At 36.7% G+C, this 65,238-nt stretch overlaps 1 protein-coding gene across 1 annotated transcript; it reads right to left on the bottom strand.

Moving 5' to 3' along the window:
* Positions 1-4,750: 4,750 nt before the first annotated feature.
* LOC111503316 (retinol-binding protein pinta) lies at positions 4,751-48,196 on the bottom strand. The gene is made up of 7 exons (XM_023157598.2): positions 48,054-48,196; positions 47,600-47,757; positions 23,289-23,442; positions 17,654-17,900; positions 12,190-12,300; positions 5,444-5,546; positions 4,751-4,962 (listed from the first exon to the last, which is right to left on the bottom strand). The coding sequence occupies exons 2-7, from the start codon at positions 47,751-47,753 to the stop codon at positions 4,814-4,816; spliced, it is 918 nt and encodes a 305-aa protein (XP_023013366.2). The 5' UTR covers positions 47,754-47,757; positions 48,054-48,196; the 3' UTR covers positions 4,751-4,813.
* Between the last annotated feature and the right edge of the window lie 17,042 nt (positions 48,197-65,238).

Genomic DNA, 65,238 nt, shown 5'->3' with positions numbered 1-65,238 from the left:
CAACTATGTGTGTAAAAAATTAAACCGAGCATTTTTCGCTATTTGAAGACTTGAATAAACCCTGAGCAAAGCATTGCTAGTCAATGTTTTTAATGCTCCCGCATGTAGTACCAGACATTAACTTGGTAATGTGATCCATCCTACTGAAACCATATCGTATTCACTGGAACAGGGGTTTCTGGATATAAATTTGACAAAATGATTTAGACTTTCACGGCTGAGGTTTTCAGTGTCATTGCTTTTCGAGTCCAATGACTCATCGGAAAGCAAGCCATGATGGTTAAACCTCTGAAGAAGCTAGCCAGTCGCACCAGCGAAACGTCAGGAAGAAATTCCAAAAATCCACGGTTTTAAAACTCAAAAAGCAATGACACTGAGAATATAAATTTGTTGAATTTGAAATGACATCATTTGCTTCTAATTAGATGATATTGTTATCCAACATGTCCATCATTTGCCCACAAAAATAAGTTCTACTATCGAAATTGTCTTCCATGAGCTCCTGAGGAGGTATTTCAATATGTTTACTATCGATGTATAGCTAACATTGAATGTAGTGAATGCCTGTCTACTCGATGTATGTGGGTTTTCCACAAACTCACATCACAGTTCATCACTCATTTCATTGATAGCTGCTTTTTTATCTGCCCCACATGACCAAGTTCGCAAAACTGCTTATATATTTTGCTTATTGTTCCTTGAGCGGTGAATTACGAAATTTCTCATAAAATAGGTGAGCTACTTCCTATTGTGTTCGGGTTTTATATCCGTAATCAATCATTTGTGGAACTGTTTTATGCCTTTACGTTAATATAACCATTTGTCAGACTTGAAGTTAACGACCTTCAAATTCAAATTGAAATACTGACAATTAATGTTGTAACATACAAAACAAGTTGACAAGGAGTTGTAAACTAACTTTGCCACGGTAGACTCCTCTCGTTGAACACTGAAAAAACACATTACCTACCGTTCAGTGGTTTCGAAACTTCTCTTCCCCACTATTACTCAACCATTCAACCAAATTTGAAAATTGAACTTGTAAAAAAATAAAATAATCAGGTCGGCCGGTAGCCAGGCGGTTCGACGTGGCTGCTTGTTCACTCACTCGAATTGACTGCCGTGTTGGTCGGTGGTTCAAGCCCTAGTCTTAACGATCGATTTTCACTTGCTATCGTCCAACCCGTGTTATGAATCACACGTTCAAAGGTAAGACCTCGGTAATCCTCAGCTTAGCAAAGTGTCGACTTTTTAGGGTTTTCGTTTGTAGGGGCACGACAGCTGGTTAACAGAAAAACAGATTTTGAAAAGTTTTTTTAAAACAGATTCAGATTTAAACAGATTCAAAACAGACAATATTGAACAATATTTGAACAAAGAAAAATTTAAAGTACTTACCCATTCCTACAGTACAAGACAGAAAAATAGATATGTTATTCCAAAAATTAACAAAACAGTCGAATAAAAAAGTTTCAATAACATAGTCCCTAAATTGTACAATTACCTGCCAGACACTTTGTAATTGGAATCCTCTCTCAAAAAATTCAAGAAACATTTGAAAACATTCTTAACTGAAATAGAAAGAAAGGAAATACCTAAAATTATAGAAGAGTAAAAAAAAGAAAATGTTGAATGCTTTTATTCAAATAGAGATTGTACTTTCAGATGTTTGTAGAATTTATTTAATAACAACACAACAAAAAACTATTTTTTGAATGTTTCCTACACTGAATTAGTCAATTTCTACTAATTTTGGGGTGATAAAAACGAAAATAACAATGAAAAATTTTTATTAGCTCTGGTTTTTGAGATACACAGTACTTAATCTTAAAGAGTAGTTATACTATACGTGAAAAGTGAAAGTACATAAAACAATATTGTTATGTTTCTTTTAGAATATTTTAAGTATGAAATTAATAAAAAAAAAACATTATTCTTAGTGTTTTGACAAATAAAAGAAGTTTGTACCACCAAATTTCAATTAAGTCCATCCGATTCATTGTAAGATCGCTGTCGTTTAGCTTGTCTTTTATAAAACATTTCTGGAGCATCCCTACACACAGACCAGCAGTAGTCTGCAAGCATTGCTTCATTCCAACGGCCCTGATATCTCTGTTCCATTAAGGCAATGTCTTGATGGAATCTTTCTTCATGTTCGTCACTCACAGCTCCACAGTTTTGTGGGAAGAAATTAAGATGAGAGTGAAGAAAATGAATTTTTAAGGACATGTTGCATCCAAGTTGGTGGTAAGCTTGAAGAAGCTCTTTAACCAATGCTGTGAAGTTATTATCTCTTTTGTTACCTAAAAACCCATGTACAACCCCCTTAAAGGCTTTCCAGGCTCTTTTTTCATTTCCTGTTAAAATCATGTCAAAAGCAGGATCATTTACGATTTCACGGATTTGAGGCCCAATAAAGATGCCTTCCTTGACTTTAGCATCACTCAACCTGGGAAACTTTGCTCTCAAGTACTTAAAAGCTTGTCCTTCCTGGTCCATGGCCTTCACAAAGTTTTTCATTAGTCCCAACTTAATATGTAATGGGGGAAGGAGAACATCCTTAGGATCTACAAGAGGCTCGTGAACTACATTTTTCTCATTAGGTTTTGGTCTCGTGTAGGCCAGTTCATTTTTTTATAGTGAGATTTTCTATCCCGACTGTCCCACAGACACAAAAAACAACAGTACTTGGTGAACCCTAATGGCATTCCTAGGAGTATAGCAATGACTTTCAGATCACCACAGATGTGCCACTTGTGTTGTTCATATTTGATCGATTAGAGAAGTGTTTTCATATTTATATACGTTTCCTTCATGTGAACTGCATGACCTATAGGAATAGAGGGTAGCTGATTTCCATTATGCAGAATTACAGCTTTTAAGCTTAGTTTTGAAGATTCTATAAACAGTCTCCATTCAGATGGAGTGTGATCCAAATTCAAGCAGTCCATCAAACCATTAATATCAGAACAAACTACGAGGTTTTCTTTTTTCTCAAAAAAAGGAAGCAAATCTTTTTGACGCTGTCTGTACTGAGATATTTTCACATCATGTTTTAGAAGATTCCACTGTTGTAGTCTTGACCCTAACAGCTCAGCCTTTTCCTTAGACAAGCGAAGATCTCTTATAAGATCACTCAACTCTGCTTGACTAATTCTGTGCGGATCACTAGACCTATCGCTTACCTCAAAATCAGGGTCATAGGATGTAGAAGGATGGGTTGCTCCTTCTAAACAGTCTTCATCACCTTCCTCTGAAATTTCATAGTTTTGGGGTGGAGAAGGGACTGGCAAATTGTCTGAGTGTGGTACAGGCCGAAGAGCAGATGGGAGATTAGGGTATTTAACCGTTCCTCTTTTCTTCATAGATAAACCTTGCTTAATGGGAGGAGTTAAGCAGAAATAACAGTCGTCTGTATGATTGGTAGGCTCACGCCAAACCATAGGTACTGCAAAAGCCATTGCCCGGTTTTTATTTTTCAGCCACTCTCACAATATGACGGAACAAGAATTACAACATATATGAGGAGCCCATGATTTATCTTGGTCCCCAACTTTCACACCAAAATAATGTTCATAGGCTGTCTTAACGATAGGTGTCATTTTACGTTTCTGAGCCTTAAATGTTATTTCACCACATATATAGCAAAAGCTATCGACAGAATTCACACACTTTCGAGGCATTTCAGATCAGCACTTAAATTAATTCAAAAATCAACTTCACACGATAATTTCAATAGCAACCACGTGCGTACAATTGACAAACTCAAATAGGTTATGTTTACTACTTAAGAACAGCTGATGAGAGGGGTGTTATGTAAACAAACATGTGTACCAACTGTTGGTGATGAAATATTTCATTTGTTGAAAACTCAATATACATATATATAATATAATGATACTATATCTTGAAAACAAGAGCTAATATATAATTTTTATGGTCACTTTCGGTTTTAACACGTGGAAATACATTAAAATCATCTAATTTCAACCCCGAAACAAAAACTTTGTTGTGTTGTGATAAAATGAGTGTATTTCATTCAGTGACACTTTATTGTACTAATATACTGTAGTTTTCATCTATACAAAATTGTGAATTATAAATGTTAATTTAATTTTATCTTTCATAAGTTTTCAGATGTTTATTTTATTCAGTGACTCTTTTTGTCCTAATTTATTTTAGTATTTGAGATATACAAAAACTGTGAAACATTAATATAAATTTTAATATATTTGATATCTGGATCCTAATATTTTTCACCCAAATTGTTTTTAATTATTATAATTGTTCTATTTTGTTATTGTTCTGTAATTTACCCACACACAGGGTTTCACTCTCAGTGAAAGTATGTGTGATCAAGGTATATTGTACTCGATATACTTTATTTCATTTTTATGTATTGTAATTCACTGATGAATTGATTATTATGATTATTATATATCATACGTATCCCTAACTAGTCAAGTTTTCAACTTATGAACATTTTTTTGTGAAAATGTCCCTTCAGAATATTATTCTCATTTGGTAATTTTGCCAATTTCAGTTATACATAATAAAAGTTGTTTGCAGCAAATTAATTTTTTATCGACTGAGCTACTATCTCTCCTACTGAAAAAAATAATTCTAATGTCGTAAATAATTCTAATGTCGTACATGATGCATAATCTTTGAAAACAAAAAATAAACGGAAGAAATAACTCATCAATTCCTGATATGTACTGGAAATCGCTCTGTTGAATATAAATCACTATTAGTTCATAGATCTTTATTATTATTCGACAGAAATCATGAAACTGAATGTTGTTCAGACCAGTCAATCTACGTCCAAGTTTTTGAAGTTTCCGTGAAAGCCGAGTATTTCGTCATTAACTAAAGGTTCTGGTCTCAGTTTTTCGTCGATCTTCATTTTCACCAATGCATCGAATCTGTCAGCGTTTTCGGTTAACTTTTTTTTCCATAGGTCTAAAAATTTGAAAGTACATCAGAAACTGAAAAATATGAGAATTATAATGAAGACATTTATACAAGAAGGGCAAACTTTTTAGTTGACCCCGATAAGTTACTGATTTTCCCCCACAAAAAATGACTTTCGTTCAATACATTGGGAACATTATCATATCTCGCAAAAAAATGCAGTTTGAAGTTTCTACCTTTGAACTCCATAATTATAAGGAAAATCAATCAATATATATTTTACTGATTAGTGAAAAAACAGTATATTCAATAATAAAACTGATTTTTGTTATGTCTGGCAAATCTTTCGAAAAATTCAATTTGACTTGATAGTTTTCGTGATAGTATCGGTAAACAACTATATCAACTTCAATAAGCGAAATTGTTTTTTTTCGACAGCATCGAATATGCTAGTTCAAGATGTATTAATGCTACAATGTCCTAGGGCTGCGTCTCCAGTTATGATTAACTAATTACTTAATCTTCCTACCATTCAATTCAATAATCGATGATTCTGAACCACCAAACTCCTTGGGTAACAATTCTAATGATATGTATTTCCCAAGTTCCTCAAAATTGTTATGGAAAAATATCTGAAACAGAAAAAATTAAAATTACATGTCTATTTCATTGTGTAAAAATGTATGGAGTTCTGATGTATGTGAATCTCAATATCACAATTGAATATTTGCTTTGTTTAATAATAATAATAATAATAATAATAATAATAATAATGATAATGATAAATAAGCAGGGATGGCCACTAACACCCTTGGCCTTTGGTGAGTTGCGACACCACTTACCCGAGCAACTGGTGCAAAACCGGACCGGCAGCCCAGGCGCACCCGGGAAGGAGAACTCTATTCTTCCTCCGGTGCCGGCCGTGGGTCCACAGGGCTAACCACCCGGTGGACCCAACACTTGGTTCCCAATAATCAAGGAAGGGGCCCCCACAATCGACCCGCTCGGAGGGGTCAGAGGCAAGGTGGTGGGGCCCAAAACGATGATTTGCCTACTGATGACAACCCTGGCAATGAAAACGGACGTTTTGAGTGGACGCATGAACTAAGAGATAGCCTTATGCATTGCTACGAGAGTAGTGAGCCCGCGCGAAGAGGGTACATGGCGAGATTGCATGCTCTGTGGTGTGAAACACATCCGGAGCATGCCGCCTTTTCCGCCCAAAACCTTAGGGATTACGTATCCTATCTTCGGCGGCAGGGCTATATAGCTCCTTTCCAGCCTGCTAACGAAGTGGTGGAAGTGGCAGTTCCACCACCCGTTGGCACGGCTGGAGAGGAGACCAGCACCATACCACCAATGGAGACGACAATCAGAACACGCAGGGCGCTCCACAGGATTAAGCCCCTGAAGCCACAAGAACTGGCTCGTTTGGATGCGGAGGTTCATAGTGTTCTAACAGAAGAGGCTGACATCTGGCAAATCAACACCGCCGTGTATAACGTCGTCCAATCGCTTTCCGAATCGGAAGGACGAAATCCCGGCCTTGCGGCTCGGAAGATTGAACGGCGTGTACACAAGATGGAGGCTAAAATCACGTCGGCGAGACAACACGCGTCTCGTATCCAATGTGTGATGGATTACAGGGCAGCCAACAGGCCTTTCACGCCCGCAGTGCGGCGAATAGCCGCCAATCTACGACGTATCCATCACACTTTGAGCCAAGGCGTGCTGCTGACCACCAAACAGCACTGCCTTGATAGGATACGAATGCTAGTGGCTGCTAAGAAGTCACTAGTGAGGCGAGCGAGAAGTATCGCGGAAAACCTTAGGTTCCGCGAGAAACCTTCTCGCTTATTCCAAGAGCCTCCACGTGTTGTGGATAATCCGCCGACCGCTGATCAGGTGGAATCCTTCTGGAAGGATATCTATGAACACCCGCAGCCACTCAACTTAGACACTCCAGCCCTAGCGCAGTTCGAAGCTTTCAACAGAGAGCTTCGACAGCCTGAGCCCAATGAACTGCGCAACCCGATAACCCCGGATGACGTTCGAAGGGCCCTCGTTGGTTCCAAGAACTTTGCTGCTCCAGGCCCAGATGGGCTGAACACTTATTGGTGGAAAAAACTATCAAGTACCCACCACCATCTGGCCAGAGTTTTCAACTCATGGCTCGATGGAGAGCAGCCGATTCCGGATTGGTTTGTCGAGGGGCGGACCGTTCTTATCCCCAAAAGCGGAGATTTGTCGATTCCTAAGAATTACAGACCGATAACATGCTTGAATTCGTGTTATAAGTTGTTTACAAGCATCTTATACACACGAATACTCACCGCAGTTGACCGAGTGTTCGAACGGATATATGAGCAGAGAGGGTCGAAGAGAGGAGTCGCTGGATGTAAAGAGAACCTGCTCATCGATAGATGTGTAACGCAGGACTCGATACAATATAAGCGTAACCTCTCTATGGCCTGGATCGATTACCGTAAGGCATTTGATACAATTTCGCATGAGCTCATCTTGCATTTGCTCAGATGCCTTGCGGTACCCGACAACATAGTGAGATGCATTGAACAACTGACACCACTTTGGCGAACTCGCTTCACCATAACATCTGGTCAAGCAAGAGTTCAAACAGGGTGGGTCACTTTCAAAAGGGGTGTATTTCAGGGTGATTCCCTCAGCCCCCTTCTATTCTGCATCTCACTATTGCCATTATCCGTTGCGCTCAGAAAGACTCGAGGATATAACTGTGGCACCCCCGGAAACCGGAGGCACAAGGTCACCCATCTGTTTTATATGGATGATCTTAAACTTTATGCCTCTGGAGAGAAGGATCTCTATCAGTCCTTGAGGGTGGTGGAAGAGTACACGCATGCTATCGGTATGAAATTCGGGATAGACAAATGTGCAATGGTTCATCTCAAAAGAGGACGATGCGGGGACTACGCAGAGGATGTGCAGCTCATAGATGGAAGCATCCTACACCATCTGGATGCCGGAGAGACGTATACTTACCTCGGGGTGGAACAACGCCACTCACAAGAGGTAACTGCAGTGAAAAACTCTCTCCGCGGCAAGTATCAGCACAAACTTCGACAGATCTGGTCATCGGAACTGTCGGGGAAGAACAAAGTAGCTGCAACAAATATGCTTGCCGTTCCAATCTTACTCTACTCCTTTGGAGTAGTGAAGTGGACTCGGGAGGAGCTGTATCAACTCGACGTAAGGACCCGAAAAATGATGCATCTCTATAGGAGTTTGCATCCCAAATCGTCCGTTCCACGGTTGTACTTTCCCCGACAACAGGGAGGTCGTGGACTTTTGAGTTTGGAGTGTCTACATGACAGAATGGTACTGGATACAGCCTGTAAAGTCGTCAGGAGTTCGGATCCCCTTCTCTGCATGGTCCGTGACCATGAGAGAGCAGGAATTGGAGCATTTCTCCTTAGGGCAGCTGCTCGAGCAGCTGATGAACTCGGTATAGTTTTCGACTCTGAACGAGGTGACTACAACTCTGTCACCGACTTGGAACCCGTTCAGCAAAAAGCTCAGATAAAAGCCGCAGAGATCACCTTACTTCTGCGGAGACACAGGGATAAGCCGATGCATGGGGTCTTCTTCAATAACATTGAAGACCTTGGCTTATCAAAGCGCCTGACGTTCGCTTTTCTCAGGTCGAGTGGGCTGAAGTCGGAAACTGAGGGGTTCATCATGGCTTGCCAGGATGGTGTCTTCAACACCTTAGTCTACCGCAGTCGCGTGATGGGTATAGAGGTTCCTGACACAAGGTGCAGGGCCTGCCGCGAGGCGCCCGAGACCCTAATGCACTTGATATCAGCATGTCCAGCATATGCGGTCTCGGCCTATATCCATCGACATAACGCGGCCCTGAGAGTACTATATTACCATCTACGGCACTCTTACGGTATTGACGAGACACCGGTGTTGCCCTACGCTCCGGGGGATATTGAATCCGTTGTGGGGAACGAGAAACGCCGAATTTATTGGAACTATTCGTTCCCCACCCTCAGGCTCATACAAGCTAATAAGCCTGATGTAGTCCTTCTCGACCACCAGACCAAAACGATATTTGTCGTGGAGTTTTCAGCTCCTGGCGAGACGAATATCGTCAGAAAAGAGGAGGAAAAACGGATAAAATATCGAGATTTTCTCTTCGAACTCCGCAGACTCTATCCAGATCACTCTGTCAAGATGGTCGTTCTGATTATTGGAGTCCTTGGTGGAATGATGTCTTCTCTACTCTCGAATATCAAAATCATACCGGCTTGCCGCACTAAGGCAGAAATCTTAGCCGCACAGATGCAGAAGGCTGTCATTCTTGGCTCACTGCGTTTGCTCAGGGCACATGATTCTCGGACCCAATGATCACTTACCCCACGGTGTGGGGAGTGGTCATTGGTTGATTATGCTGGCGCGCCCTCCCGAATGTATCGGGGCTTCGGGGGATAGGGCCTGACCAGCGCACACTACGGTGAAAAAAAAAAAAAAAAAAAAAAAAAAAAAAAAAAAAAAAATAATAATAATAACTCATTTCCCAAGAGACAAAATATTGAATTGAAATAGTCATGAAAAAATATAGAATTTCAATCAATTAGGTTCACATTCAGAGTTTTGGAATACAATGACTTGCCGTCAAGCATTCTGAACATTCTGGAGATATTGGTATCAATGGGAAATATTTTGAAAAGAAAGAAAAACATCCTGAAAGTAGATAACTAGGAACGATTTTTCAAATTCATTCGATAATTTATTGAATGCACGTAAGCCATAATCAATAGGAGAGTAGAAATGTATAGTCTGAGTCACAAGATCCTTTTTTTGGAACTTCTGTCCAAGGGCACCAACAAATATGAACCAGGGCTCATTGGATTCGGAATGACCTCTGACAACTTTTTGAAAAATTTCAAGAGGGAGGAAAAAACTTACATACCTTCTAGATATTCGAATAAACAAAAATCCATGAAGAAAAAAATTCCCGTGATTATTCCATCGGATATACTTTACCTAATTTTCACAAGTTTTAAATTTACTTAAGAACCCTGATAATTTTTAAACTAAAAACCTCAAATGTTGTTCACTCCTTGGAGCTGTTTTTGAAAACCTTCAAAAAAGATTCCCGTTGGAAAAATTGAGAAATTTCTTATTTCACTTTCTTTTTAATAATTGAAGTCGTTAAAAAGTGAAAAATTCATTTGAAGCAATGAAATTTTTTTTTTCCAATATTCAAATGCATTCGTGTTTTCTTCATTTGATTTTCCATAATTTTTAGACCTATTTGTTTAAAAAATTGTTTTAGACAGATGTATTGTTTATAAGATATTTGAAATTTTTTTGGGGAAATTTTTTTCAGTGATGAACATTTTGAATTTTAAAAACAAAATCGTTTCCTTAAAAATTTTTTTGTTACTTCAAAACGCATTTGTTGATTAACAACTTTTTTTTTGCCACCAAATATGAATATCAAGAAACGATTTTTTTAAATCATAATTTCCATTTCTCTTCGATATTTGAAAAAAAAACTTTTTTCCATTTTATATTTTCTTCATTCATTTAATAAACAATTCGTTTTAAACAAATTAATTTTCACGATATACTTTTTTTTAATACTACAAAAAAAAACAAAAACAACCCAGTGTCACTTTTTGTGTAAAAACATATTGAAAAATTTGTAAAAAAATTAGAAAAAATTCACACAAAAAGTGACATGGTTGTTTTTGTTATATTTGAAAAAAAATTATCGTGAAAATCAATTTGTTCGAAACAAATTATTCATTAAATGAATAAACAAAATTTGAATTGGAAAAAGTTTTTTCCAGAAAATCATAGAAAAATAGAAATTATGATTGAAAAAAATCTTTCCTTGATATTCATATTTGATTGCAAAAAAATCAAGAAATGCATTTTCAAACAATAAATTTTTTTAAACGATTTTATTTTTAAAAATCATAATATGCATCACTGATAATTTTTTCTCAATTGGTAGAGCTGAAAATTATGAAAAATTATTTTTATGTTACTTCAATATGAATGAATTACAATATAAAAAAAATGTTTTTTCATTGCTTCAATTGAAATTTTCACTTTTTAACGTCTTTTATTATCAATAGCAAAGTGGAATATCAATTTTTTTCAACTTTCCCAACAGGAAATTTTTTGATAGCTTTCAAAGAAAGCTCCAAGAAGTGAACAAAATTAGAGGTTTGTAGATTAAAAATTATCAGAAATAACAAATTTTCAACATCGAGTCTGTCTGAAGCGATAAACACAAAAACTGCAGATATAATTTTGGACGGTTTTATTTTATGAACATAGTTATTCGAAAGAAATATTCATGGGTATACTTCGATAATGTGAAATATTATAAAATCTGTGACGGTTTTACTATGTTCATTTGATCAGTTTGTGTTTTTTATTAATTTTTAATTGACACGCTATTATTAACTTCACTTGTATATATGTATGTTTGTTTGTAACTCTCAAGCTTGGGATCTGTATTTGACAGAATTATCGACATTATTGCTTGATCCATTCACGGGCAGATGGCGCTGTACGCAACCTCCTTGATATATCGACATTATTGCTTGATCTACTCACGGGCAGGTAGCGCTGTACGTAACCTCATCGAACTCACTTCACATGACTTTCTTCATTTGAAAAAAGTATTTTTTTTATTAACACGCGTGCCTGCTGCCTTATTTGTAACCCGCCTTCGCGCGCCTGCTGGCTTGGGCTTGGTAGCTGATTTTCAGGCTCCCTCTCCGAAATCGGAAAATATCAGTGGTCATTTTTGTAAACAATATACGGCTGATTGATCCCAAAGTTTAGATGAAATAAATATGGTTTAAAAATACTGAAAAACACGCCTTAGCATACGAAACTAAAGAATGAAAAATAAATATAGTTTAAAAAACTAAAAAACATGCTTTCAAAGAACATCGAACTGAAAATATTTTTTAATGAGCCTAAAACAATAACGAACAAAAAATACTACTATTATTGTGAAAAAGCGTGGGCGCTTTGTGCCATTTTTTTTTGTATATCAAACGCCAGTCGCTTTTTCACAATAATACTAGTATTTTTCGATCGTTATTGTTTCAAGCTTAAAAAAAATATTTTTGACTTTTCAGTTCGATCTTCTTCAGAAGCGTGTTTTTTACTTCTTTAAGCTATATTTATTACTTACTGTTTCCGCATTGACAACTCAGGTTTCCGCAATCATCCATCCACAGCTATAATGCAGAAAATACTCACCCTGGATGCTATCTTCGGCTTGAGAAAATTCTTCAGCCACCTTATAGGTGGATTGAGATATTGCGGACAGTTGAGGATATGAATCTGTTTCACTCTGTTGTTGAACATTTTCTGTAACGTTTACATTTTATGTCAATAGACTCAATAGATAATTGGCAAATATATTTCGAAAATATTTTACATGATAATGATTCAAAAAAAATTTTGTCAATAACGTCAAAGCTCAGAAAAACCAATATTTGAGAATGTAATGGCTACATATTTTCACTCATCTTCCATATTTAGAAAACCAAAATTTATATAGAACAACTCGAATAAGAATTTATTGAATTCAATAATCTTCTTGAAAAAGAAATCAACAATGAAATCAACACCATAGATTGGATAATTTGTAATTGAAAATGTCGTCTGATCCTTCTGACACAACTGTTCCTATCAGCCCTTGATAGGTTTGATTCTTTCATAAGGAAGTAACTTTCTGTATCTGTATCTGTAGAGTAGGAAGGGTGAGTGTAGGCCCACACCACATAGGCCAAATGTGATCCATTGTATATCCTCCCGAGGAGTTGTCCATCTTCTTTATATCGGCTGGTGTAGGCTAAAACTCGCCGAACACACACTCTCTTATTGACGATGATTCCCGACACTTGCATAGGACATGCCTGAGAGTTTCATCTTCCTGTTCACACATCCTGCATAGAGGTGTGTTCACTAGCCCTATATTATGGAGGTGTTTCCTTAGTCGACAGTGGCCAGTCAGAAATCCTACAGAAATCCGCCAGCTTCCTAGGGTCGCCCAGGGTGATCCTGGCGAAATTGCATCCTTTGATTCCATTCCATCCCTTTAGGGATTGAGCATGGGTGTGATATTTGGCTAATTGTGCAATTGTCGAAGTCATCAGGCTGTAGGTGCCACTGGGTCCTAAAATTCTTAGTCCAGCCGCTTTCTTGGCTAAAAAGTCGGCAATGCGATTACCTTTACTCCTGTCGTGCCCTTTAACCCACTTCAGAATAATGTTATTATCTACCGAGGCTTTGGCTAAATCTTGGTGAAGTGAGACGTTGTCTGTTCAAGGCTAATAGGGCTCAAGGAAACAACTTTATTTCCGGATAAACTGTGTGTGAATTCCCAATGTCATAGCCAATCCCATTTTATCATCAATTTTCAGCGATTCATTGAATTTTGATAAAGTAGATCAGTCCATAAGTGAAATTCTTTCTATAGTATTTTCAATACCAATTGGAACAGCACAGAAAAGGAATTCCCGCCTCGACATAGGCGTCGGCATATTATTTTTCAGTGGTAGTTTTTCAGTTACTTATTCTTACAATCATAGCCATTGATCACCCCATGAAAAAGTTATCTCAACTGAAATTTTCCACCATGGGTAATTATGAAAAACTTCGAAATTTAAGGTAGTTAATAACAATAACCGAGTTCGGAGGAATATTTGGGAGAAGCAGCTCACTGAACCAGGTTTCGAATGAAGCCGCAGTTATATCTTCGTGGTAATCAGCAGATGAATCTTTTCTATTTTTGGCCAACAGAAGCAAAGCGTTAGCTACGAAACCACTTTTATTCCCGGCATGCAAAATTATAACACGTTTTTCCCTTGAAGAAGGTGTGTTCAAAGCACAATACTTGGTTCGTCTACCCAGCCATAATTGACAACATCATGGGTGTCGAACCAAGTTTCGTCGAGGTAGATTATATGGATTCTCGGTAGCTTTTCATTCGCCTCAAATATTCCTGTCGGAGTTGAACAATGCGTGTCGATTCCATTATGACTATCCGATTGTTCAATTTTTTATATTGGAAACCACAAGACAATGAGACACCTCGTGGAGTTTCTAAAGATTTGTAATTGTAATCGGGATAGTCGAGTAATTTATACCAAATCATTTCCAAGGTTGGTACTTCATTTTTTTGTTATACACCATAAATTGTTCGCCGAATCACATCTTTTGTAGCACCATCAACGTTTGCGAGTTTTTTATTCCTTTGTTTTCGTTTCATTGCATGATCAATGACATCCCCTATTTTAATGACTTGAAGAACGGTCGAACGAGATAGTTTCGTTAACTCGCATATTCTATCCACAATAACATTCTGTGAAGTGTGACAGTTCTCCTTCTTCAAGCATTCATGAATAATTAAAATTACTCGCTGAACTTGAAACATGTAAGTCCTTATTTTCAAATTCCGGATCCCTGTCGATTGACACAGATTCCTCACACGTAATGTTATCATTTGTTTCAAAAGGTCTCCAGAAAGCCATATTGATGAAAGTACCCAAAAAAAAACTAAGATTTTCACAAAAATCGGTTCAAACGATGAGATTGGAACCTTTGGTGTAAAAGTTGAAAACTTCTTGTAGAGATCGATTACCCTAACACCAAACTGATATTTTTGCACTCGACGTGCGTTTCGCTAACAAGGTTAGCATCTTCAGGAGAAGCAAATTGATACTGAATCTAAAGACAAGGGTTAGCTGTTATATACATATAGTTTCTTGGTCTGATGTGGATTTTGTTTATTAAAGATGATTATCCTAATTGCTTTTCCGGTAATTAACTAGTGGAACCACTACCTGCAAATTAATTTGTCCGCTTTTTAATCCATTGTTGACAAATTAATTTGCAGGTAGTGGCTCCACTGGTTAATTGCCGAAAAATCAATTTGGATAATCATCATTTAACAAACAAAGTCCACATCGGACCAAAAAACTTTAGGTTTATGAACAGCTAACCCTTGTCTTTAGATTCAGTATCAATTTGCTTCTCCTGAAGATGCTAACCTTGTTAGCGAAACGCGCTTCGAGTGCAAAAATATCAGTTTGGTGTTAGGGTAATTGATCTCTAGAAAAAGTTTTCAAAAATCGGTTTGCAAAACCATTCACTACCTCACCTAACCCCACGAACAGACGGCACTGATAAAGAAATATTGCGAAACGGACGAAAAATTAGTATTCAGCCAGTTCAGCTAGCCGAGCCTTCTCTCCTCAACTACATTTGATAGCACGTTTACTAACTATCTGGGCGACTAGGGGCCACAGGCAAGAAATGTTTATGACTGTACTCTCATTTTCATTGCCGTTCCAATTGGGAATGGATAGACTATACACGAATTGGTGTGTTTCCGTCATCAAGAGATGATGTGGAAAGACAGTATTTCGGTCTGATGTGGAAGAAGTGTTTTATCAGATTTAAAAATTTTCTATCGCGTGTAAGCTCCAAAATAATCTGTTGAAATAGATCAGTCGGTGAGTAGACATCTTCACAGGCAAAGAGTAGTCTCGTGCAAAAAAGAGGTCTGAACCAACGAAACTGAATCGGTACTAGGTCACAATCACTGTATATTTCTTTTTCGTCTTAACAAGCTGGTATCTTTCCCGCTACACTGAATACCCAAATACACAAAATATTTGAGTCGAAAAATTAATATTTTCAGTTAGAGATCAGTTTTAAGGAGAAAATTCTTGGTTTTCTACTTCTCCATGATTGAATGAAAGAAGTGTGAAACTTCACAGTGGAGGAAGCTGAAAATACCTGAAATGAAACTCAGTAAGAAAAATCCCTTTCGAAGCAATTACTTTCACATGAACATTGAACTACACGAAAACATGTGAAACATCTATAGCTGCACGTTAAACCGATTTCTGGCGTGGCGACGGGTATCCATGCGCAGGCAACTGTGCGATTATCTTCCCACTAGTTCGGTGTTACGCTATCTCTCTCTCCTCAATTTGCTTGGATACATCTAATGTATATAGTTGTGTTCACTACAGTTTAGATAAACTGTGTATCAAGGAATAAGTAATTTTTAAAAATAATTAAAAATAAACTATAACTGACAGTAATAATTTAGAAAGTGAAAGTGAGCAGCTTCATGGAAAAAAAGCAAAATCACACCACGACACATCATCAGTAAGGTAATGAAATTTTTAAATTTTATAATCAAAGCCGCGTATATTTGGTCTCTCTCAAAGGTCAGTGGATGTAAAATCTACTCATAGTTTTCATAGCATGTAATATTCTCAAATTATTCATTGAATGATTTCGATTTCATTCTTGTGAAAAATAATGCACTTAAACACTTGCTTGAAGAAACAATTCCATGAAGACTGACAAAATTGTATTTCAAAATCAGCTGATAGCGAGTAGCGAACGAATGTTTTTTTTCTATTTGTTATCAACCGGAACATTCAAAAATCAATTGAATTAATAATTTTCTAATGATGATGGAATTTATTTCGAAATATTCAGTATTGATATTCATTATTTAAGGTGATAATGAATTAACACTTCTTGTTTTCGGCAACCAACTGTTGACTATACCGTACTGATGAGGGCTAATGAGCTAGAAACACGTGTCTGCGGTTTGCATATTCTTTGAGTTAGGTTAGGTTTTTCCAAACGGAAGCGACACATACTGGCTTCCTACAGTCCAAGTCTCTGCATATGATGATTAAAATGACAGTGACCTGTAAGAAGGCCTGTTAGACATCATAGTTCATCATAGTATCAAGCTTCGACAGGTCAATAAACGCCTTGGAGTGAGCCAATCCTGGAAGATTCTGTAAGAAGTCCATGAATCTACTTGCCATCCAGATGTTCAATCTTTGTTTGGCAAAGCCTGAAGCGATGCCAATAACAGGTTCTGGTTCGATGAAGCTGCTTGCAGTATCCTCCTTTGCAAGGAAGTCAGCAGCCTCATTGCTTTCCAGACCAGTAAGGCCAGGAATCCAGACCAGATACAATATGTTGAGTCTTCCTATCGAGGAGAGTCGTTTTTGGCAATTTGCTACCAATTTAGACGTTTCTTGGTAGAAACCAAGAGCTTCCAAGGCTGCTTGACTAACCAAGGATATTTTATTGACTTGTGTGACAGTCGCATAGATTCCTAGGCTGGTTGATATTTCTGTTCTGGGTAAGCGGCTGAAAACACCTGCACCATAACTGGAAGGTGTTTTTGATCCATCTGTGAACCAACAACTATTTCCTTCTCGGGACCAATGCTTCGTCCATGAATTTTCTCTGCCTAATTAATATTGGATACTTATATGGGTTGATTTCTATTTGCATAACTGAGTAAATTTGCAAAATGATTCATCAATTTTGGTATTTTAGGGAAGGGTGAAAGGAGCGATTAATTGACCTAACACTTCTCCTTTTGTTTTGCTTTCTTTTTACTATTTTACTATTTTTACCATTCTGTAGTTATTTCACTATCAAACAATAAACAATTATTTTATTATTTTCGAAGGATTTCGTGAATAAAAATGATGATAGCCAAATGGATAGTATCAGTGTGTGGTTGGGTAAGATTTTCAATCTAAATATAACAGTTATTTCATGACATGTGTCGCCCAGTATAATGCATAACATCGCGAATTGAATCTATTATTGTAGTTCTTAAGCCGAAGATACAATAAACTATATCAACTAAAGTGACGATACTAACCTCTGTGATCATAACAATTTTTTTCATATGGATAGGACTGATTGAGGGAAGGTGCGACAATTTTATTGTCTCCAAATCATCAATGATGATTTCGCTGGTGCATATGTCTTCTCTTAGCCTCAAATCCATAATGTTCACACAGTATCCTAGCAGAGAATGAAGGTCTAATTCTGAATTAGGTTCCATGAGTCGTACCAGAGTAATTCTGTCTCCTTCTGGTGTTCTTTTTGGAAGAGGAAGAAAACAACTAAAAATATTCAATATTTAATATTCGTTCAGGAATACAAAAGTTGCCACATGTGTTGCCACATGAAACAGCCCTCCATACTGGGCTTTTCATGATGAGCGTTACTTAGCCGTTTCTAACAAACTATTTAACGGATCAACCTGAAAATTTCACAGTATGCATAAATCAATATGACCTACACGCCTAAAATATTTCAGACGAAGCGGCGTTGTCGCTTCTACTATAAAGTAGCGGCTTCTTTAATTTTTCAAATGGAACACCCCGTATATAATATCATATTATGATTTATTATCAATTTGTTAACAAATTCATATACTATTTCCTTATACCTATCTATTACCGTTTAGAAGATATAAATTAATTAAAATATTTTTTTTAACAAACATGAACTTTTATAAATGCTGATAATCTTGAACTCTCCTGCACTAAAACGATCAAATTTGAAATGAAGTGGAGTGATACTATGAGGATCTCCATTCAGAGTAATATTTTCATTTCCCTCATGTCTTCAAAAAATGCAGATACTTTGATCTCATGAAAAAATGAGTGGAACTCAATTTTTTCAAATGGAACACCCTGTATATTTCAACGTTTTTGAGCTCTACATCCAATTTTAGATTAACTTTGCTCGGATAATACTATTTCTATTTTGAACGGTTTTCGAAATAAACTGTTTCAAACGGAAATTGACATGATTTCCTTGTTCATCACTCATTTTTGTAAAACAGATTTCGTTGGATGTTTCTCAATTAATTACAGATAATACAATGGAAAGATAATTATTAAAATAATCCTCAATCATCGAGTGAAACTTCTTTTCAAACAATAGTTTTATTAACGCTGAAACACGAAGTGAAAATAATTAACCCATGAATTAATGAGTTAATTTAATCGTCAGTGTATTTCAGAATATGTTCAAACACATCTCCACCTCTACTTAAACAAACATGTAATCTCTTCAAAAGATTGTCATGTGTAGCGCTTCTGATCAAGTCTGGAGTCAAACTTTTGAAAGCAGTTGTAACTCTCGATTTCATATCTTCCATTGTTGTTATTGGAGTAGAGTAAACCATATTTTTTATGAAACCCCAAACGAAATAATCTAATGGATTGCCATCTGGTGTTCTAGGAGGTCAACGAAAAGGTCCATTATTACCAATCCATCTGTCTTCGAAGATTTCGGTTAAAGCTTCGCTGACTGAATGAGAATTATGGGGTGGATCACCATCCTGTTGGTACCATACACGTTCTCTTTCTGGTCTATTATTTAAAATCATTTGAATTCGATTCCTCAGTGAATCTTCATATTTTGATGCATTAAAATTATCAACATAAAACTCGATATGAAAAATCGACTCATTCTTTATGGCACAAAATACATTGAATTGCCATTTTTCTTGAAAACCCCTTTGGCGGACAACATAGGGATTTTCTGGCGCCCAGTAATGACTATTGAAAACTCCATTTTTTGTGAACTTGGCCTCATCTGTCCATATGATATTGTCAAGGAAATGTTGATCCTCTTGAGTCTTGACAAGTAACCATTCAAAGAATTCCACTCTACGAGGTAAATCAGTCTCTTTCAAATGTTGGACACAGTAGAACTTATAGGAATGCCATTTATGCTTATCAATAATTCGACAAATTGTCACGTAGGGTATACCTATCTACCTTTCAGCCTCGAGCAGAGAAGCACTTGGAAATGCATGGAAGTATCCCAAAACTGTAATACCATTGACATCATCATCCACTTTAGTCTTCTTATGAATGATTTTTGGACGGAAGGTTCCATTAAACCTACAGTTTTTTAGTAGTCGATTTATCACATTATTATTCGGCTTCGGAACTTGTGGATATCTTTCATGAAATACTCGGCATGTTCTACTTGCAATTCTATTGCACTCACCATACATTATTAATGAATTCAAGAAATCTTCATTACTGTAACCTAATCTTGACATTATTCTATTATAATTGGTAGCTATCACAATCAGTCAAAACCACCAACAAAAGTCTGACGTTGAATAATTGGTTTATTCATTTTTCCAAAGCACACTATTGAAAAATAATAATGTGTACTGTTGTACGTTAGAGACCAATACCTCAATGTATACAAATTGTAACTTTTTCTAAGGTAAGTACATACCAATTTCGAATTGACTGATCTGAGACAGTTAAAAAACTGGATCAAAAAGAAATATAACTAAGTATTAAAAAAATGTTGAATATCCAAAATAAGTGATGAATTCAAAAAAACGAGCAAGAAAACAACGTCAGTTTCCGTTTGAAACAATTTATCTCGAAAACGGTTCAAAATAGAAATAGTATTATATGGACAAAGTTAATCTGAAATTGGATGTAGAGCTCAAAAATTTTAAAATATATAGGGTGTTCTATTTGAAAAAATTGAGTTCCACTCATTTATTCATGAGATCAAATTATCTACATTTTTTGAAGACCCTGTATGAGGCAAATGAAAATATGACTTGGGGTGAAGATCCCTATAGTATCACTCCACTCCATTTCAAATTTGATCGTTTTAGTGCAAGAGAGTTCAAGATTATCAGCATTTATAAAAGTTCATGTTTGGTAAAAAAAATATCGAAATTAATTTATATCTTCTAAACGGTAATAGATAGGTATAGGGAAATAGTATATGAATTTGTTAACAAAGTAATAATGAATCATAATATGATATTATATACGGGGTGTTCCATTTGAAAAATCAAAGAAGCCGCTACTTTGTAGTAGCGGCTTCAATAACGACCTACACGCTTTTAGGCGTGTAGGTCGTTATTGATTCGTGCATACTGTGAAATTTTCAGGTTGATCCATTGAATAGTTTGTCAGAAACGGCTAATTAACGCTCATCATGAAAAGCCCTGTATGTGCAATACAAGCACCGATTCATGCTCAATTCAATCGGGGGAATTTAATCGCTGTAAACATGACCTAGCCTTCACCTACATCGTTTCTGTGCATTGCGAGAAATTTGATGGTGGAAAGTCATCTACGGATGAATCAGGTTGAAGCCTAGCTCCCTTACCCTTTCAGCTGATTTTTGTCACAAAGACAAATGGGTTCATGATTAAGAGGTGGTGGCGGTATGAAAATCCTCAGACATCAGTACCTCCCACGGAGAAGAAGTCTGAATATTAGGTTGTTTCAAAACTCTTGTCCACTTTGATGTCATGTGTTTTTGTAGCTCCATACCTCACTATACAGGGTGTTCCATCTCAGACGAGCCACCTCGTATATTTCTTATCCCTTAGTGAGTGAAAAAATTTCCCGAAACACGTCGAATGATTTTGTTTGTGGGACATCTTTTGACGTATATTTTAGGCTTGAACTAGCAACCCCTTAATAGAGGGCTCTTCAACCCCTCAAACTTGAATAGGGGGGAGGTGTTGAGTGCTTATTCATTTGAAAGGTCTTGGAATCCTCTTTATAACGGTGTATGAAAAACGTATTGTGTTATCATCATGTTTACAATGAGAAAAATCAAATCTGCGTATTTAAATCTAATGTTCAAATTTTCCTCCATTGACTTCTATACAATAATACTTTCTCCCAAACTAATGAATAAAAAAAACAGCAAAACATTTCCTCATCTTGCCTTGATTTTTTTGTGCTTCGTTTCTTCGATCATTTCTGAATTGAAATCAATCTGTTGAGTTGCTACTTTGCTGATTTGTTTGAAATTTCAAAAAATATGGTGTACATATTGCAAGAACGTGTTGAGCTGGTTGGCCTTCATTACCAAAAACATAATTGTGCCCGAGCGGCTGCAAATATATTCAACCAAAATCATCCTGAACGTAGCGCTCGCCATAAGTACGTACTGGAATTGATTTCAAAATTTGTGGAGACGGGTTCAGTAATGAATAAATAAGGGCACCCATTGGAATTGTGAATGATGAAGGAGCAGCTGTGGCGGTATTAAGACATGTCCGACTAATGCAAACACGCAATCTGTACGACAACTTTCTGCAGTTTCTGGTATTAGTCAATCTTACGTCTTCAGAATTTTACATAAATACAACTTCCATACGCACAAAATCAAATTATTTCATGAATTACATGATGAATGGGATCGAAGGCAAGAGTCTTGCGAAATTATGGCCGAGCGTATCAACAATAACCCAAATTTCTTGTACAACGTTTGTTTTTCTGACGAATGGACTTTTTTACTTAATGGAGAGATTAACCGGTATAACTGTAGAATTTGGAGCTACAAAAATCCTCATGTATTTCGAGAAGCTCACACTCAACATCCAGAAAAGCTAAACGTTTTGGTGTGCATTTTGGGAGACCACCTAATTGGACCTCTATTTATTCCTGGTAATTTAACTGGCGAACGTTATGTTGAAATGCTGAAAAGTGCGATCAATCCGTTAATAACTGAACAATTACAAAGCGATCCTCTACTACTTGAACAACAATTGCATTTCCAACAATACGGAGCTCCTCTGCACTATGCCGCACCAGTTCGCCAATACCTCAATTTGCAATACTCCGGTCGTTGGATTGGAAGAAGAGGTCCTATGGAGTGGCCTGTCCGATCTCCTGACCTGAACCCTCTTGACTTCTTCTTGTGAGGACATCTCAAGTCCAAGATTTTTGTGAGTCACCCTGAAAATTTCGACGAACTACGCCAAAGAATTGTGAATGAATGTCGTCAAATAACTCCAATAATGCTGAACCATTCAGAGACGGTTTTCAGCCAAGATTGTAATATTATATGGAAGTCAATGGAGGGCAATTTTAACAATTCAATTTTTTCAAGAATGTGATTTTTTGAAGATTGTTTAAGTTTGTAGAAAGGGCTTAATAAAAATGAGCTTGTACATTGTAAAAATAACCAAATTATTCAAGGTGGCTCATTCAAGCTGCCAAAAAGATTTTTGGCAAACACGGTTAATCAAATTGATGTCTTTCGTACACCGTTGTAAAGAAGTAAAGTATCACTCAACCCCTCTCCCCTAATTAAATTTGAGGGGTTGAAGAGTACCCTATTAGGGGTTGCTCGTTCAAGCCTGAAACAAACGTCAAAAGATGTCCCACAAACAAAATCATTCGACGTGTTTCGGTAAATTTTTTCACTCACTATGGGATAAGAAATATACGGAGTGGTTCGTCTGAGATGGATCACCCTGTATATTCATTTCACTGTGTCGTAGTATATTATACTAATCGATAGAGAATTGTGTACTCTATACATTGCTGCTGTTATTTTTTTTCCAAATGCGATATCACAGCTCGTTAATTATGTTTACGAAGCTCTCGATTGAGATAAACCATCACGAAAACCACGTTACATTTTCAAAATTCAATTTGATGACAATGTTTATAAGAACACAAAAAGTACTATATGATCCATATACTCACAATCTGTTTGCCTGCTTCAAAATATTTTCGGAGGTCATGTGTTCAAATACTTCTGGCAGCAGTGTCCTAATTGAGTAATACAAATCGAGATTCTTTTTAGAATTCTCGATACTGAGCTTGTTCAGTAGCAATGAATTTATCACATGATTTTCACCTGTAAACATGAAATTTTCATTAAATTATCTGAAACAGCCCTCCATACTGGGCTTTTCATGATGAGCGTTACTTAGCCGTTTCTAACAAACTATTTAACGGATCAACCTGAAAATTTCACAGTATGCATAAATCAATATGACCTAAAATATTTCAGACGAAGCGGCGTTGACGCTTCTACTATAAAGTAGCGGCTTCTTTGATTTTTCAAATGGAACACTCCGTATATAATATCATATTATGATTCATTATCACTTTGTCAACAAATTCATATACTATTTCTCTATACCTATCTATTACCGTTTAGAAGATATAAATTTATTTCGATATTTTTTTACCAAACATGAACTTTCATAAATGCTGATAATCTTGAACTCTCTTGCAGTAAAACGGTCGAATTAGAAATGGAGTGGAGTGTTACTATGAGGATCTTCACTCCGAATCATATTTTCATTTGCCTCATACAGGTGCTTCAAAAAATGCAGATACTTTGATCTCATGAAAAAATTTAACTTAATTTTTTCAAATGGAACACCCTGTATATTTCAACATTTTTGAGCTCTACATCAGTAGTGTAACAAAGAGACTTCTGGCGCAAAATCCCATGTATTTTCTTATGGAGCTAAACTTTCTGCAATTTTTGGTTCAAACAGGAGTGGGGGAAACGTGTGACGTCATCGACGCAGGATGGAACGAGTTTCGTAGCGATTCAAGCATTCACGGCCCCCTTAGTACTCCACATCACCGCTCATGCCCTCTTGCGACTCTTCCTCACCCCTCGGCCCCCTTGGTACTCCACCTAACCTATCAGCTCCCTCGGCCCCTTCAGTCACGTGATTTTAAATAAAAAAAGTTTATAGTTATGAGATTCGAACCTGGGTCGTCCGCGCCGTAGACATTGTCCTTAGCCTCTACACCATCGTAAGATATTGAAGTTAACTGCGAATGTTGGGTATTTATAGCGTTAGTTTTGTCAGGACCGAAATTGACTCATTCATTATACTTGACAGCATTATTTTTGATTTCCGTAGAATGTAATCGTCATTATCATATTGAAGATAGGAAAATATACTTAGATTTGGGAAAATAATTAATATTTCATGTAAAGATGTGTATGTGTGTGTAAGAGCGAGAGGCGCGTGTGACGTAATCGATGCAAAGAGAGATGGAGATTGAGGTTTTACCGGTTGCTAGTGCAAGCAGGTGTTGCCAGTTGTACAATAAATCAATGTTTATGGAGTAATGTAGCGTTGCCGGTTTGAAAATTAAGTTATAGAATACACAGAGTCATCTATGAGTCACTAGCTGAACTATCTATTGGTTGAAGAAGGACACTGTAAACACTAGACTCATAAGACTGCATCTGTCAAATGTTAATACATGCCAGCATGTCAGGTTCGGCGTTGCCAGTTGTACAATAAATCATTGTTTATGGGGCAATGTAGCGTTGCCGGTTTTGGAATTAATCGTGAACTACTCGACGAAAATTGGAAGCGCGAAAGTGATATATTTTTTAATAATGAATCAGATTTAAGGAAAAATATGACAACCTGCGATCTGTCATTGTATACGGGGTATCTCAAAATACATCATTGGAAACAAACATGACGTTTATGTGTACAGGGTGCGTCAAAATATACCATTTAAAAAAAAACATGTCGGTTCAACAGAAGTCCAGCATTCCAACATGCCAAAAGGGCACTACGTCTCGTATCTTTGTTAACCAAGTTAGCATCGTTAGGAGAAAGAGGAGATTCAAAAGTGTCGAGAGGTTAAGCGTTGTGGACTTAACGTGAGGACAATGGGAGAGCGAAGTATTCGACAATGACATTTCAAAATACGTTGTTTTGCATAGTTTCGAAGGGAAACGATGTTTCGTACGTCGTTGGTAAACAAACATTAGTAATAAAATGGCATTCAGAGAATACAGACGTAAAGTAGAGGAATTTGAGAGACGTGTCCAACAAATAAGTAAAGATATTCAATTATATGAGGAAAAGAAAATGGTTCTCAAGCAGTTGAATAATTTACGCATTCAAGACAAAGTGTTCCAGCCTCAGAGTGTAGAATATGTCGTCAACGATGCTGAAAAACAAATTTTGTACTTCCGACTACAATAATTTCTGTTCAATATGTAAACGAATGTGGGTGAAATTCCAAGGAAATATGCGTGAAGGCTAGTGTAAATAATGGAAATCGGTTCGTTCGACCAGTCAATGAGGGTATTTGCGCAGGCGCAATTCCAAAGAATACACCATTCAAATGTGAATTGAAAAAGATATTTCAAGATCTTCGTCATTTAAAAAAAAACTGTTGAATTTGTTCTAGAATACGCAACAAGATTAGAGTTGTACAACAATTATGAAATTTAATAAAGAAAATGAATATTTTTATTGAGTAAATGTTGTTTCATTTCAAGTTGGTAAAAATATATAATATAGGTGTGCAGAATTATCGCTATCACTTATCGATAAAGCCAGGCACGTGGCTCAAAGTGACGAAACAAAGTCTCTTTGTTTGATTGCATAATATGTCATCACCTATTTTCCTATTCGTATCCAAGGTGACATTGATCACTGTCAATGCCGAATCTGCACCCAGAGATATGCAGTTCTCAAAGCGACGGAACAAAGGCTCTTTGTTTGATTTTGAAATATGTCATCACTTATTTTCCTATAAATACCTCCTGCGAGGTGAAGTGATGAGTTAGTTGTATCAGTGATACTAGTGACAAGTGTAACGATTTTATCTGAAAGTAAGTGTTTTTCATGTTCACTTTATGAATTTTTATTGCAAGATTTTTTAAACGTCTTTGACTGTTTCACAAAAAAAAATTATTAAAATTTAATGTAATTCAAAGGTGGTGAGAGTTGTTGTTGAATTATCATCAATTTGCCAAAATTTTTCTCAGATTAATATACTTGAGTGTTTTTCTAAACATACTTTTTGACGGTTAACGTTTTTTTCAATTATTTTGTAATACAAAACGGTTCAGCGGTATTTACGTATTCCTTAAGCCAACCCTGGGCAACTATTTTTATCCTACATACATCAGAAGATAAGGAATAACAAATACTGATATTTCTCAATCTTTAATAATGAATAAAAGATAAGAACCGGTAATTGCTGACATTCATTTTTCTCGAATACTATCTCTTACAGTAATTATTGTACCGCACAATTTGTTTTGATGTTAGATGGCAGCCTCATAACCGGGAAACGTGATTATGAATTTTACTCGAGAATCATCCAAGCTGAATAAGAGTTTTTCTCGTATTTTATCTATTTGCCTTTGACAATGCCATATCTTGTCTATATACACATTTATTATGTAGTAAACAGAAGCTCATTTTGTGAGCAGCTTTCTAGTTGAATAAAACGCATAGTGAGTTACGAATAACTTTCATTCATGTTGTCGTTTATAGAGAGAGTGTTCGTATAATTTGAAACATTGTTTTTTTATTTTTGGTTTCTCGCAGGTGGATTTCCTAAAATTCAAATTAAGTCGTGAAGAGGGAACCAATTAACAACAACAACAATTTGTTACCACACCGAGTGACGGAGGAGTATCACCCCCATTTAGAAGAATTTTTATCAGGAAAATACGCTGTCGTGTTGTTTCATTTGAAATTGTACGAAATTAAGGTTAGTACTGTTTTTTTTCTCTGTTCAATATATGTATAGAGTTTGTGGTTGTATACTATATTTTTTATTCGACTCAATTTTTTTTTCATTCATAGATATGATCCGCATAAAGAAGTGTTTTCAATATTTTTTATGTGTTTAGTACTTGCAGAATATGTGTTTTAAATTCGTTGTTTTGAATGACAGTTGATTTTTTCAATTATAACTGTAGCTCGTTCATTTTTCACAATCACTCCATGAAACACATTACCCCCACTCTTGAATTTTATTTTTCTCTGGTGTATATTTGCATTGAAAATCAAATTTATTTCAGAACACTACATCAACGTGTGCAGTATAACTTCAGAGTCATCTCAACAACCACATCCAAATCCAACTTAGCAAAATTTCCAGAACCATCTCAACAGTGTCCACAGAACGAAATTCAATTATCTGCAGCTTCCAAAACCGACTCATAACACCTAGAATTTCATTTGTGAACAAAATATCGGTGAGTCATGTCAATAAATAAAATCCAAATGGTCGATTTTCCAAAAATCAAGTCGGTAATTGATAAATACATTTTACACATCAGAGATGATTATTCGGATCATATTGTCAAACAAGCTATACAATTTATTAATAAACATATAAGGAAATGCATTTTAGCTATGAAAAAAATTAAATTTTCGGTTGGGGAAAAAAAGAAAATAATTACACAAGTTGGGGAATTGAAACGCTTCAAAGTGATTATAAAAATGATGAATAATAAACATACAGGCTCGGGTTTGAAGCGACGAAGCTCCAGGGTAAAGTGGCAAAATGTTAACAATGTTTTCAATAGTAGAGTAACAACGGGGGTAATCATCAATTTAACTCATAAAGATCCTAAAAAGTTTCTAGACGATGCTTTTCCATTATTCAAACGTGAGATTTCCAAAATTTTGAAACAAATGTCATGCCTCAAAGTTAATTTTACTTTATCAGGGGATTTTATTAAAAAATCAAATGATGGGGAAATTGTTGATCGCAAATATTTCAGTACGCCAAATAAAGTTATCGATTCAAGTACGGACTTGGCTTCTTGGTACAATGAGAACGCTGTGGATGTTATATTGAATAAATTAGGCGAATTTGAAGAACAACAGTCGGGGTGGGCTTTGAGTAAAATTCTTTTGTTGGAGGTAGCAGTTAATGAATATGTGATTGGTAATGGTTCTTCTTTCATTCCACTGCCGCAAGAAATCGCAAGGAAGAAGGCATGCATTAATGTACAAAACAATGACGAAATGTGCTTCTTTTGGAGTATTATTAGCGCCTTGTATCCTGTAGCAAAAGATCCACAAAGGGTGTCAAAATATCCACACTATTCTACAGTTTTGAATACTACAGGGCTAAATACTCCAATGGATTTACATCAAATTTCCAAATTTGAAAAACTTAATAATATTTCTATTAATGTTTACACTTTGGAATTGAATCAAGCAAAGGAAAAATCATTCTTTGTAGTAGTACCTGCCAGACTCACGACAACAAAACGAGACAGACATGTTAATTTGTTATTGATTCAAGACAAATATTTTCCAAAATTGAACGATTATGAGGCTCCACCCATTAATGACGATGACGAGACTGAAATTAAATTCCATTATTGTTGGATCAAAGACATGTCTAGACTATTTTCAAAACAAATGAGTAATCATAGAGGTCAAAAGTTTTTTTGTGATAGATGCCTGAATTATTTTTCAAGTCAGCAAAAATTAAATGATCATACTGTTTTGTGCGAAAAAGTGAATGATTGTAAAATTTCCTTTCCTACATACGATTATGTGGAATTTCGAAATTATGTTTATAAACAAAAATGCCCATTTATAATTTTTGCTGATTTCGAGTCACTGTTGGAAAAATGTAACGAAAGCATATCTAACAAAACTACAAAATACCAAAAACATATACCTTTCAGTGCAGGCTACTACTTCAAGTGTTCCTATGACGACAGTCTCTCTCATTTCAAAAGCTATCGAGGTGAAGACTGTATGAAATGGTTTGCCAATGAGTTGTCTGATATTGCAAAATTTGTTGAATCTAAAATTAAGAATATTGAGCCGATGACAGTGCCTTTAAATAATATCGGTGCTGCAACGACTTGTCATATTTGCGAAAAACCGTTCGCCCCCAAAGATGTTATTGTGTACGATCACAATCATTATACGGGGGCGTTCCGCGGTTTTGCCCACCAAGCCCCTGTAATGTCAACTTTCGAAAATTATTCGTGGTACCCATTACTTTTCATAATCTTTCAGGATACGACAGTCACTTCATTATCAGAGATATCGCAAAAAAAGGCTGTGTGAGCATACTTCCCTCAAATAAAGAAAAATACATTTCCTTTACACAGAAGGATGCTGAAACTAAAATTAAATTTCGATTTATAGATTCTTTTCGATTCATGGGAACATCGTTGGATGAATTAGTATCCACATTGGATCAAAATGATTTGGAAATTTTAAAAAAAGAATTTAGTCATTTAGATGAGGAGAAATTCGCTCTTCTCACCAGGAAGGGAGTATTTCCGTATGATTATATAGATAGCATGGAAAAATTGAACATCACCGAGTTACCATCACGAGAAGAATTCTATAATAAATTAAATGATGAACACATAACAGAAGAGAAATATGTTCACGCACAAAATGTTTGGGAATCATTCGAAATTACAAATTTGGGATCGTATGCGGACCTATATTTGAAAACAGATATTTTATTACTGGCAGACGTTTTTGAAAATTTTCGTCAAAAAAGCATGGCAACTTATGGGTTGGACCCCGCATGGTATTATACTATGCCTGGGTACACGTGGGATGCCATGTTGAAGTATACAAAGTGTAAATTACAAATTTTAAAAGACATTGACATGATTATGTTTGTAGAAAAGGGGATAAGGGGCGGAATATCGGTTTGTTCAAATAGATATTCTGAAGCAAATAATAAATATATGGAAGCATACAATCCCGAAAAACCTTCAAAATATCTTTTATATTTAGACGTCAATAATTTATATGGGTGGGCAATGTCAGAATTTTTACCTTACGACGGTTTTCAGTGGGTGGAAAATTTTGACAAAGATATAACTGAAATTCCTGACAATGCTTCAGAAGGCTACATATTGGAAGTTGATTTGGAATACCCTGAGAGATTACATGATTCACATAAAGATTTTCCGTTTTGTCCAGAGCATCAAGCACCACCAAATTCCAAACAAAAAAAATTAATGGGTACCCTGTATCATAAAGACAAATATATTTTGCATTATCGCAACTTGAAACAAGCATTGAAAAACGGTTTGATTCTAACCAAAATTCATCGGGTTGTGAAATTCAAACAATCTGCATGGCTGCGTCCCTACATCGAGTTGAATACTCGTCTAAGGGCTGCAGCCACCAGTTCTTTTGGCAAAAATCTATATAAACTAATGGTAAATGCTATTTTTGGGAAAACGATGGAAAACATTCGATTACACAGGGTGGTCAAACTTGTGAATTCCTGGAACGGTCGTTATGGCGCCAAAAATTTAATTGCGAGCCCTCGATTTCAGAGTCGAACCGTTTTCGATACAGACTTGGTGGCTATTGAATTGAAAAAGACTGAACTTGTTTTCAATAAACCTCTGTACATCGGAATGGCAATTTTAGATATTTCAAAAACATGCATGTTTGATTTCCATTACGATTTCATGGTGCCCACTCTAGGTATAGAAAATTGCAAGTTAATGTATACAGATACAGATAGCTTCATCTACGAAATAACGTGTGAAGATGTCTATTCAGAACTCATCAAAAATAACCTATCAAAATTTGATACTTCCGATTATTCGCCCGATAATAAATTTCAAATTCCACTTGTGAATAAAAAAATTCCTGGGTTAATGAAAGATGAAGCAAATGGTAAAATCATCACGCACTTTGCAGGGTTACGTTCCAAAATGTACACCTACAAAGTGCAGGGTGGAAAAGTTATCAAAAAATCAAAGGGAATTCGATATAATGTAGTCAGAAATAAAATTGATTTCAAAGATTATATGGATTGTCTCAGAAATTTTAAAGAAAAAATATGTGAGCAGTTCACTATTCGATCATACGCTCACAGCGTTTTCAGTATCAAGCAGGTGAAAATAGGCTTGAGTCCACACGACGATAAACGAAAATTAATCCCCAAATCATCTGACACTTTACCTTGGGGGCACTATAGCTTGAAATGAGGTTATCATTTGGATTTTATTTCTATTGATGTGATTGATTGATATATTTTGTCCTTGTTTGAATATGACGAATAGGTGTGTGTTACTCTGAGAATTTTCAACAGCGGTAGGAGACCACCAACTTTTCAAGAATTGACTGCAAACAGAAATATGTTTGAGTATTTCAGTTTTTGCATACTATTTATTATTGTACATGTACACGTTGATATAATTTGAATGAAATATATTGAAATTTTGCATACTATTTATTATTGTACATGTACACGTTGATATAATTTGAATGAAATATATTGAAATTTTGTATACTTATTTATTGTTGTACACACACGTTGATAAAATTTGAATAAAATATATATTGAAATTTTGGTGTTTTTTTTTTCCATCAAATAACTTTTTAAAGCTGTTGTTTTCACCTTATACATTAAATGAAACAAATGTTACAACGTTTTCTCATTTATTACATAAATCATACACTATTTTTTGTTTATAATAAAATAAATATTCACGTAAAGCATTAGCATACAGACTATCTAGAGCTGAGGCTTGACAAAAACCTTCTATGATTTCTTCCAAAGTTAAATTAGTTTTATTCTCACGTAACCATGATTTTATTATATTGAAAACACCTCGATAATAATCACAAAAGTTCAAAGCATCCAGCATAGCGATACGGTCAGAGAGCACACCAAGGTGAGTATTCAGGATATCGTTTACATCTCGTTGAAACAGCTCCATGTTCGTGGTGTCCTTGGAAATGGAAACTTGTTTGGTATTACTTTCGATGTACTGTGTGACGTAAATGTAATCCCCGCAACGTGTTGTAATTGGATCATATTCGTCTAGATATCCATCGATTTGTGATTCGAAGAAATTTTCCTTTATTTGTTGCAGGATGTCAATGAGGGTCGCCCATTCATAACTTGTTAAATTGATGGAACGAATGGAGAACTGCTGCTTCAAAATTATGCATGGGCTGAAGTCTCTGCATGGACTTAGGCCACATCGAATTTCATAAGATGACATGGGGAATGCCATCAACAGCAATTGATGTTCGTTTCGAGCAGCCATTTCGTATTGCTCCAACGCTCTGTCTATTGCATTTAGAGTTCCATTATAATCTTCACCATCACTGTCGAATATTACTTCAACTTCACTACCGTAACCACTATCGAGAGACATTTTCAAACTGAATGTCCATCTGTGTTTGCTTGCGCTCTTATAGCTTCAGATCACGTGGTCCGTTTCAGATATTGTGCGTTTGTTAAACACACAAATATTTCTTCACAAAAGGCCCTCCCAATACATTGTCAGTGTGCTTGTTTTCCATAAGATTCTATACAAAATCGACATTTTCGATCCAACTGTTGTGTTTGTTATCCAAACCCAGCCATTTTACGTACATTTTTTTATCTTTCTTCCTCAAGACTTTTTCAACGAGATATATATCAGGATTTGCAGTTTTTTGTAATTCTTCTCCATAAAAAGCACCCCTAATAGGTGCACCCTGCATATCTTCTAGCATGAAGGTGGCGGGGTTGGTAATATTGACTTTGACAATTTTGAATAATTCCGTAGTCCAATTGGGCGTATAGCCTTTTTCAAAAACGTGTTTCGCCTTACTGATTCGTACAACATCACCGACTTTGAATTTTCTCGGTCCAGCTATTTTCACATGGGTGTATGTTGATTTGAGAATTTGTTTTTCGTTAGTTTTGGTAATTTTCGAAGGTTGTATGCCCGTCTTCGAGTGTCGCGTATCATTGTAGGATTTTGTGATTTCAGGCAAGACATTCAACCATTTGTAGGTGCCATTCAGACTAAAATATTTGAAAAGTCTTTCTTTTAACGTTCTAATGATACGTTCAGCCATAGAAGCCTTCGTGATACTGTACGTATTGTAGTGATTTATTCCATGTTTTTTCATCAAAGTTTGAAACTTATTGTTGTAAAATTCTTTACCTTGATCGGTTTGTAAATTTTTTGGACAACGTTTCGTATGTGTCAAGATATCTGCAAACGTTTTCGTAATTTCCTCTCCCGTTTTTGATTTCAGTGGTCGAGTCCACACAAATTTCGAAAAACAATCTATGACGACTAGAATCAGTTTGAAATTTCGATTTTGGTGAGCGAACGATCTCATCTCAGCCAAGTCCATCTGCCATAAGTCATCTATTCCTTTGATAACTGTACGGCGTCGAGGATAATTTTTTCTAATTGGTTTATGTAGTTCGTTGACAAGTTGAATCTTGTCTTTGGAAGTCATGACGACTGATGGAGAAGATGTGTGAACCCCGCTCTTTTATTATGGTTTTGCTTGAACTTTATTTTGTATCTTTTTGATTTCCTTGATAGTAGAATTTATTTCGGTAATTTGTTTGGAGATGTCACCTTGAAATTTGGTTAGTTTTTCATTTACTTGGATCATTTGTTTTTCGTGTTTCTTAGCTAGTTGATATATAAATGAAGCAAGTTCATTATCGGTTCCATCCACATACTTTTTATTAGCAACATCGTAATCAGTGGTGGGGCTCTTCACATGACACAATTTCACATCACCACAATGAATATTACCATCTGAGGTATAATGCAACAAACATCCTCCAGAGGGCGTTGGCAATTTTCGCTTTCTGTTGCTGTCGCTACGTCCAAACTTATCGATAACCATTTTGAAAATGATAATGTATTGGGGAACGTAGTGTATCTTATAGAATTATTTTTGCCTCTTTGAGTTCATTCAAAATGGCAATGATTTCATTGTTGTGCGAAGTATTTCCTGCATCTCGAGAGGCTAGCAATAATTTGAGACGTTCGCATAGCTCGTTGGGATCGTCCCAATAAATGTATTCAATGGGTTTCGTATTGAATGTCATTGCAAGAGGTGACGTTTTGGGTAGACATGATGTCATCGCAGTAGTAGTAGTGAGAGGTGTTTTAGGTTGAAAAAACCCAGTACCAGTTTTACGACGATTTCCTGCTGTAGGAAACAACGGTTTGATTATGTTGGTGTACTTGTATCTCTGTGTGCCTTTTAGATGCCCAGCCGAATTCTTGTGAGCGCTCGATAAATTCAAAATCTTTTTGTATACATTCAAATCCTCAGTGTTATAATTTTCAGGCATGTCGAGAAATAACAGTTCATATATACCGGGTGTTCCTTTCCAGTGATACCCAGCCAATTTTATGTTTCCGCTACGCTTGTCAAAATCGATTTCCTTTTGGCCTAGGAACCATTTTGAAGATACCCCATCATATATGGGACCGTATACTTTGTCGATTTCCTTGTCATTTCCCCAATGTTTTTTAATGTACGGTTGAGACATTATCGGATATTGATCGATATATTCTTCTAAAACTTGTTCATTTATGCCTGACGCAACGTTGTCGTCTTGTTCGTCTTCTGCATACCCACTAAAGACGTTTTCATCATCATCATCGTCATCCTCATCTGTACCTGCAACATGTACGAGGGATTGGAATGGAGTCGTTTCAGGCTCTTCCACTGTCTCTTGTTTGACTTCGGTTTTTGCCTCAGTTTTCAATGGGGTACTAGCTGACTGTGTTGCTGTTTTATTAGCTATTTTCCTCAATGGAATAGACAGAGGTTTGAAAAATCTTTGCAATGACTCATCTTCTTCGGATTTGCCCAATTTCAGAGCCAAATATTTTTTTCGAATGATGCGTGCAATTTCGTTGATCTTATTCTTTCGAATAACATCAACTTCTTTGCTCAACGGTTTCATGATGGTGAATGATACTACATCACGCACTGTGTATACTTATATATTTGTCGAATCCTTGACGATAACGTCCACCATTCTTATCGAAATCTTTCATTATTACAACGGTTCCATATCGATGTTGCCAACATTCGGCACACATTCTCTTGAATTCATCGAAAGACATGTCGGGAGAGACGTGTTCATCGAATACATGTTTCAAATTCATTTCATCCTGTTTGAAAAGTACAATCATATTGCTATTGTCTCGTATCAATTGTTTGGGGATTTTTGAATATGTCTGACAAAGATAGGCGGCGTCAATGTTCTTATGCCTACATACAGAATAATATTCGCGAATTTTCTGTTGGCCATCACATGCGACATCGTCGAAAATGAATATGGAATTTGATTTGGCTTCGTGAGGGCTTATGATATCCTCATTTTCCCTGAACGGATAATATCCCAACCCCTTGACTTTACTGAAAATTTCTTGAATCACTTGATATTTAGGTTGATACAATGATTTTGAATATACGTAGATATTTTCAAATTTGGCGCCATTCTGGTGGAATAGCAATGTTAAGATAGCGTTTGTCTTTCCACAACCACTCGGCCCACAAATTATTGCACGAAACGAATTGGGTAATAATATACCATGCTTCCCAACTACACTACTATTGTTGGCTTCATTCAAAAAGTCTAAATTTTCAATAGGTAATGTCTTGTCTTGTTGAACGACTTTCATGATGTGATGCTGGATAATGAGTGCGCTACGCTTATAAATAAAAACATCACAGTCATCACCCAATCATTCTCAATGTTGACTTACTCCGGTGCAGGTGTCGTCAATTCGATTATCAATAAGCTCCCGTTCGAATTACATCTACCTGGTTATCAGTTTTGCGGACCAGGCACCAAATTGAAAAAGAGATTGGAACGCGGTGACACCGGTGTAAATCCTTTGGACGAATATTGTAAAGATCACGATATCGCGTACTCTCAAAGCGACTCATTAGAAGACCGTCATAAAGCAGATCAAGTGTTGGAAAATAGAGCTTGGGAACGCGTTAAATCGAAAGACGCTAGATTTGGTGAAAAAGCTGCAGCTTGGCTCGTTACTACAACAATGAAAGCGAAACGTAAGTTCGGCATGGGGTTGTCCTTTCGACGTAATATGCTTCAAAAAATTACTAAAAATTGGAAGCCACATCCTACCAATATTAAGAAATCTAGTGCTTCGGCTTTGCGAGCTGCTAAAATGGCATTGAGTCAAGCTGGAGGACGTAAAAACATACGGATACCTAGGATAATACCATTTGAAGCAAAATCTGGAGGAATTCTTCCCCTCATCCCTATATTCGCTGCCCTTTCAGCTTTGGGTTCGTTGGCAGGTGGAGCAGGCGCTATCGCAAAAACCGTAATAGATGCTAAAAATGCCAAAAAGAAACTTGAAGAAGATCAACGTCACAATAAAGCTATGGAACATTTAGGTTCCGGTTTGTACCTACGCAAAACACCTCGAGGATTTGGTCTGTTCCTAAAGAAACAACAGCAACGCAAAGGGCGAGGTCTTTACTTGAAAAAGCAAAAAAACTCCTACTGAAGCTACCCCATAGAGCATTATACGATTCGGAAATTCAAAAATGTGCCCGTCAAATGAGAATTCCACATTTTCGTGGAGTCTTTATGCGCGACACGTTGCCAACTCGTGGTCCTCGACTGCGAGAATGTGCTGTATTGAACTTGGATTCTCGATTGAATAAAGGCACTCATTGGGTAGCTTACATTAAAAACGGCAATGCTGTACAATACTTTGATAGTTTCGGTAATCTCAAACCTCCAATGGAATTGGTCAGATATTTTGGAGGGGGTATAACGATTACATATAACAATGATCAGTATCAAAATTTTGACCAGAGTAATTGCGGACATCTGTGCCTACAGTTTCTGCTCCATAATGTCTGCAAAAATGGTTGGAGATAAATCTTTGCGAGATTTAACCGATGCTGAATTGAAAACTTTATCGATCGACTATTTGATTGAGAATGCTCAACCTTGGGAATTATTGGATGTTTGGCATAGATTACCAAAGGACTACCAACATCGATTCGCTTTGCAGATTCGTTTACCATGTTTCATCCATTACCGACATGAGGTACCACCACCTACATCAGCTGCGTCATCGCTACAAAAAGCAATGTATTATGGTCCTGTGAGTTCGCAAATAGAATGTTATTATTGTAGAAATAAATGATTTTTATGCAAAATGTTGTTGTTATTGTTTCAATCATTATTTAAGGAGATGTCATACTGACATTATATCAGTCATGTCTATGATATTAACGCTAACGAGTCGTTCTTCGACGCTCTCCATCGATTTCAATCCACCCATTCGATTAGATTCTGATTCTGAATATACTTTGGCTTTGCTCAGTTTCCATTCGTACAACAGTATACCCAACATTGAAGAAGGTACGAAATTCTACTACTATGAAAACGCTGACAAAACTAAACAGAAAAGCATCGATATACCTCTTGGATCTTACGAAATTGGTGACATTGAAGAATTAATAAACAAATACATCACGCCTAAAACGTTCAAGGAAAACCCTGAGGATTTTTTCTATCTGAAACCGAATAATAATACCCTGAAAAGTGAAATATTCTGTCTGAAGCACTCGATTGATTTCCGACCTGCAAATAGCTTGGCTCACATACTGGGGTTTTCATCTACTGTTCTCAAACCAAACTTACATCACGAATCCGATCTACCTGTGGATATCATTAAAGTACGCACCATACACATAGATAGCAACATTACGTTTGGAGCCTTCTACAACGACACACCGACTCATACGATATACGAATTTGCTGTTGGTGTTGATCCGGGGTATGCAATTGACGAAATACCTAATCACCCCATTTACCTACCTATTGCACATAGAGACGAAATAAACAATATCACGCTGCGAGTGCTCGACCAACATTCTAGGCTCATTGATTTCCGAAACGAAGAAATAATAATTCGTTTGGAATTGAAGCGGAAGTATGGTGCTGACTATCTATAAAAATAATACACCTCCATACCCCAAATCAGTCTTCACCAAGACCTTCACTAGTCGACAACTATTGACAACGGAAAATAAATTGTTTCTGGAATCTCTTGGTTATCATGTTGTCCAATCAAGTGTTCAACATTTTCCGAAAACCGCAAATCGATGAGTCCATACAAAAGATAGAATGGCGGACCTACTATCCATATGTCAAATCTTTTCGCAACAACGATGTTATTGAAATTAACATCAATCAATCTGATGCCTACGATGCTTTGTACGATAGTCTGCTGTTCATTAGTGGAAAAGTTGAGAAAACTAAAGGGGACGGTAAGGTGTCATTCGTAAACAATGCTGGTGCTTTCATGTTTCAATCTGCTAGTTATGAGCAGAGTGGTAAGGAATTGGAAGCAGTTCGTGAACTTGGAATTGTTAGTACTGTTAGAGGCTTTCTCATCTACACCGACGAAGATATCAAACACTTGGCCACCTCCGGTTGGACTTTTCCCAACAATACAGGCGCCATCAACACAACTCATCTAACATTCAACATGCTCATACCCATCAAGCATTTTTTGAATATCTTCAACGATTATCAGTGTGTTTCCTACGGTAAACATACCATTCGATTAGTACGAGCTGGAGATGATAGCAACTGTTTCAAAATAGAAGAGACTCCTGCTGCACTAACACCGAAAACGGAAGTTAAATTGGAAATTAAAAATATCGAACTGAAAGTTAAACGACTCTTTCCGCATGATCAAATTAAATTGCAACTTTTGAAAGCTATCCAAGCAGACACTCCTATTCTCATACCGTTCAGAAAATGGGAACTTCATATGCTGCCAGCTCTCACACAAGGTGCAAAAAATGAAATATGGGCCGTCAAGACTTCTTCGTTCCTCGAAAGCCCTCGCTATGTAATTGTATGTTTCCAAAAAAATCGTGACTACACTAAAGTCAACAATGATCCAACAATATTCAATCATTTGAATATTACCAATATAACGCTCACTCTTAACGGTGAGAATTACCCCAAGGAAAATATGCATTTGAATTTTGCAAAGGGGAATTTTTCGCAAGCTTATTTCAACTACTCACAATTTGGTCTCAGCTACAAAATAACCAATCAACATAATCCTCTTCTTACTTCCACCGTCTTCACGGACAAAGCTCTCTTTGTCATCGATTGTTCCAGAAGGGATGAGAGCATCAAAAGTTCCAGTGTTGATGTAAAACTTGAAATCGAAGCATCCGAGGGATTTCCTCAAAATACTAGAGCCTATTGCATAATTGTGCACGACACTGTCATAGAACACCTCCCACTCAGCGAAATTATTAAAAAATGGAACTGAACATGTTATTTTGCTTCAGTATCAATCGAAGAGTCAACATGAGAATAGCTGTTGTAGATATTCAAGGCTTCACCGTCGAGCAAAAATTCCATCCTAAAGAAATAGCCATTAGGATTGGAATTCAGTGTAGTAACTTTTTACTGCTGCCAAACACACCATTTTCCAGTTTGAGTAAAGAAGATCGTCGTACCGCCTGTTACTTGGAGCGAAACATTCACGGATTGAGGTATTCCTCTGGCTTTGTGGAATATAATCAATTGGATGCCATCCTCATGGAGAATCTACAAGGTGTCGATGTCATTTATGTGCGAGGACATCAAAAATATGACTTTCTAACTGAAAAATTTCACGAGTTGAATATACCGACACGCGTTGTGAATTTGGAGGGCTATGACAATACAACATGGTTGGTTCCCACATTCGACAACAACGAAGGTACCTCACCCTGTATGCATCACATTCGCAAGCGAACCAACTACAATTGCAGTCTCCGAAACGTAGATATTTTATACAAATGGCTTTGTGATATATTACCAAAATAAAAATGTATAATAAATTTCCAAATCATTTATCTAACCTCACCGCCTTATGATACCCTCAACAAAAAATAGAAAACGTATGCAAAACGTTCGAAAGCGCACGAAAAACGATCGAAAGCGCACGAAAAACGACCGTAAACGCACGTAAAACGGTCGAAAACGCACGAAAAACGATCGTCAACGCACGAAAAACGATCGAAAACGCACGGAAAACCACGTATTTTGAAATGTCATTGTCGAATACTTCGCTCTCCCATTGCCCTCACGTTAAGTCCACAACGCTTAACCTCTCGACACTTTTGAATCTCCTCTTTCTCCTGATGATGCTAACTTGGTTAACAAAGATACGAAACATAGTGCCCTTTTGGCATGTTGGAATGCTAGACTTCTGTTGAACTGACATGTTTTTTCTTAAATGGTATATTTTGACGCACCCTGTACACTTCGACGTCATGTTTGTTTTCAATGATGTATTTTGAAATACCTTGTAACATTGAGGGATCACACTTTGAAACGATACAGCCTCATTAATCTGTAATGTTTTTTCTTGAATCTGATTCATTATTATTAATATATAACTTTCGCGCTTCCAATTTTCGTCGAGTAGTTCACGATTAATTCCAAAACCGGCAACGCTACATTGCCCCATAAACAATGATTTATTGTACAACTGGCAACGCCGAACCTGACATGCTGGCATGTATTAACATTTGACAGATGCAGTCTTATGAGTCTAGTGTTTACAGTGTCCTTCTTCAACCAATAGATAGTTCAGCTAGTGACTCATAGATGACTCTGTGTATTCTATAACTTAATTTTCAAACCGGCAACGCTACATTACTCCATAAACATTGATTTATTGTACAACTGGCAACACCTGCTTGCACTAGCAACCGGTAAAACCTCAATCTCCATCTCTCTTTGCATCGATTACGTCACACGCGCCTCTCGCTCTTACACACACATACACATCTTTACATGAAATATTAATTATTTTCCCAAATCTAAGTATATTTTCCTATCTTCAATATGATAATGACGATTACATTCTACGGAAATCAAAAATAATGCTGTCAAGTATAATGAATGAGTCAATTTCGGTCCTGACAAAACTAACGCTATAAATACCCAACATTCGCAGTTAACTTCAATATCTTACGATGGTGTAGAGGCTAAGGACAATGTCTACGGCGCGGACGACCCAGGTTCGAATCTCATAACTATAAACTTTTTTTATTTAAAATCACGTGACTGAAGGGGCCGAGGGAGCTGATAGGTTAGGTGGAGTACCAAGGGGGCCGAGGGGTGAGGAAGAGTCGCAAGAGGGCATGAGCGGTGATGTGGAGTACTAAGGGGGCCGTGAATGCTTGAATCGCTACGAAACTCGTTCCATCCTGCGTCGATGACGTCACACGTTTCCCCCACTCCTGTTTGAACCAAAAATTGCAGAAAGTTTAGCTCCATAAGAAAATACATGGGATTTTGCGCCAGAAGTCTCTTTGTTACACTACTTACATCCAATTTTAGATTAACTTTGTTCAGATAATACTATTTCTATTTTGAACCGTTTTCGAGATAAACTGTTTCAAACGGAAACTGACGTGGTTTTCTTGCTCGTTTTTCTGAATTCATCACTTATTTTGGATATTCAACATTTTTTTTTATACTCAGTAATATTTCTTTCTGATCCAGTTTTTTAACTGTCTCAGATCAGTCAATTCGAAATTGGTATGTACCTACCTTAGAAAAAGTTACAATTTGTATACATTGAGGTATTGGTCTCTAACGTAGAACAGTACACATTAATATTTTTCAATAGTGTGCTTTGGAAAAATAAATAAACCAATTATTTAACGTCAGACTTTCGTTGGTAGTTTTGACTGATTGTGATAGCTACCAATTATAATAGAATAATATCAAGATTAGGTTACAGTAATGAAGATTTCTTGAATTTATTATTAATTTATGGTGAGTGCAATAGAATTGCTAGTAGAACATGCCGAGTATTTCATGAAAGATATCCACAACTTCCGAAGCCGAATAATAATGTGATGAATCGACTACTAAAAAACTGTAGGTTGAATGGAACCTTCCGTCCAAAAATCATTCGTAAGAAGACTAAAGTGGATGATGATGACAATGGTATAACAGTTTTGCGATACTTTCATGCATTTCCAAATGCTTCTCTGCACGAGCATAAATGGCATCCCTATAAGTTCTACTGTGTCCAATATTTGAAAGAGACTGATTTACCTCGTAGAGTGGAATTCTTTTAATGGTTACTTGTCAAGACTCAAGAGGATGAACATTTCTTCGACAATATCATATGGACAGATGAGGCCAAGTTCACAAAAAATGGAGTTTTCAATAGACACAACGGTCATTATTGGGCGCCAGAAAATCCTCATGTTGTCCGCCAAAGGGGTTTTCAAGGAAGATGGCAATTCAATGTATTTTGTGCCATGATCATGAGTCAATTTTTTATATCGAGTTTTATGAAATATGAATATGAAGATTTACTGAGGAATGGAATTCAATTGATTTTAAATAATAGACCAGGAAGAGAACGTGTATGTTACCAAATGGATGGTGCTCCACCCCATAATTCTCATTCAGTCAGCGAAGCTTTAACCGAAATCTTCGAAGACAGATGGATTGGTAAAAATAGACCTTTTCATTGGCCTCCTAGAACACCAGATGGCAATCTATTAGATTATTTCGTGTGGGGTTTCATTAAAAATATGGTTTACTCTAGGTACTCCAATAACAACAATGGATGATATGAAATCGGGAGTTACAACTGCTTTCAATAGTTTGACTCCAGACTTGATCAGAAGCGCTACACATGACAATATTTTGAAGAGATTACATGTTTTTTTAAGTAGAGGTGGAGATGTGTTTGAACATATTCTAAAATACACTGACGATTAAATTAACTCATTAATTTATGGGTTTATTATTTTCAGTTCGTGTTTCAGCTTTAATAAAACTATTGTTTGAAGAGAAGTTTCATTCGATGGTTGAGGAGTATTTTGATAATTATCTTTTCATTGTACAAGAAAACCATGTCAATTTCCGTTTGAAACAGTTTATCTCGAAAACGGTTCAAAATAGAAATATTATTATCTGAACAAAGTTGATCTAAAATTGGATGCAGGGCTCAAAAATGTTGAAATATACAGGGTGTTCCATTTGAAAAAATTGAGTTCCACTCATTTTTTTTATGAGATCAATGTATCTGCATTTTTTGAAGACTCTGTATGAGGCAAATGAAAATTTGACTCGGAGTGAAGATTCTCATAGTATCACTCCACTCCATTTCAAATTCGATCGTTTTAGTGCAAGAGAGTTCAAGATTATCAGCATCTATGAAAGTTCATGTTTGGTAAAAAAAAAAATCGAAATTAATTTATAGCTTCTAAACGGTAATAGATACGTATAGGGAAACAGTATATGAATTTGTTGACAAAGTGATAATGAATCATAATATGATATTATATACGGGGTGTTCCATTTGAAAAATGAAAGAAGCCGCTACTTTATAGTAGAAGCGACAACGCCGCTTCGTCTAAAATATTTTAGGCGTGTAGGTCATATTGACTTATGTATACTGTGGAATTTTCAGGTTGATCCGTCGAATAGTTTGCCAGAAACGGGTAATTAACGCTCATCATGAAAAGCCCTGTATTTATTGTTATAAATGTACAGGGTGGGACACCGAAAACGAAACAGATCGAATATCTTAAAAACACATGTGTTCTGAAAAAATGGAAAAACACGTTGATTTGTAATCCAAGGGGGACATTTTCCTATCATAACCTCAACTGTCATACCTCTTCCCCCACCCCTCACTGACTATCACCCAAACAATTTGAATAGGGAAAGTAGTAACTGTGACACATCGTTAAAAAGGTAATTTTATAAGTAATTTAGACATGTCAATTTTAGCTACCTAACTTTCGATTTTGGCGCCTTCTTGCTGGAAAAAAAACTGTTCCGTATCCTAAATTATGATGCTTCATTCGCAAGCTAATTTGACATAAATTTGGTGACAATACATTATGGAGTTTTTCTAGGGAAAAAGCAAGATGGCGGCTTCACAATGGCGGACAAGGTTTGCAATTATGGTCCGATTTGATTCAAAATTGATAAGTGGTGGTTTTCAGGATCGGAAATTATGAATTGTTTTTCAGTGCAAAAAATCAAGATGGTGGCTCCAAAATGGCGGACGAAACTTGTAATTATGGTTCGATTCAACCCGACATCGAAAACGAATTCTTCAAAACACATAAGTTGTGAACATAATGCAAAAACACGTCAATTTCAAATCCAATTCACGAAAAAAGAACAACAATTCTAAAAATTACGTATTCCAATCATCACTAACTACTTTAATTCACAGTAGATGCTCAAAGTGTTCGCCATGAACTGCCATAAATGAGTATAAGTTATTCTCGAAACGCCGTCTGACGTTTTTGAGCATTTCTGAAGCTATTCAATGACATTCGTACCTTTGGAATAACAGTTGACTTACTACGCCTATGTATTGGTATAATAAAAAACATTTTGTTTCAGTGCTTATTTGTGTCAGTTTCTTGGCAGTAGTACGTCAGGTACATTAACGATTGAAATAAAAAATAGTTTATTCTATTTAGGGTAGGGTAGAAATAATTGAATATCATTTCAAAAGCAATGAATGTGCCAACAAAGCCAGTGGGATTTTCAATGAGCAGCACTCAAACAAAAACCAACATCGTAAATACGTTTTGGAACTAATGTCAAAATTTCGACAAACGGGATCTGTGGCAAATGAAACATGTCAAATTGAAAACCCAGTAAGGAACGAAGCAGTGGAGGTAGCAGTTTTAGGACAGGTTGCTCTTGGTACACGATAGCTTGCCGAATTATCTGGAGTAAGTCGATGTAACGTCGGGCGAATTTTGAAAGCTCACAAATTACATCCATACAGAAATAAACTGGTTCAGGAACTTAACGAAGACGACTTTGATCGTCGAATACCATTTTGTGAAATCATAAGTGAACGAGCTATACCTACAAGATCCAAATTTCATTTTCAATATTTGTTTTTCGGATGAATACAGTGTTTATCTCAACGGGATTGTCAATCGACATAATTATCAAACACTCTTTGGATTGCAATCCAAAGAGTGTTTCACCAAGTACATACGCAATCCCTACAAAAATTGAATGTTTGGGATGGAATATTTGGCGATCGTATTATTGGTCAATTTTTTTCTACCAGGTAATTTGTCTGGAGATATGTATTCGGAATCACTCGAAGATACCGTTGATCCAACGTTAACGGACATAATTGAAAACGATAACCGATACCTTGAGGATCACCTAATATTCCAACAGGACAGAGCTACTCCAAATTTTGCTGTAGCGGTTCGTCAGTACCTGGTTGAAAAGTTTCACAGACACTGGATAGGAAGAAGAGGATGCATTGAATTGCCCCCCCGATCTCCAGATTTATCCCCCTTAGATTACTTTTTGTGGGGCCATTTAAAAAGTGAAACATGCGCCACTCAGCCAGGTTCGTTAGCAGAGTTAGTCAACGTATTATTACCGAATGTCGTCAAATAACCCCAGACATGTTCCAAAACGTCAGACAAAGTTTTGAGACGAACTTATACTCATGTATGGCAGTGAATGGAGAACACTTCGAGCATCTACTATGAATCAATGTAGTTTGGAATGATCTTAGTTGAATTTATGCACAATTTTCCAATTTTCAAGTTATGTAATTTTCAAAATTATTGTTCTTTTTTCGTGAATTGTTCACATTACCTTCTAAATAAAATGTGAATTGGAAAACGAAACAGTTGTTTCTTCTGCAATGGAGCGTCAAAATGAAAAGTTAAGTAGCGAACATACACATGTCTGAATTCCTTATGGAATTCCTTTTCAATGCTGTGTCACAAATTTCGTCTGCCATTTTGGAGCCACCATCTTGATTTTTTGCATTGAAAAACAATTCATAATTTCCGATCCCCAAAACCACCACTTATCAATTTTGAATCAAATCGGACCATAATTGCAAATTTCATTCGCCATTGTGAAGTCTTGTTTTTTCCCCTAGAAAAAACTCCATAATGCATTGTCACCGAATTTATGTCAAGTTACCTTGCGAATGAAGTATCATAATTTGGAATACGGAACAGTTTTTTTTTTTCCGCAAGAAGACGCTAAAATCAAAAGTTAGGTAGCTAAAGTTGACATGGCTGAATTCCTAATGAAATTATCTTCTCAACGATGTGACACACTTACTACTTTCCCTATTCAAATTGTTTGGGTGATAGTCACCAAGGGGTGGGGGAAGAGGTATGACAGTTGAGGCAATGATAGGAAGATGTCACCCTTGGATTTCAAATCGACCTGTTTTTGCATTTTTTTCAGAACACATGTGTTTTGAAGATATTCGATCTGTTTCGTTTTCGGTGCCCCACCCTGTATATGAGAACGTGAAGATTCTGGCCGTCCACAAAGGTCAGAGTGTATTTTATAATTTCACACAAGTTCCACAACTACATATTCTTCTACTGTGTGCCTACCCATGATTCCGATAATTTAAAAAAATTTATGTTGGTAATAACTCGTCAGGTGGTAATAACTCGTCATATTTTATGAAAAAAAAAAAAAACAAATAAACGTGTGTCTCAATTTGCTTCATTTAAGAGTCACAAGGTGTCACAATTCCACTAAAAATATTTTTATTTCAATATTAACCCAACCCAACATAACACACCACCGTCCGAAAATTGAACAAAAACCGACTACAATTTTTCCAAGCACTTCGATAACTTTCCCATCGGTAGAACCTTTGCCAATCAAGAACAGGCAGAAATTGCCTTCGTCGACTTCATCGAATCCCCGTCACACAACTTTCATGCTGATGAAATTGGTCGACTTGTGTTACGTTGGCAAAAGTGCACTTACTCGGTTAAATTGAATAAGTATTCACTGAGATATTGAAATAGACCAATGAAAACGGAAAAAACTTCTGAAACAACCTACTACTGGTTCCTTTACAGCATTGTATATAGTGAACGCCTGATTGAAAATAACTACTTGACTGTCTCATGTCACGACATACATTGAATTATATTCAACCGATGTTTGTGAAAATTTCCTCAACGACGTTCCAGGTTTGTCCCCCCATGCCCCCTCCCGGGTTTAGTGCCCTGAAGTAGAAGCTTCTCCCCAGCTATTTAGCGAGGAGAACCTACTACCCCACTCCATCCACCGCCGCTGTCGCCAAAATTCATCAAATGATCACTTATAGTCTGATTACGGAGAGTTATTCTTCGAAAGTGTGGGACAAATCAGACTGAGTCAATTTTGCCGCCTACTACTCTCCTAAATACTTCTGATGAAGATGGAACCGTTCAACAATTATGATATCATTCTGTACACCAACTTCCGTTGTGATTTCAGCCAGGAATATAGCTGTTTTCTGACACTAAATTCTACAATGTAGAAAAACTAAAAGAGGTGAATGTTCCGAGTATCCATTCGCAACATTACATTCTCATCGTTTCTACCTATGTCTATAACAGTTGAACAAATTCGAAGGACAAGATACCTACTGGGGATTTCCGGTAAATGATGTTGCGTTCTCAACCATTTTGAAATCGTCCTGACATCTTCTTCAAGTTGTTTTTCTGTTTTATCGTACTTTTTCAAAGCTTTTTCCAGAACCTCTCCTTTATTTGCCGTCAACCATTTTTCAATATCAGTCATTTTCCTGAAAACAATTTCACTTAAAATATCAAAATCTTTTCACATTCCGAGTTCAAAACTTTCTGCACAAGTGATAACAAAATCTCAAATTATCAGAAATTGCTATTACAGAACGTGATAAATCAATGTCTCACGATTTATCAGCATTTACTAAGGAAACATGAGATTTAATTTTGAACACAGCTGCTCGAACAACATTTACACATTATGTATAAAAATCAAAGGTGTGTACATGAAAATTTAATTGTATTGCAAAAAAAATGATGAAATGAATTGAAAATGCCAACAAAAGCGACTAACCTTTCACTGAATCTCAATCACAACTAATTCTATTTATCAAAATACTGATCAAGTCTATATCACTTTTTTTTCTAACTTTTTTTAAACCGAATGTTATCAAAAGAGTGTGCCAATGACTTGGTAATTGGAAACGAATTCAACAGTGAAGTATAATTACCAGTACACAAATCATTGATAATACTAGTTTAATTGTATTTCTCAGTGATACAGGGTGTCTCAACTAATAATCCCTCCAGTGAATAACAACGAATCAAGCAGCCTCACAAGAAAATGAAGTAGACGTCCAGGATTGGGTCCACAATTTGAGAGGATCTCAAATAAATCAATGAATGTGTTCCAGCAGAAAATTTACTGAGAAGTATTATTCAGTAGAAAACCAAGAACCAGGAATCCAGCTCTATATAGCAAAGACGCAAATGGACAAAATATCTTCAATGCATGAGTTCGAGTTGCAAACCGATAGTCAAAATGATATTTTCAAATTCAAATTCAAAAAAAAGTTGCCCAGTGATTTTGCATGATTGTGATAAAATTTTTACCCCGGTCATTGAACAATCTCGTCTCTTTTAAACCACTACTTGTAGAAGGAAAATGTAGGTTCATTATTATGATTCCAAAACGGTATATCCGAATGTGGATTCGAACGTAGAAATAAATTCAAAACAACCCCAAGACTATACTGAACAGAACAAGAGCATTTGATCTGCATCGATCAAAACATTGTTGCTGATATAGGTATTAGAAGGAGAGATTATGATCAATGTCTACAAACTAAATAAATATAGTTTGAAAAAGTGAAAACACCCTTTTGAAGAACATCGAAGTAAAAAGTTTTTTTTAAATAAGCTTAAAACGATAACGAACGAAAAATAATGGGATTATTGTAAAAAAAAGCGATGGCCGCTTGATATACAAAAAATATGGCACAAAGCGCTCACGCTTTTTTCACAATAATACTAGTATTTATCGTTCGTTATTGTTCTAAGTTTGTTAAAAATAAACGTTTTCAACTTTTCAGTTCGATGTTCTCTGAAAGCGTGTTTTTTAGTTTTTTTAACAATATTTATCAATAAGGTTTCTTCTTTTAGATTGATTTGACAATAACTTCTGTTTAAAAGAAATCTGTTAAAAATATGTTTTTCCGTTAACCAGCTGTCGCACCCCTACGAACGACAACCCTCAGAAGTCGAAACATGTGCGAGCTAAGGATTAACATATTCTTACCTTTTAACTCGTGATTCCTAACACGGGTTGTACGATAGCAAGTGAAAATCGATCGTTCAGACTAGGGCTTGAACCACCGACCAACATGGCAGTCAATTCGAGCGAGTGAACAAAGCACCCGCTTCGAACCGCCTGGCCACCGACCGCTATTTTCTTAGTTGTTCCTTTGCTTTTATTTTTCAGTATTGTCAGAAAAGTAATATAGCTAGGGAAGTTCCATCCCAAATTCTCATGTTTTTTTTATGATGCTTCATTCTGGCGATTTATGGACCTCAAGTCCAGTTCACACAGAATGGAAGGGACAAAGGCCCGCGCCTCGTCTCTGCCAGACGTCTATTCTGTGTGAATTGGGCCTTGGACTTTCAGAGCCCACTCCTGCACTTTTTGTCAGTACGCAGTCGACCAATCAGAAGGTACCGCGCGCACAGCGGGAAATTCAAATCAGCAGATGTACAATGTATGTTCTGGCCCAAAATCCCATGTATTTTCTTATGGAGCTGAACTTTTTGCAATTTTCATGATATCCGATCGGAACCTTGTGGAAGACCTAACTCGAGGTAAGTGTGTTCCGGAGAGTGAGAGAGAGAAACGTGTGACGCGATGCAGAGAAGAATGGAACGTCGCCAGCGCAATGACAGGTTCGGTGTTGTCGGCTGTGAAGTAAATCGTTGTATTTGGGGCAATGTAGCATTAGAAGCGTTGCCGGTTCAAAATTAGTCATGAACGGTCAGGAATATGACTTGATAAAAATTGTATAGTACTGAGATGAGGACGACTAGGAGGGTCTTACATTTTAATATGCGATTCACGGTTGATCTCGCATTACAGAGAGTATGGCTGAACGCTGCGGGTTCTCCGTTCCTCTATCTCAAAAATGGTCGAGTATATAGAAAAGAAATTCGAACATAATTGGTCGCAAATGTTATGCTCTACAATTTTTTTAACAAATATTGCCATCATTGGAGCTATAGACACCAAAATAATAACTAAAACTGATTTTCGTGTCCTTCGACCTTGGAAAACTTTCGCCACCGGCACGACATGCTTGCGTGACGGTGCCGATAGAAGAAAAATATGCTTTCTGAAGTATTTGTTTCATCGTGTATTTCATAGACGACATATGGAATCACTTGTTGCTCACTTGTATATCTATATGAATTTTTAATAGATTCAAAAATTTCCTCATTAAGTATTAATATGTCATGAGAAGACAGCCTGTATTTTCTTTCTTCCTATAGATAACCATATTTTTCTAGATTGAGTAATTTCTTGCAATGCTTTTTTCAACTCAACTCAAGTACGTTTCAGACAAATTCATTATAAGCTACGAAACTCCAAATCCTTAACCTAAGGTGATGAATCGTCCTGAAAGATAACGAGATTCAAACAGTGTAATTTAGGTAAACAACTTACTGTGAACTCGAGAATATCTTCGCTCGCATAGTGATTAAATTTCTAACGAGGTTCTGTCAGCCAGAATCCACCTTATGTTTCGGGAGCGATATCTTAAAGGCAAGTCGTATCAGTTCTATGTACACTCATTTCATAAGAAACGTGATAATCTGTTTTCTCGGAAACCGTTGCTTACGAATATAGCTCATGGTTTGTTGAATATTATTTTGGATCCAGACTTCTGATTATCTGCACATTTCGATGAAAATTCACAGGCAGCAACAATATTCTAACGAATTTAGAAAATTATAGAAGGATACTTTCACCTCACCTTCTTTTGGGTATTTTTTCCAAGAAAAAAATGAAAGAACTACAGGAGAATCCCTAAGGCAATCTTAGAGTGGTGCCTGTGCGAAAGTACTGATTCACATTGGATTTGAATCGCTGAAGATTACATCCATTTGGAAAAAGTTCTCAGGAAGTTTGTTTTATATAAACGCCGTTTTTCAAATGAAAGATTTCTTCAACAGTGAGGTTGGATATGTACCGCTCTGGGAGGAATCAAATATGCCAAGTCACTTGAGAACTTCCCGTAAAAGTATCTATAGAATAAAGAAAAATCTCCAAATCTTCGATGTTTCAGCCTATCAAGGTAACAAGTGATGTTCACGTCTCCAATCAGCACTATGGCTCTTTTTTGGATGGAATCCAGCAACTTCGGGGTATGTTTGGGGGCAGAACTTCATACATGAGAATAATACTCCAAAGAAATTCTGATCTAAGCTTTATAAAGCATCAAAAGCTGCTGATTTGTGTACAATTTTCTGGTACCGAATATTGTTTCAAGCTTTTGAGAAGCGGCTTCTGCAATTCCAGGGATATGATTGTGCCAAGACATATTGGTGTCCATTTTACTCCATAACAAACATATCGAAGCAGAAAGCGAAATTTTCTGGCCTGACTTTATTATATCCGGTTCGGAAACATGCAGACTCTGTTTGCATCATGTAGTAAGTAACCAATAAATCCAACTCTGGGGCTACGTAGCAGACGGACAAACCTAGAAGGCTATGTATCAGGATACAACTCAGTCATCTCCCCAAGTATAGGATTTCTTATGGACGTGCCTTGCACTGAATTATTGAGGTTCGCAAGCCTGCTTCTGCAAAGGAAACAGATGTCTGTGCAGGTCAGCAAACGCATACTCTCAAACGAAAAACCCAAGGAAAAACAGTCTAACCTTGCTGAATCTGGTGTACTGACTGGTCAGCTCTTAGATATTCATTATGAATAAGTGAATATGAGTTATATAATAAACAACTACTACTGAGGATGACAGTGTTCCATGTCTTCCATTCAGTATATTGTGTAGGAATCCTGTTAATGATATCTAATTCAATTCCATACTGAATGATTGGAATGCCAACTGAGTAGAGAAAGATGTTTCTTTTATGATTCAGTGTTCATATAAAAATATTTGTTTCGAAAGAATTTTTCTCTCGTATGATTCAATATTTAATGAATGTAACTTTTTCAGGAGGGTTATTTTTTCTTTCTGTTTGTGTCTGAAAGTTTCTTCTTTGCATGATCTGCACATCCATGTATAGAGTTACTTACTTACTTGTAATGCACTGTAGTAATGAATATTACTGAAGTTTGTTGACTGAAGTTACTGTTAACTGATGTGAGGAAGACCCTGCTGACTGTCTGAAATAGTGGTTCTTGAATAAATTCTGCAAGAGATGCTCCTGAATCAGCTCCCACCCGGAGGTCCAATTGGGGAGCTATTTTACCTTCGGAGTATTCAACTCTAGGAGCGCACTGGTCAAACTGGCTCGATTGAACACTCTAATCTTCCTCTTGAAGATGATCACTTGGTGATTAAAATACGTGTCGAGATGTTGGAAATAACGGTTTGGTTTTGGAATTGAACTCCAGTATTCTCCCGGTATAAAACCATACATGATCAATCCAATCCCTCAGCTACATAATAGCTTCAAAATCATCCGTAATAAGAACTGAAGTTGACATATAAGATGATGTGGTTCAGAGTGTCACTGTTTTTCGAGTTTGAAAGCCGTAGATTTTTGGAATTTTTTCCTGACGTTTCGCTGGTGCGAGTGGCTAGCTTCTTCAGAGGTTCAACTATCATGGCTTGCTGTCCGATGACTAACTTTTAGGCTTCGTAAAGCGTATTCAGGCCCTGTCAGGTAATCCGTTGTATTGGTACCTGTACTTGTACCTGCACTTGTACCTTTACTCGAACCTGGAACATTAACAATCTTGCTGCATGTTGTCATTCTGTTCGTTATTCTCGAGTTCCTCAAAATGGGGTTCCATATTCGATTGAGGTTCATCGCTTCTTCTTTTCACGGTATGTGATAGACCCCTACTGCTGATGTGTTTCTTTTGTCTTTTGCCGACCTGAGGCTTTATTGTATCTTCCTCGTGCACTTGTGGGAAGATGTACATCGGAACCACCAAACGATCTATGGGAACAAGACTGAAAGAGCATAAAAAAAACTGTAGACTAGGCCAAACGGACAAGTCAGCTATGGCAGAACGCCAAACGGACAAGTCAGCTATGGCAGAACACCCACTTAGTGAAGGATACCATATAATTTTGTTTGAAAACACATAATTAATTGCACCCAACCAGGGATACCATAGCCGACACAAACACACGGAGAATTTCAACAGAAAAAAAGAAGCGGTGAACCTCAATCAAATATGGAACCCCATTTTTAGAAATTCCAGAATAACGAACAGAATGACAACAGGCAGCCAGATTGTTAATGTTCCAGGTTCAAGTACAGGTTCAAGTACAGGTACAAGAGCAGGTACGAGTACAGGTATAAATTCAGGTACCAATACAACTGGTTACCTGAAAGGCATAAATACGCTTTACGAAGCCTAAAAGTTAGTCATCGGACAGCAAGCCATCATGGTTAAACCTCTGAAGAAGCTAGCCACTCGCGCCAGCGAAACGTCAGGAAGAAATTTCAAAAATCCACGGCTTTCAAACTCGAAAAACAGTGACACTGATAACCTCAGCCACGAAAGTCTAAAACATTTTGTCATGATGTGCTTCTAGAATCAACAAAAGTATTAAAAAAAAAAGCTCCGATTCCAAGAAGTGAAAAAAACTGAGGAATCTGGAAAACCAGACTCTAATATTGCACATTATTGCAAATTCGACAGTTTTTACGTGACGTAACAGACATGTGATATGAAAATGTCAAGAATGCCTGCAAGATATGTCAATATCCATCTTCATTCGATTTTGGTATGGACAGTAATAGGTTGAGAGAAAGAGGAGAATATTTTTCATTCAATATCTAAGTTCATAAATTATTTCAATTGCCGAATTCACTTAGTCCCTGAATATTACGAAAGAATCATTTCCATTCCATGTTTTTTTATCGTTCACCTTATCCTCTCGAACGAAAAAGGGAATATTTGACCCGAGAAAATTTGTGATTGTGCCAATCGCTGAGAGAATCAAAAAGAGCAGAAATTTATGTTCAATGAGATCTTTCAGTGGCGCTCATGAGCGGAAACGAAATATCACTACAGTTATTTTCTAGTCTGGAATTGTTTTTACCTGATAAATAAACATAACCACAGAAATATTAACCATGGTCATGCGAATACTATCCTACTTTTTTAAGCTGAGTTTGAAATGATGAATGAAACCGCAAAAGGAAATCATTGAATTGAAATTGAAAATGAAATATGGAATGGTAAAATATATTCCAACAAGCTAGTCATGACGACTCAATTGTGGAAAAACTGTTGGTAAATCTACCATATACTGAATGTTCTCACACTTTCCCTTAAGCACGTGTTTCTCCAAATTCAAAGGTGTCAGGAAGAAACTATTTTCATCAAAAATAAATAAAGAGTATTCTGGAAGAAATCAGTAGGTAACTTGATATACCTATCACATATACTGTTTTTCTGTATTAAGAGAATATTTTAATGAATACACTAGTTTACAGCCAATTTACTACTATAATGCTGAAGGCAGTTCTTTGTTAATGTTTTATCCCTAACTGCGAAAATGATAGTAAAAATTTCCTAAAAAGTAAGATTTTTGGTTTATGATTTTTTTCACCAAAATTTAATGAACACGATATTCCAAATTTGCTTCTTGCCTGAATTGAGGAAATCGTTTGGAATCTGGCAACACAGCGGCTCTACCCAGTTCCCATGAAGTGCCAGAAAAAAATGGTCCTTATTTTTCCGAAAGTGAAGGAAGAACACCTCATTTAATCGAACAACCTTTATTAAATGACCTAGTTCGAGCCCTCCACTTGTCCAAAGAGAAAGCTGAACTATTGGAGTCTAGACTACAACAACAATGGAATTTACTAGCCCCTAAAACCAAAGTTACAATATTTAGGAACCGTTACCAAGAGCTGTCCTCGATTTTTACTATGCAGAATAAAATGTGTGTTTGTGTAATCCAAATGGTGTGATAGAAAAATTAGGATTTGCACATAACCCGGACGAATGGCATTTATCTATAGATTCGTCTAAAACAAGTTCGAAAGCTGTTCTGCTCCATAATGGTAACAAGAGACTCTCTATTCCTTTTGCACATGCAGTTGCCATGACGAAAACACACCAAAGTGTGTCACTTATTCTAAATTATAATACGTAAAAGTGGCAAATATGTGGTGACCTAAAAGTCATAGGACAATTACCAGGTCTTCAGAGTGGATTTACGAAGTTTTACTATTTTCTTTGCCGTTGGAACAGTAGGGCAACACAGAGCCATTATCAATTAAAAGAATAACCTCCGAGAGATAAATATATTCCATGTCAAGCCAGCATTTTGAATGGCAAGTTCCGAGGTGGAAAATATATTAATAACATGAATCCCTGTTATACCTACAGATGTGCCAATTCATTTCAAACGAATGCAATTTCCAATTAGATTGGCATTTGTAATGACTGTCAATGAGTCCAAAGGCTTACAATGTCCAGTTTGTTTGTGTTAACTAACGAAAAACATTGTACACACTGAGAGATTAATATTATTTGTTCAAGAGCTAGCAGAAACGTATTCTAGAACTTCAACTAGCGTTTCCTAATATGACTAATAACTAGTCTGTGCAAAGCTCATTGTTGAATAATCTGGAAATGGAACTTATAACAGGTGATCGACTATATTGCCAAACATGTGCCAAAATAACTGACCGTTACAAGAAATCAAGTATATCTGAGGCATCAGTCAATCTAGTAATAACACTGATGATCTTCAAACATGACTCATCCTCTGACGGTAGCACCAAACTTTTACGAAGGTTCGAATTAGATAAACACTTCAATCTAGCAGACCACTATTATAATCTTCATGCAGTCATTGTTCACCGTGGTTCTGGCGTTGAATCTGATCATTATTACGCCTTCGTTAAAGACGAAACAGACTGGTTTAAGTTAGACGATAGTCGTGTCACTAAGTGTTCTGGCGATGTATTGAAATTAATGGAGCCTCTAGAGACACTCTACATTTTGTTTTTTGAGAGAGATAACATTGTTAGATCAAGATCTTCAGATGATGTGGTGCTGCAGGTTTTTTCGGGTTTTCTTGCAACTGAAAAAGCAAATGCGCCACTGGAATTAATGAAGTCGCCCCGGAGCGCCAATTAATTTTTGTTGTTGTTTTATAAATTCATGATTTGTTCTAATATAAATGATTTATGTAGCGAAACAACGTTTGCCGGGTCAGCTAGTTACTATATTACGTTGGTTTGCAAAATTCCGTTCCGGATATTTCAACTTTCGTAGATGAGTCCCGAAGGACAAGAATTTGAGGACCATGGTGGAACTGACCCATCACAAACGGTGCTTGGGATGACGGAAAAACACATCAGAATCTTCGCGATGAGTTCAAAAACTGGTTAACACTATAAGAGTTATATACATTAGGTTATGCATACGATTAAAATCTACAAATATTTTTTTAATATTATCGAATTATTTGAATGAGTTATCATAAGATAATTCAAAATTCCAGTAATACACCGTATAGAATATTTCGAAATATACCCTGGTGATATATTCTAAAAATATTTCATATGGTATATCCGATCGACAATATTCTTAGAATATTCACGGGAGAATAATCCATTTATAGATATTCTATACATATTTTTTTTGGAATATTCCTGCCATATCTATTCAAGCATATTCTATGAATATTCTGAAGTCAAGTATATATTCCAAGAATATTCTATGTATATTCGGGATAAATGTTCGTTTTATGATATGGAGGGAATATTCAATGAATATCTGGTGGTATGGGGGTAATTCTACTAACAAGATCGGTTTCCAAGTTGTTACTGAGTATGGATTTCTGACCTAGTCCTTTTTTCACGGACCGACATTCAGAAGATTATTTCTGATGGTTCTGCTGGAAACTCTCCACTTCTCTGTGTTTGTACTCAACATTCTTCTTCACACTTCTCGGACAGCTGACACCAAGTAATTTTCATACCAAAATACTCGTTTGCGAGGCATCGTAGTTGGAATCAGTAAACAAAAAATAACGAATTAACGAAAAACTGTGTATAATCTTTTGAGAAAAGATATAAAATGAACAGACACATTTTTATACAAAAAGAAGATCTACGGTCAAATCTGGTAGCCCTTAACAACCACCGTCATACAAACAGAAAAATGCCAATACAATGAGTATAATTACAAAATATACGATATAAATATAAAGGGGTTTATTTTTAGTAGAGATTCATTTTTGGGGAACCAAAGTTTTGGGTTCTCTACTTGTACATCTTTCCACTTCAAAAATGTGGGAATCTTCCAAAGAAAGGAATGAAACAAAATTAATTTCAAAATGAACACTTCACAAAGAAGTGCAAAAAAGTAACGTCCAGACTCGTACTGAAAAAGAGACCTCTTTGAACAACAACTTTCACGTAAACATTTAATTACAGGAAAGAAAAATACTTTGGAAGCCACTACGTCTCTCTTTCAGTTTGTTACATATTTTCATACATATTTAGATTCTTTAGTGCCCTGCTTTAAGCTCGTGCCTCTTCAGGGGATGTGTTGATTTATGAGTTCATTTTTACATAATGATTAAAATTATTGGGTTAGTGTTTGTGTTATCTTAGTCCAAGTTTGTAGTTATTGTGTTGTCGCTGTTGGTTTGTCCTGTGTTGTCCTGTGTCCTGCGTTGTCCATGGGTCTTCTTTCGTTCGTGTGTTGATCTTCTTAGTGGCTTGTTGAGTGTTGTCTCTGGTTCTGATGTTCTTGATCGGTTCTTCCTCGGCTGCGGTCTGTTCTTCATCTAATTGCCAGCGGGAACTCGTCCAGGATATCTTGGAATCTCTCCAGTATATCCTCCAGGGCTCCCAGTAGCCTGGCTGGAGGAAATGTGACTTTCTTCCTTGGGATCCTCCACGCGCCCCCGCAGGGTCTCCAGGGTGTGGTCAGTGTTTCTTTTGCTGCGATGTTGTTGCTTCTTATGATTCTGCTGGTATATTTTCCTCGGAGTTCCTGAAATATAATGTTTATTGGGGTTAGTTTTATGATTTGGTATAATTCATTGGAACGAAATCGGTAGGGAAGGTTGTTTATGTTTCGGAGTATTCTCCTTTCGATGGTTTGTAGGCGGTTTGTTAGGCGTGTTGGTATTGTGCTGTAGATCATGGCCCTATAGTCCATGATCGGTTGTATGTATGTTTTGTATGTGTGTATTATTGGCTGTTGCATCTCCCAAGCTTTCCCCTCAAGGGTTTCAGGAGGTTTGGCTCTTTTCCTAAGTCTGTCTATGGTTTTTCTGAGGTCGGTTTCCCAGTTGAGGGTTCTCGTGAAGGTCACCTTCTTGGAGCTGGAAGTTTTCTCATAGGAGCCTGAGGTTCAGGTTGTCGATGCTGAGCCGGGATCGGTTTGATGTGTTTGGGTGCCTGAAAAGAATTGTCTGGGTTTTTGTGAGATTGATTTGGATGCGCCACTTATTGCCCCATTGTGTAAAGTGGTTTATCATGTTCTGTGTTTGTGTTTGTAATTTTTTGGTGTCTGAACTACGTCTATATGAACACTGAATTATACAAAAAACACTTTTTCCAATTCAATAGGTACTTCAGACATTCGTTATGAAATTGAGTCAGATATCATTCACAGAATTTATATATTTATTCATCCACCAATAGGGGTTACGCACATATTAACAAATCCAACACAAAACCAACTTCCTAGGTTCAGGTTAAGTGGGATTTGAGAAAAAAACAATAGAAAAAAAGGTTACATTGCACAATCAAAGGATAACATACTTATTATAAGAGTGGCAGAGACTACACAAATGATCACAACTCATCGAGGAAGATTACTTTCATCCTGCATTTGAGATAGTGTAAAAAGATTTCAAAATATTGAATATTGTTGCAAAATACTTTGAAGGTTTTAAGCATTCCATAAAGTGGTGAATCTTGAGCAGCATTTGTCCTATTATAAGTTCACTCGAAGAATTCTGTGAACTAATCCTTTCATTTACTTGAAAATCATGATGAAATTCGTGACAGTTCATGATGTGCTATATTCATATCTTAGTTTTTTGAGAATGAGTCTACCTGACTTGCCATTTATTAATCAGATACCAAAAAATGTCGATAAGGCACTGAAAACTAATGTGTTTTACAAGGGTATACTTCGCTTTTCTGAGGTGAAATTTCATATCAATACTCGTTCATATTCTTCATACATTTCACCAACAAGCCGAATGAGAAACCTTTATATGCAACTAAGTATTCATGATATAAAAAATTGTCTATGTATGACCTGCACAATTTCTTTCCTTCATTTTCTCTCAAAATTTTGTTTTCATTGAAGAAGAATCAAGTCATACTGAATTCTTTCATATCAGCACTCATAATTATTCTATTTTTTCATAGCTATACAACGTATATCGATATATTTCTCTGTTGTATTTTAGCTGGTAACAATAATAACTTTTGTTTTTGTATTTCCAGCAATTATCATGGTGAAATTGTAGTAATGATATTACTCTCATAATACTATGTTGCCCCTTTATTGTGCCACATATAACGTATATAATCAACTCTTGTATAAAAAACTCCTATTTTCCACAGTTATGGAAGGGAGCTCTCGTCAATCCTCTGCCAAAAATAAGTTCACCATCAGAGTTTTCACACTTACGTTCAGTTTCGGTTCTACCTGTTCTTTCGAAAGTGCTCGAAAAAGCCATTGAGTCTCAAATAGTACCATTTATCAACTCGATAAATTATTTACCAGCGAAACAATCAGGTTTTCGGCCAGGTTACAGCTGTAGCTCTGCATTGACTGATGTGTCAGATGATGTTCTGAGGGGAATGGACGAAAGTAAGGCAACGATCCTGGTACTCCTTGTCTACACAAAAGCGTTCGATATGTTGAATCATAGAATTCTATTTGCAATTCTAAATCATATCGGCTTTTCTGTGCGAGCTTGCGATTTGATAAAATCATTCCTAACGAACAGATTGCAGCGAGTAGTGCATAAAAATCAGACATCGACGGCGATTGCTGTCACAACTGGTGTACCTCAAGGAAGTATTTTGGGTCCATTATTTTATGCGATTTATACTGCACAGTTCGTAAAGTCATTAACTTTTTGCAAGTATCATCTATATGCAGACGACACGCAGGTATACTTTTCCTTTAACCCATCAGATACTGCAGCAGCATAATATTCCCTCAACTATGAGCTGCAAAAACTTTTTGAAATATCAAATGAATGTTCATTTGATATTTCAATAAATGTTTATTGAAAATCAATCTGAAAAAATCCATGGCTCTACTTTTTTGTAATGATAGAATCAGAGAAGAATTGCAGGCATCTTTGAACATTAGTATAGATAATGAGATTATTTCTTTCAGAACATCCGCTAGAAACCTGGGTTTGATAATTGACAATAAACTCAAATTCACGGAGCATGTCACGTCAAAGTTGAGAATTGGCTATGCTAATTTGAAAATGATCTGCCCCCAGAGAAAATTTCTAAATCAAAGCACAAAGAAAGAACTATGTGATTCAATTGTTCTCTCACACATGAACTTCTGTGATAGCATATATGGGCCGTGTTTAGATAATAGAGATTCCGGGCGCATTCATAAATTACAAAATTCTTGTGTAAGGTTGATATTTGGTATAAGGCGAAGACAGAGAGTGTCGCATAAAATGAAGGAATTACGTCGGATGAATATGTATAATCGAAGACTACTTCATACAACCTGTTTCTTCTATAAAATCTTAAAATACGAAAAACCTCCTTATTTACACAAAAAAAATCATCTTTAGAAGCCATGTTCATAATGTAAATATTCGTAGAAGAGGAATTATAACTATACCCTCCCATAAGAAAGAGATATTCAAACGTTCCTTCACATACTGCACGGCAAATCTTCTGAATTTCGGATCACTGACTTCACAAAATCGATGGCGTCATTCAAAAGAATGGTAAAAGAGAAGCTATCTCAACATTAAGGTATTTAGTACTCACCTGGCAGTTTTCATAATGTTCGAAATATAATAATCTCAATCTTAGTCTCAGTATATACATTTTCCCTCTGGGCCTCAACAACACCTGAACTCGTATCAGAAAGCTGACAATAGGCCAATTAATCTGTATATCACAAATATATGTATTATTATACTGGTCATGTAATTGTGAATTCGGATTAATAAACATCTTATTATTATTATTATATACAAAAATCTATCGATCAGTGATATTTCCAAATCTGGAATATCCCCACTAGTTTTCACATATGGTCAGTGGGCATACTTGAAGACCGTCTATAAATCAAACCATATGGAAAAACAATTTGTTCAGGCCAGTCTCAACTCCCTACACTGTACGTTGATGGATTGACACCTATCAGAAAACAACTGATTCCCTGGCTAATACCACGAAGGGCGTGGGATTATATTCGACAGGTGTCAGAACAGGATTCTTCACTGAAGTTATTCCTGCACATGCTGTTGGCGATAAAACCACCGCAATAGATTTTCAATTTATGGAACACACTAGCAGAACAGTTTCGAACTGTTTGGCCACTCGTCAGTGCAAGATAGTGTCTATCATCAACATAAAGTCGACGATTTCCGATAATTCAAAATCGAATTCCTTTGGAGTATCATTCCTCGAACTAGGTTGAAGCAGACAACAAACAACAGATCTGTCATCGCCTCATCTGCCTGTGAACGAGGTAACCAACCGCATATCCAAAAATTTGTCCAATTCCTCGTATAAGGAAAGATAACTTTTCACATATAGTCAGTGGGGATACTTGAAGACTGGCTATAAATCAAATCATCTGAAAGAACAATTCGTTCTGGTGAGTCTCAACTCCCAGCTATGAGGTTATCTCAATATAAATTTGAACGTCCATAATGCAATATGAGTAAGTTTTACAGTGTTGGCAAGTTCATATCGAATGTAAGTGACGTCACGACCGTCGTTATTACACGATTTTGAAAAATCCAATTACCAAATCATCTAAAGTAACATTTCATTCAGGTTAGTCTCAACTTCCTACACTGTAGGTTAATTGACTGACATCTATCAGAAAACAATTACTTTTCTGGCTGATACCACGAAGGATGTTGGAAGGCAAATGTCGCGATGACATACCTGTTGTCTATTGTCCGCTTCAGCCTATCTGGTATCTGTAGAGTAGGGAGTATGAGTGTAGACTCACAGCACTTAGGCCTCATGTGACCCATTGCACACCTTTCCGAGGAGTTGTCCTCTTAGGTCATCGTTCATCCTGTCCTTTCCAGGAAGGTGAACAGTTCACTAGGATACATCTCCTTTATATCGGCAGGCGAAGGCCAAGACTCGTCGAACACACACTCTCTTTGGCAACCTCGATGTGTCTCTCGGTGGCCTCCACAAAGATTTTGGAAGGTGCAGCGATATTACTGTCGTTGCGCGGCTTCTTCAACCTTCTTGGGCTTTCCTCCGTGAACGTACACAAGTGAGGGAGCTTTCCTGCAAGAGCAGCCAGAAACTTACCTTTATCCAAGGAGAAGCTCTTGGCGCCCGCTGCAGAAAGTGCCCTTGCTGTTGGAGGTGATCTGCTATGTCCAGCCTCATTTCAAGCGGTATATTATGTCTGTTCTATCTGTTTGAAATATGTTTTGAGCTGTCGCCCCCATACGAACGACAACTCTCAGAAATTGAGAAACTTGTGCGAGCTGAGGACTAACGAGGTCATACCTTTTAACGTGTGATTCCTAACACACGTTGTTGTAGTCATACATTGTTTCCGAAATCCCAATGACAAGGATCGAATTTGAGACATCCTGTTTACTGTAGGTCATTATAATTGATAATGTACCTGATTTATATAAAAGTTGTAGATGTTTTAGATAATTCGATCGAATGAATACCTAAATAGATAGTTTCAATTGTGATTACGTCGGGTATATAAATATCAGAGTGAAAATGAACTTTTAGTTGAATAGAACTGGCTAATACTTGATGAATATCCATATTGAAAAACTAATTATCACAGTTTATTGTATTATTTTCACTATAAAGGGTTTCACAAAAACCGCGACAGGTGTTTCGCTATTCAATAGCTCCCTCAAGCATAAACTCTTTGAAATTCAATGTAGTGGAGTTTACACAACAGTTGTATATGTATCACTTTGAGATAAATGTTGGCGATGTCTCTTTTGCTGTACTCTTTCTGTGCTCTTTCTTTGCTGTACTGTATCTTTCTTTCTATTTTTATCCATTTGATTTTTCCATGCCTACTTTCTTCAGACGCAGCGTAGCTTATGTTATTGGTCTTCAATTGGATGAATCTTGGGGACTCTTCTTCTTTCAAACATTGGTTTGAAAACCAGATGTTTTGCTTTGAAATGAAACACTTCAGAAGTAACTTGAAATACCAAAAAGCCGATATTGGCTTTCTTCAATAATTGAATAGAACTGACCGATACTTCATGAAAATCCATATTGGAAAACTAATTGATATAGTTTATTGTATGATTTTCACTGTAAAGGGTTTTACAAAAACCGCGACACGGAGTCAAAGATTGAGGTGAGCACTTCTGTTCAGCCTCGGGATTGATTTTTGTTTTTCATTTGTGTTCCTAGGAGTAGCAAGGGAAGAGTTGGTCATCTCTTGCAGAGACCCGCAGTACGAGAGGTAGGCTGATTACAATGAGGTTTGGTCCACGGTGTCATGTTTTGCAGAGGCTTCTTAGGGGTTTTAGTTCCCCTCGCCCTACTTATTTCTGCCACTGATCAGGAGTCCGGCGCCCGATAGGTAGACCAACCCACGGGCCTAGTTCTAGGAATGATATTCTGCCGGAATTGAATTTCCAATTATAGGAAATCATCGACTTTATGTTGATGATAGACATTTTCTTGCCTTGCACTGACGAGTGGCCAAACAGACGAAACCGGTCTACAAATATGTTCCAATAATTGAAAATCGATTTCGACAGTTGCATCGCCAACAGCATATGCAGGAATAACTTCAGTGAAGAATCCTGCACTGACACCTGTCGGATATAATCCAACGCCCTTCGTGGTATTAGCCAGGAAAGTAGTTGTTTTATGATAGGAGTCAGTCCATTAACCTACAGTGTAGGGAGTTGAGACTGGGCTGAACGAATTTTTCTTTCAGATGATTTGATCCCCACTACTTTTTTGTACACATTAGGCCCATAGCAAACAGGCACATTGAACATTGAGAAAGCCCGATACGAGTTGCCACTGTCCGCTCCTTCTACTCCTGAAAGTAATTCTCTCCAAATCTGACTATTTAATAACTCAGATAGGACTCGGTTCCTTTCCGAAATATAATCCGCGACATAATTGAAATTTTCTCGGCATCATAAAAGCGAATAGAAGTGCGGTGTGGCACGACTGGTTTTGAAATCGGGACATGCACAAAGTCAATATTGCATTCGGAAAACGGAGAATCGCAAAATCAAACACTTGTGTTCTTGAATTCCTGAATGGAATTGAATACATTATTTGATTTATACTATCTGATATTTCCAATATCTACTCAGCACCTTGGGATATTGGTCGGTTTTCTCAGGGGAAGATACTAATATATTGTCGCTGGCTCTACACATACGTATATGCAGAGTATCGTAAGCAGAGTTGTCTCTATGTGGTCACAGGAAATGGATTTCCGAATGGAATTTGAATATGACGCTGCGCCATCCAATGGTAGCTAACACAATTAGGTACAGTGTGTCAAATCAAAAACACAATACCCTCTATATTTCGGTCCCTATAGAGAATCTTAAAATAGGCAGAAACTTATCATTATTTTCAACCAGGAAATTTTGTAGTTTTCCAATTCGGTCGTTACTTGATGAAGATCTATAGTAATTTCATAAACTACACGTCACGATTTGTTCCCCACAAACTTTATTTTTAAAAGATATCAAGAAATGATTACATACTAGTGAATTACATACTAAACGTTCATAAGAAAAATTAATTAATACAGTTTATTGTATGATTTCCAATATAAAGGGTTTCACAAAAACCGCGACACGTGTTTT

Source organism: Leptinotarsa decemlineata, unplaced genomic scaffold (genome assembly GCF_025532065.1).
Source record: "Leptinotarsa decemlineata unplaced genomic scaffold, Ldec_3_MD MMD2_tig00000505_RagTag_RagTag, whole genome shotgun sequence".
NCBI classification, from domain to species: Eukaryota; Metazoa; Arthropoda; class Insecta; order Coleoptera; family Chrysomelidae; genus Leptinotarsa; species Leptinotarsa decemlineata.
This window is presented reverse-complemented; position numbering and strand designations above follow the sequence as displayed.

What these genes read in the sequence shown, in the direction of transcription:
- LOC111503316 (XM_023157598.2), bottom strand. Translation starts at nt 47,753, where the DNA reads ATGACTGATATTGAAAAATGGTTGACGGCAAATAAAGGAGAGGTTCTG. An exon ending in AGCCGAAGATAGCATCCAGG is followed by an intron (nt 5,547 to 12,189) that starts GTGAGTATTTTC and finishes TTTCTGTTTCAG; the next exon opens with ATATTTTTCCATAACAATTT. An exon ending in ATCGATTATTGAATTGAATG is followed by an intron (nt 4,963 to 5,443) that starts GTAGGAAGATTA and finishes TCAAATTTTTAG; the next exon opens with ACCTATGGAAAAAAAAGTTA.